The sequence below is a fragment of the Myotis yumanensis genome, unplaced genomic scaffold, assembly GCF_028538775.1.
Source record: "Myotis yumanensis isolate MYYU_CA2020_CCGP unplaced genomic scaffold, mMyoYum1.0.hap1 SCAF_6, whole genome shotgun sequence".
Taxonomy (NCBI): Eukaryota; Metazoa; Chordata; class Mammalia; order Chiroptera; family Vespertilionidae; genus Myotis; species Myotis yumanensis.
This window is the reverse complement of record NW_027223757.1, coordinates 23,219,763-23,284,933: the sequence shown is the minus strand read 5'-3', so window position 1 is coordinate 23,284,933 and position 65,171 is coordinate 23,219,763. Positions and strand designations below refer to the sequence as shown.

Below are 65,171 nucleotides of genomic sequence, written 5' to 3'. Positions count from 1 at the left end.
AGACATACTTTCTTCTTCCCAGAATAAGACATTTCAGTGCTTCCTCTTAACACTTCTACTTCTTATTTGCTTATAGAGCAAAGGTTTGGGGGACCTGGGATTGAGAATGAATGTTTGCCAGGCACTTTCTAACGGCATAAACTGAAGTCAGAGATACTGAACACAGTGTTTAAAGAGGCTGTTATTTCATCATGAGTTTTGTAACCTCATAGAAGATACTTGAGGAAATTAGTATCTTATACTTAGATGTGCATGTTTTATTTCTTCAACAGGATTTTGTAAGAGAAAGAACACTTTTTTAAAAATTAAGAGCACACCACTAACTTGCTGTTATACCAGAAAAATATGAGGTTCCTTGAAGTCAATCAAAATAACACTCCCACATATACTTGTCACCTTATAGACACTACACTTCCTTTCCTACATTTAAGAGATTGGCAACTGGTCTTTCTAGGTCAATAACTCTGCTTCTTTCTTCTTCCTTTTTAAGTAGCTAATGGAAAAGAAGTAGGAGTAGGTTGTAGATTAATAGTAGGTAATGTAAAGGAAACATTTAAATGCATGTAAGAACACATGTGTCAGAGTACTTCAGTTAGAGGCTAAAGGAAATGCTCTAGAATTATACAAAAGGCCATGTGTAAGACTTAGAGTACTGAAGAAGACTCCATTACACAAACTAGACTTGATGTTTATTAGCACAGGACATTAGTTATATTGTTATGATGGGCAAATAATTTTTACTTTTCATATGCCTCACCCAGTCAACAACTGTTCAACTGTTTCCCTATTTTTATTGCTTACTGGGATTCATTTAAGATGCAAGCAAAAGAGATATACAAACCATGTAATGGTCATTGTTGCTTTGAAAAAATATAACTGACCTTGGTCTACCTATGAGTCAAAATATTAAGATGCTAATGAATTCAGTATTTTCTTCCTCTTCATTCTATAGTAAAAGGTTTAGAAAAATAAGTTACTTTCTCCTGCTTTTTATTTTTTCTTCCACAACACACATCTGGGAATTTGAACCTCTTCCCTCTATTATGTAAAAGAATAGGTTTATAAACAATTCCAGAAATTGTCCTTCCTTAATTGTAAGAACAATATGGTTACAGTTGAAAATATTTTCAGCTAGAGACTATAAGTATAAATGCTTTCATGTCTATGATTCCTTTTCACTGTTATTATTATTTACCTATTTGTATTTATAAGAAATGTACAATGTGTCCTGCTCTATGAATTTGTTCTTAAGCAAGAATTCTACTTTCATTCTTAACTTTTTTGCTACACTACTTTTTTGACCCACTTTCAACCACTGTTGATACAAATGATGCCTGCCTCAGAAAAAAGTCACTCCTTTAATGTCATGGGAATTCTTTTACTCTTTTCTATTTCATGAACTTCTTGGATACTTACTAGTTTATCAGCACCTTGCTAAATACTGGCAATGAAGAAGTGCATGGATCCAGATTCTTGAACTTGAGGGTACAGGCAGTCAGGGAGTTGATGCTTATAATAAACTCTAAAATATTGCGAGCAGTCCTATGATAAGCATGTGTATAAAGGATCATAGATGAAGGAAACAAATAAAAGACTTCACAGTGGAGGAGACATTGAATTAAGACTGGTAGAAGTCTACCTGAGAGAAACACAGAAGCACATTTCCCAGTGAGGCACTGGTTTGAGGGAATAACATGAAAGTGTAAAGCGCATGGCCCAAGCGGGACCAGGCAGATGAGAAAATGAATGACTAGCCTAGCAAAGGGGCGAGGATTACGGAGAATTAGAGACTCATGCTATGTCGAAAGCAGAAAACCCTTTCCTTGCTTCAGCTGGTTGATGCCGTGCAGGAATGTTGGCCCACTACTGGTGAATCTTCCATTTTTCACAAGTAGATATAAGTCCTGTGAAATGTCCAGACAAAAATCTTTTTAAACACTGTACAGCTCAAACAAAATATGTCTTATAGGATGGATGGGTCCACAGACCTTCAGCTGGCAATCTTGGCCAATCACACACTTCAGAAATGTTTAGTTCTGGGTAGCAGGAGAAGGAGGTATGTTCTGGGGGACGGGAGAGGTGGTAGGAGAGGGGTAAAAGATAAAGATGGATAGATAGGCTGGAGATGGTTTATAAAAAGCCACCTATTCCTTACCTGGCAGTTTGGAATTCATTCCTAGAGCAGAAATTTTCAACCTTTATTATTTCATGGCACCCTTAAACTAATTACTAAAATTCTATGGCGCGCCCAAAATATATATTTTTGCCGATCTGACAAAAAATAGGTATAATTTTGATTCATACACACCAGACAGCTATTGTTGTGTTGGCTGCTGTCATTTTTATTTCATAGTTGAAGGGAAAAGAGGTCAGTGCCCCTAACTCAGGTATTGCATGTTTAAAAATTCTTGTGGCACACCGGTTGAAAATCATTATTCTAGGGGTAATAGAGGACAATAGAACAATTTTATGTAGAAAAGTGCTATGATAATTGGATTTATTAAAACTTCCTGAAAATGTTCAGAATAATTTATTTTTTAAGATTTAAAACCAATTCCAAATATGCATTTACATGATCTGTTCACAGATGTAGTTTACAGAGGAGTAGATCCAGTAGTACTTGTTTGTTGTTACAACTGGGACTAATCAAGTACTCAAGAATTAAATGAACCATAGGACAACTCTATCCACCACCACCACATGTGTTTGCAGAAGCACTTGTGCAAACTGGCTGAAATTATCTGCACTGTTAAAAAAGCTTGTCAGCCAGCCCCCATCTGAGCATTAAATGGGAATCAGTCTCATTAAAAGCAACTTGACATGCACAGGTAGAATAAATAAATCAGAACACATCCTTAGGCCTTTACTATTTGTATGCAGAACTGAGCCAAAGTTGAAGTGACCTCACGCTTGAAGGATGTGGTTAGGCTGTAACCCACTGTTTACCTGTCCTCATGGACATGGCTACTGGCATTGCTTTAGCCACAGTTGTCTACTCTTGGCCAACCCCATTACTCCATTCTCCCTGCTCACTGAGTCCTGGTAATGAGTGGACTTGAAGGAAAAAGTCTCTTATCTATCAGAGCTTAATGGCAGGGGCAATGCACTGCTGTAACTGCACCAACACTGCCAGTTTGTAGGTCTAATTAAAGTTCTACACTTTTTTAGGCCTACTGAAATGGAAATTGATGAGGTACTTTCACGTGTATGGCAGAATCTTACTACTAGTGTAGTTTAGAGTTCAGTCATGGGTTGGGTTATAAGCACTGTGGGAAAGATGTGTTCTCTGGGCCCCCCTATGACAGCTTTAAGTGGGTAGCTGGGTTTACACAGGTCCAGAGTTTGGGGTCAAAAGTTGAAATGAATGACTAAAATTGGACTCTGAGCATTTAGTTGTGATAAGTCCTCGAACTAGGATATAATTATACTTACCAGTGAAAATGTAATGTCAAACCTTTATTGGCCTAGAGGTACTGAAGTGAGAAAAGGCATTTTAGAGTAGAAGTTTGAATAGGGAGTGATGAGATTAGCTCCATTTGAAGATCTTTGTGAAATCATTTTTTCCTCTTGCTCTCAGTTGGTCCAGTAGGAAAATGGAAATAATAATCTGTTGTTTTCTATTTGATGGAAATGAATATCCCTTAAGTATGTACTGAGACCTGCATGAAAAAGATTATTGAAGGAGTATATTATTATTTAGTTAAGAATTACACTTGTATAAAAAAGTAAAGAAAATCCCCTTACATTCCATTTCAATTATGACAAATACTTCATTTTAGAAGACTGACCATATAGAAGTTAGCCTCTAGCTAGACTTTAATTTTCATTCATCTCTAATGAGTGATATATTTGCTTTGTGTCTCTGAAGTATAATATAAGTGATAAAAGTGAAAATGAAAACAATTTTAAGAATAGATGATGCAATGGAAAATTTCTGGCCTGTTGGCCCTTCTGTATGGTGCATATTGACAGTCAGGGGAAAGACATAAGCAACTTTCCTCACAGATATTGTCCATATAAACCAATCTTCCATTCTCACTTTCACCGAAAAAGGGGAAAACATATCCATGATTAGGGGGAACTTTGGGACTCAACTTTTATGGTTTGCCAACTTCCCTGTTCAGACTTTCACTACTTTCATTATGAGTATCAATCAAGACTGTATACACTGGAATCACTTTTGCTCATTTCCATTCTTAGCTTTTGTGTGTGTGTGTGTGTGTGTGTGTGTGTGTGTGTGTGATTATTTTAAACCAATCTTCAATTATTCTTGGAAAGACTCTAATTTCTTATTTTCCTCATCATGTTTTTATCTTCTTTACTCATTCCTTACCTCAAGCTAATTTACAAGGAAAGTTTTGATCCTTCCATTTAGTACACAATTCTTTTATCTTTCTGAGAGAGGTGGGCCATCTACTGTTGCCTTTTGGTATAACTTTTGAAACTAGAGAACTTTGGTTGCAGAGCTTAGATAAGTTTATAAAGTAAACAACAATTACAAGCAGCCATATCAACTTACAAATTAGGCCTATTAACAAAAAGAATTTAATAACATCAACAAAAATTTCCTTTTATCTTTCTTATACAATAAAGTTTTTTTGTTGTTTCGTTTTAACTGCATGGTTGGGGTGGAAGAGGTAGAAAAGGCATGTGAGGGACTTAGGAAGCATTTAAAAATTCCCAAGCCAAGGCCCCACCCCTAAGAAATTCTGATTTAATTGCTCTGGGATGGGACCCAAATATCAGGTTTTAAAAAAAAATTTAACTTTAATTTTTATTTTTCAATTACAGTTTACATTCAAGTTTATTAACTTCAGATGTACAGCATAGTTGTTAGGAATTCATGTACTTTATAGAGTGGTGTCCCCAATATTTCAACCACTTACCTGGCCCCACACATAGTTACCACGGTACTATTGAGATGTAATTTACATCCCAGTGTCATTTCTGTAACTACCAATTTCTACTTCTTAATCTCTTCACCTTTTTCATCCAGCCCCCAATCAGTTTTATTTTTAAACTGGGCAAATGATTTGACTATGTCAGAGTTGAAAACTACTGCTATGATTCTGCTGCTTTTTATTTCTTGGAGGTGGTGTTTTTCACCCCTAGTAAGCAAAGTGGCTGCGTAGTCAAGCTTCTTACAAAGCAGAAGCTCCCTCCGGAGTATGGATGGTCAGTCAAAGCTTTCAAATGAAAATGTCCGTTTTAACTTTTTGTATTTTTCGAAGAACTGTGTAAATGAGGTAGAACTGTGTTCAAAATTCTGCTCCCCCTTCCCCTGAATGTGTCAACTCGAGCTAGTTACTTCATTTTTTTTTTAACTCTACGATAAGGATAGTAACAGTAGGTAGACCCTGGGGGTTTGTAAGAATTAAATGAAATAATGCATGGCCCTCCCTAAACTAACACTGAGCCTAGTACCTGGCACACGGAAGTTCTCAGTGAAAGTTAGAATTGTCAGCAAAGGGAATTGTACTCTGGTGATTGATGTATCTTCATCTCTAAAAGTGTTCTTTAAATTTTTGCTTATGCCTGGCTTTATCCCCTAATAGATTCTTTGCAGAAAGTTGCATTAAACTGCATATGGGCAACTCTTGATTTTTGATGCATAGCTAAGCAGTTTAACTAAATTTAACTATGATTTTACTGCCAAAAAAATGCTTCTACTACTTTGAGTAGGCAAGGGCACACAGCTCATCTCATACAGCTACAGAGGAAAAAGCAGAAATCTAGTTTTCCTTTTAGAATCCTTAACAACAGGCTAATGCCTCATGGGTCCAAGCTGGGGTTTTAATCCTTTAAAAATTGCTATGCAACAATCTTAAATGAAATTTTAAAAGTAAAAAAAGTCTACCTATTTTCCCATCCTCTTAACATTAGCATTGCTATTTAAATTCCTTCTTGCTTTCTTCCAATTCTATTTGAATGCCTTTATCTATATTATGTCTTCCCTGACTGAAGGGCCACTGTACCTAATTTGCATTTGATGTTTTCCCCTTCGGCTACAGAGATTAATAATTAGAGGTGTGGGCTCAGTGTCAGGGTGCTCACTCCCAAGTCTCCACCACTCTGACTGTATGACCCTGTGCACTTCTTTTAACTACTCTGTGCTTCACAGAGTTGTTATGAGGAGTCCGTACACAGACACTCCATACATTTTAGCTATTGTTTAAATTTTTTTTTAACCTTTCAAGTTGCTACATGATTTAAATATTCCATTATTTAAATGCTGATGTAATTTTTACTATGAAATGTTAGTATTTTGAGAACTGGAAATTACACATGTCCTAAAAGTTCCAATTTCTCTTATTTTCCATATTAAAATAATTTTAATTGGATATATCTGAGTATTGAGCAAGTATGCATAGATAGAAAAGAATGAAAAAATATGGTCATTTGATGAAGGCATTATCAGACAACCACACAAGACATTGTTATGCATCTCAAGATTAAACAAAATGATTTCTAAACCTCTGCCGGTTTACTGCATGGTTCTTCAGAGATGAAGTTGTAGACTCTCACTCAATTGAGTCTAATTTCGTCTTTTTTTTTTTTTTTATAATCTGAAGCACCTCCAGGTATGGCATTGATGAGAAGAGAGATAAGAGTAACTCTTTGTGCTCTAAACATCTTACCTGCAAATGAAAAGTGACCAGCTGATGGACTTACTAGGATTGGGGATGATCTGTGATGCTCATTCATTCAACAAATTCTCGCTGCATACCTGTTACTTGCCAGGCTATGCAATGTGAACAAAAGCAGATGGGACCTGACCTCCCCTTCTAGAAGGAGAAATAAATATAAATCAAATGGCCAATTGAACGGGTATAAAATTATACCTGCAACATATTCTAAGAAGGAAAGGTGCATGGTACAATGAGAGTCCAGGCTTAAGGCACTTGACCTGGCCAGGGAGGTCAGAGAAAGCTTGCCTAAGGAAGTCACAATTGTGCTGAAAACAGATGGATGAATAGATACCAGTTAGGTGAAAGGGAAGGAAAGTGCTTCCTAGGCAAAGGGAACAGAAAGCACAAAAGTTCGGAGGCAGGAGGAAGCAGAGCTAGTAAAGGGAATTGAAAGAAGACCAGGTGGCTTGTCCTGTGACAGAGTGGAATGAATTGTCATATGGATCGAGCCAGTGGTGTGTTGGAGCATAGTTATACCAGGTCCTGAGGCCTGATTCCATACACTTCTTCCCAAATCCACATTGAGTAACGCAAAGATTATAGCATAAAATTGGCCAAGGCGGGTGTGTTTACACCATAAAAATCAGCAACTCTTCTGCCCTTCCTCTCCCCACCCGCCCTCCCCCCAGAGAGCCAGTTTACTAGCACAGCACTAGATTTTATTATGGGAAGCTATGCCCAGATTCAGAGTCCAACCATATTATTTTATTTTATTATTACTTTTTTTCTTTAGGGTGCCCTGACTAGGGATAGAACCCATAACCTCAGTGCATCCGGACGATGCTCTAACCAATTGAACTGCCTGGCCAAGGCCAGAATCCAACCATTTTAGATGGATCCTAATCTGAGAATTGAAGAAGTGGAGAGACAGGTCTTAGGAGAGAAAGAGGTTGTGATTTCCAGCAATTGTCACACCTTACACAGCAAGAGCAAACTAGGTATGAAGAATGTCCTCTCGTATTCTGGCTTTGCTCTTTTCTTTTCCTTTCTGTTTTTACAAATAAAATGACTCAAATGTTCACTTCAAATACTGAGGGAATCTTAGTACTCTCTCTGAGATTGGTAAGAATTCCAAGGATGGTGCCTTTTTCCTCAGGGCCACTTCTCATCTCATACTCCTGCTGAACTTTCTGCATGCTCTATTCATCCTGCTGCCTCTGCCTTCTAGTGTCTGTCCACACTGCTTTACCTTCACGAAATCATCACTCATCACTAGGCCATCACCCACCTTCTTTCATTACCCAAAGCAGCACCAACACCAGGAACAGAAATCACCTTGAACTTCAGGATTCAACCTTCCTGCCCTAAAGTTCCTGCCTTGGGTGGTCTTCTTCTAGGGCTTCTCACTCCTCTCCCTTCTCCCTACCATCCCCCTCCCCCCACCCCAGCGTTTTTGTATTATTATTTAGAAAGTTTTAATTTACAAACTTTATTCTAGATTAGGGTCAATGTGTACAATGCTTATCTTTGCTTTTCCAGAAAGCTCAGCATATTGTTTGCTAAACGAAAGAACAGCCAACCAGCAGTATAAAGAGCTAACGATATGTTTGAAATGATCATTTTCTTTACCTTAGGCAAGATCATTTTTTCCTTTATTTTTATTGTTGATGCTATTACAGGTGTCCCCATTTTCCCTGACTTTGCCCCCTCTCCATCCAGCCCCCACCCCCACTTCCCTCTGGTCTGTGGCCATGGGCTATGCATATACTAGTATGTTCTTTGGCTATTTATTCCCTTCACCTTCTTTCATCCAGTCCCTCCTCCCCTCTGAGGCAAGATCATATTTTTAGGCACAGTTCACTTCTCTACTAACCAAGGGTTTTTTTGCCTTGGGTGTTTATTCTTCATTTTACAAAACATGAATTTTCCTTCACAACCACAAGTTTGTTATAGCTGGAGAACCAGAAACACGATTTCTTCCCTAAACCTTAGTAGCTTCAGTTCATTTTAGACTGTTATTGAGATCTTTTTGTTGTTGTTTTTCAGACTCCTTGGCACAATTAGAATGAAACATTCTGCACTCCTCCTCCTCCCTGAGTCTCGAATCCTGGACGCTGGCATGTTGCTGCAGGTTTTCATCACCATCTCAGCCAGCTTGTGAGCTATTAGCTGCATGTCCTCCTGGGCATGGAGGGGAAACTTACCTCTGGGTCAGCCTCCTCCACCTCTTCACCTTCTTACTCTCTGAACACAGAATTCCGGTGTAGACTTTAAAGAAAAGACTCTATGTGCCATTTCAGCCACAGAAGAAAGAAACTGCTCCAGGATGACAAAATGAAGGCTGCATTATTATTGAGATAATACCATCCAGGAAAAATTTAGCAAAGTTTGTCCTCAGCCCTTCGGATTTCCTTTAGGCTTTTCAGTCCTTTCCTCATGCCCAGAGAATCTGTTCAATTCATTCACACTAAGGTATAAATAAATGACTTATGAGACATACTATTTTATGGCTCTTAGCATTCCATCAAGAGAAAAGCACTTACTTAGTCAAAAGGGCACCTTTCATGAGACATTCAGAATTATTTCCCCCATTTTTAAGGATTACTCTTTGACACTAATATGAGCAGAAATGGAAAGCTTATGTGTTTTGGATGGGGACATTTCCATTATATTTAATTCAGCACTGATATATAAAGTCATGCTTCCTTTTCAGAATTAGATTGAATGAGTCTTTCTTTTTTTCAGGCAAAACTCTTGGAGAGATTGAGAGAAAGGAGTTAGTGACTTCTACTCAATCTTTATTAATGTGCCCATCAATCCTGGCTCCAGTGCCAGTAAACTTCAGAGGTCTAGAAAGGAAACATTGAAAGTCTATGCCAGTCTTGCCCTGAACATACAGGGTCCCTACTGTTTTTAACCCTTATTTTTTCAACAGTTTGAATTCAAACAAGAAATACTACAAAAGCAGAAACTCGTCTTTTTATTGCGCAGTCCTTGTTCACACTGATAACTTATATTTTAAGGCTTTGATAGAATGTTGAGGCAAAGTCAAATAAACGTCACGAGGTCATGACTGGGTTGGATTTGGCAATTTGAGCTACTAATTCCAGAAATGAGGACTAGAGACCTGTGCAGATGGAAAGGAAGGTCAATTAGACGTGATTAACATGTAGATTCAAAAATAAGATAGCATAGCATTTTACTCTGAGACTTTGCCAGTATAGTTTAATAAATTAAAATGAAATGCAGTCAAGTTGAGACATTAGAAAACGAGGTTAGGCAATATTATGCAAACGTCTCAAGACTTGGTTAATAGATCCTGACACTTTGGGAAGATGGATTCCCTAAAGCCCAGTAGTGGGTTCTTTTGTGGTTTGATCCACGTTCTGAAGGAAAGGACCTGCAAAACAAACAGGGGATAAGACAGTGCTTAAGCTAAGGATTCTTTTAAGTTTTAGAGTTGCCCAAAGCTATTAAAAGTTACTGATATTTAGGAGTACTTGTTTTCCTTTATTTTTGTGTATGGTCTCCCTCCATAAGACTTTCTTGTAATGGCACTATTTAGCTGCTACAAATGGAAAACTAAAAAGTTAAATAAAAATGGTATTATGTGGACATGGAGAGTAGGTGACTAGAAAATAGAACTAAGGATCCTAATTCCTGGATTATTATTTTTAAGTGCTGCTATTACTCCACCTAAGCTTTCTTTTTCATAAAGCTTTAGGCTGTTATAGTGCAAATTGCACCTTGCAGCAAGATTTACTTAATGACTACCTGCAAATCATTCTAGAATCTTAAGAGAGGAATGTTATTAGAGTGTAGAGCAGTAAATGTTGGCTGTTCAGGGGAAAGCTTCCCAGATCATGGCCCCAGGCTTTGATCTCATCAGCCCTCATGAATTTCTGCCTTGTGTTTTATAGGGACTTTCTTTTAAGGAGAGAAAAACAGTGCCGACATTATCTAATTCCTCCTGGTAACATTTGTGTAAGTTTGGGTGGGGCAGGTGTTATTACCCAACCCATTTTGCAGATGTCTGAAATAAAACAGAAAGTTAGATGACTTTCCCAAGGTCAAGGAGGAGCTGAACAAGAGCCAGGAGGATTCCACTTGGGGTTTCCCAATTGTCAGCCTCAGAGCTTTCACCTGCAGGCTCTGGAGTCACCAAGTCTCCTTGGGGGAGCTTGCAGGTCATGCAGGGCAATGAAAGGAGTGCAGGATTCTGAGCCAGGGGTCCAGAGTTTGCGCCCTTCTGCACTAACTATGTGATGTTGAGCAAGTCGTTGAACCCTCTCAAATTAGTTCCTCTACTTTAAAACAGGTTAGATTAGAAGTATGTACCCCAGCACTGGCCAGGTAGCTCAGTTGGTTAGAGCTTTGTCCTGATACACCAAGGTTACGGGCTCAATCCCCAGTCACAGTCCAATCAAGAATCAACCAATGAGTGCATAAATAAATGGAACAACAAATCCATCTCTCTCTCTCTCTCTCTCTCCCTCCCTCCCTCCCTCCCTCCCTCCCTCTCAAATCAATAAATAAAAATTAAAAAAAGAAGTATGTGCCCCAAAGCTGCTGGATTAGATAAAGTAATGTGTTTTCCAAGTTATGGCACATGGTGAAATATGTCCAATCACGTTAATGTACCAGAGGGTAAAGTCTATAATTGTGAGGTTGAAATTCATAAACACAAGTGTGAAAGTTGATAAATCAATTGACTTTATTATCTAGATTTATTTCAAAATGTGCAATCAAAATAGCCAATCATTGTTTCCTGCAGATTTTATTGCAGTAAATGTATGCATAAATTCATATATTCAATACTTTCTTTCGCCAATTATTTCATGACCCTCAGGCAGTCTTACCTGGTGCTCATAATAAAAAAAGTCCTACTAGCTACCACACTGTTCTGTCATTTTCTTCCTTCCCAAGCTTTTCTCCTCACCCAGTTGTGTCCCCTATCACTCCCTGTGGTGCCCATGAGAAGTCACCCCATCAGGCACAGTTGCTGTTCTCTGGGCATGGCCTCCACTGCACCAGGATGCTGGGTTCCTAATGGAGCCAGAGGGGCACTGAGTTCTCTGGAGTTTTCTAATTATCACAGCAAATCTGTGTCCTAAACAGGAATAGGAGCTTCTGTCCACTTCGTCTGGGTTACACCTTTCCCGATGGCTCTTCTTCCTGTGTGCTGTGTCACACAGTTTTGAGGATAACAAATTCAAGATCAACACAGCACGTGGGGGCTGGATCAGGGGAAAATATTGAGGGACAATTACGGTGCTGTACTTAGGACCCTCTCTCCTCTGACCACTAAAGTTTTAAAAAAGAAAAACTGGATCATAACTATCATGCTTATCTGACTTTTTTTAAAAGGGTACCAGAAGGCTTCCTCAAGAGACACCTCAGACATTTATGTAAATGATCTGTGATAGGCAACTAATCTAGGATAATAGACATGTCTGAATAGTGGGCTGAACACAGACATCATTAGTCATCATTCCTTATTTTCCCATACAGATATAACTGTGAAGTAAAAAAAAAAACATTAAGACAAAGTTAATAAATATAAACATCATTTTAAGGTGAGTTTTTATTAAATACTAGAGGCCTGGTGCATGAAATTTGTGCATGGGGGGCCAGTCTGCACCCTCTCCAATCTGGGATCCCTCGGGGGGATGTCCAATCCCACAGGGATCGGGCCTAAACTGGCAGTCGGACATCCCTCTCACAATCCGGGACTGCTGGCTCCTAACTGCTCACCTGCCTGCCTGCCTGATAGCCCCTACTGGCCCCCATGCCAGCCTGATCACCCCTAACCACCTTTTCCTGCTGGCCTGGTCGCCACCAACAGTCCCCCTCTGCCAGCTTGGTCGCCCCTAACTGCCCCCCCCCCCCCGCCAGCCTGGTCACTCCTCACTGCCTCACTCTGCTGGCCTGGTCACCCCTCACTGCCCCCCCCCCCCCCGCCCCCTGCCTGCCTGGTCACACCACACAGCCTGCTGTTCAGTTGTTTGGTCATCCCTTACTAACCCCCCTGCCGGCCTGGTTGCCCCACGCAGCCTGCTGTTCAGTCATTTGGTCATCCCTCACTCCCCCCACCCTGCTGGCCTGGTCGCCTCATGCAGGCTGCAGCTCAGTCATTTGGTTGTCCCTCACTTACCTCCCTGCCGGCCTTGTCACCCCACTCAGCCTGTTCGGTCATCCATTTGGTTGCGATGGCCCCTGGCTCTTTATATATATATATATATAGATTTTTTTTAAAAAAACAAATGAATGGCTGGACTAAATTGAAATTTATATATGGAAATGATCCTATATATGGAATGAGACTAATTGACAATTATTTTTTATTTCAGAGTGTGAAAAACTTTCTTCCCTGGAGAAAAAAGGCTAATGACAGTGCTGAATATTGGATTAGTCAGGTTTTGCTGGGTATAACACCAGAAAAATGATTTCACTTTCTTTTTTTGGCTTGAAATACCTAGAAGACTACTTACTCACTACCCAGGTACTATAGTTTCTTTTTGTTTTTGTTAAGTTATATTTGATATTTTGCACAGAGCAGAGTTTTCATGGAGCTTGAACACAGGAACTGAACACGCACCACAGCGCTTACCCTGAAAGCTGGATGCTTGGCTCAACCATAAATTCAAAGAATCTCTGTGCCCAAACCAGAGGCCCAAAGAACTGGAAACTTTATCATATATCTAGGCAAGGCTTTTAAACACGTCCTCATTAGACCATAAAGATTTATTATGGTGTTCTTGGGTGGTTGTTTTTGCAACATTCTGTTTTGGGACGTTGAAAGCACTGAAACAAAAGCATCAAAATTTGGTCTCCCAATTTTTTTCTAGAATGATATTTATATGACTGGATTAGTGGGAAAATTTTGAAAGTTTTATAACTAAATCAATGCTTATGAAATTTATAGTCCATTCTCCTTGGATTAAGAAGATTAGACTACATAACAGAAAAATGTGTGTGTGTGTGTGTGTGTGTGTGTGTGTGCGCGCGCGCGCGCACTCAAACTGACTCTTACCCAAGGGAATGGTTACACTGACTAAACTCCTAATTAAAGGCATAATAGTAAAGGCATTAAAGATAATTTATTTTACTTTTTATGTTCTAGACTTTTGACTAGCAAACCTTCACAATATGCACACAGGAACCCAACAATCAAAATTTTACTACTGCTTAAGTCATTTTGAATGCTCATTGAGAAGTACTATCCCCCCAACTATTATTTACTACAAGAGGAATTTATCTCTTTGGTACATTCAGAAATCAGTTACATGGCATATAAATAAAGGGGTGAAGAAAAGCCAAAGGATTTCCAGAATGACTATAGGCTACAGGAGCAATAAGAAAGTACCAACAATGTGGCATATTTGTAAAACTTGTTGGATGAGATGAAGGTAGTAGTCACTTTCTCTTCATTTGTCCCCGTGCAAAAGCTGTTAAAAAAATCAAGTCACAGCCTGACCTGTCTCACAATTATCACTGTTGTTCAGTTATAAAAGAAGAGAAGGGCTTTTTGTTGTTATTGCTCTATTTTGTTTTGATTTTAAGAAGTGTTTCAGCAAGTTTAGGAAGGGGAAGTTAAATCTATGCCAAGTTATCATTGAGTTTTGTGGGTATTCCCTCTTGCTCTCCAGAGCTGGGAATTTCCCTACTTTTCTCCAGATTTGCCCCCTGCCCCTCCCCAATCAGTGGAGCAGCTTTTCCCTAGATCTATTTCCTTGCAGGGAATCTGTGCCTAAACAGAAAGTTTTTGATGTGTTTGGATACAGTACAAAAATTCAGGCACAATTTTATCCTTCAAAGAATCCTTTTTCACCCCAACTAAGAAGACAATTCTTCATAGGCACAGAAAGACATTTTCACATTTGATTATCTCAAAGCCAGCATATACAAAGATATATAGTTTTGTAATTTAAATTAGTTTTGTAATTTTAAAATTTAAATTAATGTATATTAACTGTTATCATTCATTATAACAGAATAGAATAATATATAAAGACTAGAGGCCCGGTGCATGAAATTTGTGCACGGGGGGGGGGGGCGGTCCCCTCAGTCCAGCCTGCACCCTCTCCAATCCTGGTCCCCTCGGGGGATGTCTGACTGCCGATTTAGGCCCAACCCCAGGGATTGGGCCTAAACTGGTAGTCAGACATCCCTTTCACAATCTGGGACCGCTGAATCCTAACTGCTCACATGCTTGCTGGCCTGGTCGCCCCCAACTGCCCCCCTCCGCTTGCCTGGTCACCCCCAACTGCCGCCCTACCAGCCTGGTCATCCCCAACTGCCCCCCTGCCAGTCTGGTTGCCCCCAACTGCCCCCCTCCACCAGCCTGGTCATCCCCAACTGCCCCCCTGCCAGTCTGGTTGCACCCAACTGCCCCCCTCCACCAGCCTGGTCACCCCAAACTGCCCCCCTCCGCTTGCCTGGTCACCTTCAACTGCCGCCCTACCAGCCTGGTCATCCCCAACTGCCCCCCTGCCAGTCTGGTTGCCCCCAACTGCCCCCCTCCACCAGCCTGGTCACCCCCAACTGCCCCCCTGCTGACCTGGTCGCCCCACGCAGCCTGCTGTTCAGTCATTTGGTTGTCCCTCACTAACCCCCTGCCAGCCTAGTTGCCCCATGCAGCCTGCTGTTCGGTCGTTACTGTTACTGTGATGGCCTCCCAGACAATTTGCATATTCCTCTATTATTAATATAGATAATAAACTAGGACTTTTCAATTTCCTCATTTACTGAACATTACTGAACATTTACTGAATATTGATATTTTCTATCACCTGCAATTGTATTTTTTATTTGTGACTAAGAGTAAAAAAAAATCATCAAAAAGAAAATAGTGTTTGTTTCTATATTTTCAAAGACAGAGATAATTAAAGATAATTTTAATTATGAATAATATTATTTTATGCCTCTAGGCTAGCTATAGGAGAGTACAATGCTGGGCACAGATTGTAATTGTTCATGTTAGTCCTTGTATAAAGCATTCAAATGTGTGTATTAGTGATGTCTATACACTGAAATTATTAAAGGAGAGTGTTGATTCTACTCTAGGGTTGAGTATGGCTTGGAGGATCAGGGAAATGAACATATACACCTTGTGTTATTCATTTTTCTCTACAGGGTGGGACTAGGGGGAAGAATCAGTATTCCTGATTATGCCTTTTGCCACAGGCTCCAGTATGGCTTGGTAGGGCATTGGTACTGACCCCATCTTCATTTAATATTTTGATAATTTGTTATTCATGCCATTTTGAGCATTAATTAGATTTTTAAAATTATTGTATTAAAATATGACTTCTTTGAATTAATGAGTTTTTTGGAACCTCCTTAAATTTTGTGCTTGAGGGAAGTGCCTCACTCACCTCATCCTAGTCCAGACCCTACTTTTCTGTTTTTCCTTTGTTTCTCTAACTCTGAAGATTACTTGGCCATTTCTGATTACTTGGAATACCTAGTAGCTGGGAAAGTTCTCAGAATAGAATGGATATTTGATAAGTGGTTAATGATTTTCCAATAAAGACTAGCTAATTGTTCAGGCCTGGTCTCTTCCAATACAAAGAATTTAGTGACATGGACCAAAGACCCTAACGATCTACTGCATGACCTCTCTTAGGAGGTGGAGAGAGAGGGGTAATTCTCTCTGAGAAGAGTAGGTTTATTGTTTTGGATCTATTCAGATAAATACAAAAAAGTGGGATTGCTGGGTAATTTGAAAAGATATATGCATCCCTACATTCATTGCCACATTATTTACAATAGGCAAGATATGGAAGCAACCTAAGTGTCCAGCAACAGACAATTGGGTAAAGAAGATGTGGTAATACAGATGTGTACAGTTATAATACAAATAAATAATGTAATAATTAATAAATAATAATACAAGAATAAACTCTGTGTTTCACATACCCACAACTATAAACCTACTTTTACCCACCACTGTACATACAGTGAAATATGTATAAAAAATGAAATCTTCTAATTTGCAATAACATAGATGAACCTAGACTGAAATAAGTCAGACAGAGAGAGAGAGAAAGACACATAACATATGATTTCACTTATATGTGGAATCTTACTAACAAAAGAAATAAAACAGAAACAAACTCATAGATACAAAGAACAAACTGATGGTTGCCAGATGGGAGGGGGTTTGGAGGCTGGGTAAAAAAGGTGAAGGAATTAAGAAGTACATATTGGCAGTTACAAAATAATCACAAGGATGTAAAGTACAGTATAGGGAATATAGACAATAATATTATAATAACTATGTATGCTGTGAGGTGGGTATTAGATTTACTAATATTGGGGAAAACACTTCTGGAGTGAGAGGAAAAGGAATTTGGTAAGGGAAGAAAGGAAGGAGAGCAAATACAAGAGGTTGTGCTACTGGGCTGGCCACGTTTATTGGTCTCATTGTGGACTTCTCCAAGAGTTTGGGTGAAAACATCTTGAAACAGGTCCTCAGAGAAGAAGACTAGCAAGCAATTTATCTGCTGGCTACTTCCTATCTCCTATCTTTCACTGGTCAAAGTTGACCCATGGGTTGTAACTTCCCCATATGTCTGAATTGTATTAGCTGGCCCTCCAGGAAGCTGTTAGAAAAGTCAGAATCTCTATGAGTCCTGTCCAGCCAGTGTGCAGGTCTAGTGGTCTCTCCCTGTTGGGCAGAGCCTAGCATAGTGCTCCCTTACCTTTAGTGGCCACTGTGGCCCTGGCTTTACAACCACAGGGATAATATGAGTCATATTATCAACTCTTCCCAGTATCCCTAACTCTGAGACTAGCTGCTGCTCCCTCAGCAAAGTAACCTGTTTTGTATGTTTGAGGCAAGTACTTTATTTATTTATTTTTTTTTTGTGCTGACTAGTCTCTCTGCTTCGTAGGAAGTTCTTGTGATCTTCAAATATCAGGATTTTGGGGGGTCATTTTGAGCTTAACTCACATGTTACCTCCTCAGAAAGGCCTTCCAATGACTAGCACAGCTGTCCTTATTCTCAGATAAAGAGATGCATTGACACCCTTCTTTTCTTAAACTTTTTTCCTTATTTTTTAAAAAAGCAATTACTTTTACCCTACCAATGAAAGACATTTTATGTTGTAAAAGGAAAGGGTGTGAATCTGAGGCCTCAGCTTACTCTCAGAACCTGCGGCCTGACAATTCACATAGCCAAACCACAAGTGGAATTAATGCCTCATTATAGCTTCCCATCACATCTGACCTACTGTGAATCAGCCCCCCACCCCTATCAATATCAAAATTGGCTTGTTCAGGATGTGAACAGATGTCACTTCTCTTCCTGTTTCTTTTTTACTCTCTTTAGAACAATTAGTTTTGACTTAGAACTCCTGGCCTGCAGTAAATGTAAGGCGGGCAACTGAAATTTAGAAAACAAAGTCAGTGAAAATATAAGAGATAGTTTTTACATTGTTTCCTTCCCCCTTCATCTCTTCGCTCCTTTCCTCCCAAGGAACAGTGTCTGGGGGAGTCCCTGAGACCACATCCTCAGTTCTTTATTCCACATACTTGGGTCATTCAGGGTTTCTTATCATCTTTCGTCAACACATGCTAAATAACTCACAAGGCCCAGGAATTCATCTTGTGGCAAAGATAATACATAATAAAAATTAAAATAAAATGTTCTGGTATTTTCCCTGTAAACATTGTTTAATTTAATTTGGGGTCCTTCAAGGAAATAAAAAAGTGAATTGACCAATCACAGTCCCTGCTTCAAAATTAACCGGAGTTTTATAGACTCTGCTTTCTTAGTTGTCCCACTGCCAAGTAACTTCTATATAAAGGAGAATGATCAGAACTGGCATCTTTATTTAACAAATTCAGAAGTAAACATTGTCATTAGCAATTGATTCCTTGGTTTCCAGGTAGTACAACCATCTGCTTGTGAAACACGCATTTCTCTGACATCTTGACCATGTCATCTTTCCTCCAAACCAAATGCCCCAGTTTTTTCCAGTGTCCCTCATGTGAAATGGTTCCAAGTCTCATTCTCTTTGAACTGTTTTATTTTATTAGTGTTTGTCCCAAAATGTGATTCCCAGAACTGAAGATAAAGCTCCAGCTGTGCCCTGAGAGGGGTGGGACATGGGACAAAATGAAGGAACCAACTCCTTTTTAGCAGAAATAGTGTATTTCTTATAAAAGAAACCACTCATGAAATTAAATACATTTATTTGCTTGAAGAACTTCAGTTAGCCATTGAAAATGTGGTCCAGGGAGAAACAGCTTGAATATAACTGTGGATTTTCAGAGAAAAATATTCATTTGTTAGCTTGAGCACTATGTTTGGTAAAACCTCACTAGTCTGGTTAGCTGATTTGGAATTTTTACTTGTTGCCAGGGGACTAAGATAAAGATGATCTTTGGCCTCCCGAAGTGGATTCAATAAACAAAAAGTAGTATAAAGACTGCAAGAATATAATTAATCTACTTGAGGGGACACATTTTTCAAGTATGCAGTCTGATATCATCTGTTTATGTACTCTCAACTTATATATTAATAAAGTAATTCTTGTTGCTTTTGATAGCAAGTCTATAAAAATATCTACTTGGCAGTACTCTTTTTTGGACATCATTATGTAGATATCATAGGACATCCTTGTTTATTTTATTTATTTATTTTTTAAAATATATTTTATTGATTTCTTACAGAGAGGAAAGAAGAGAGATAGAGAGTTAGAAACATCGATGAGAGAGAACCATCGATCAGCTGCCTCCTGCATATCTCCTACTGGGGATGTGCCCGCAACCCAGGTACATGCCCTTGACCGGAATCGAACCTGGGACCCTTCAGTCTGCAGGCCGACGCTCTATCCACTGAGCCAAACCGGTTTCGGCGGACATCATTGTTTAGATATAAAACCATAACATGGCATTTATTTAAATAGTATAATGTAGTTCATAATTTTTATTCGTTTAGACTGATCTCCTCCTCAGTTTGTTTGACCTGAATAAAAGTTGCACACAACACTTGGTAGACCAGCTAAGGGTTGATCATTTTCTTGACTTAATTACAGATGTTTACATTTTTGTCCTTTATATTATAACCTGGTGGTTATCACTATCCATGTGGCAAGTATTTCTAAAAACCAAACAAATACATGACAATTTGTTAATCTTTCCCACAAAGTCATGGAATATCTAATAATAGTAGACCCAATTTTTTCTGCTTCTTCTCTTACAAATTCTTAGTCTCCTTCCTATGTTTCCTCTTCCTCCTTTCCAATCCCTAGAGCTGGTGCTTGATCCTTAGATTTATCTTCTCTTTTGGAGAATTCCTTCACTCTTATGGCTTTACCTCCACTTATCCTCTGTCACTGACTTTCCGATCTATGTCTCTTGCTCTATCCTCTGGACACATTGCTGCCATTTGATTTCAAAAACAAGTAAATATTTGTCAAGCATCTACTCTGTGGTCTTTTCATAACAGTAACCTTATTTTAATCTCATAGCAACTTTGTGAGCTAGGTTGCATCACTCCTGTTTAAATATGAAGAAACCGAGGTTTAGAAAGTTATGCTCAACATTACTTTAACACAGCATTAGAGAGGATAGTTGGTTACTGTCTGTCACCATGATGTCTCCATCATGTTCAGAGACCATATCTGCTTTTGCTCAACAATTGTTTTTACTGACCTGGTAGACAGTAAGCACTAAATAAACATTTGAGAATGAGTGAATGAATGGTCAGATATGCATTTAGGTAGATGATAGGTAACAATTACTTTGATTTGAGGAGTTCAAAAGCATCAGGCAAACTAGGAAGCAATTGCAATAGCCCAGATAAGAGATGATGTAGCTTAGTGATGGTGGTGTGGTAGGGAATTGGAAAGCCATGCTTTTAGTTTACAGGAGAGAGGATACTTCAAACTGAAAAGTGCTTTGCAAAGATCTTTAGGTTCTCATAGTCAAAGTAAATGAAAATTTACTGGATTCCCAATTTTCTGGCCTGGGGACCAGGTACATGACGTTGCCACCAGTTCAGTCTAGAAATACAGGAGAAAATCTACTGCCAGATTAATCTTCCTCAAACACCAATCTCAACATGTTATTCTCCTGATCAAAAATCCATAAGACCTTCAACTGCACCTCAAACCAGATGTTGATTTTTTTTTTTATTTTGGTATCCAAAGAACTTATTTTGGTATTCGATCATTTTGTACCTTCTCCTCTCCTGAGCACAAATGAATTATAAATCCCTTATAGGCCGGGAGAATATCACAGTTTTTATTGCTGTTAAGTGTAGTATCTAGCATAGTACTGGTTGAATAGTATCTCTGTAATACTCATTTCTTCAAAGGATTTTAAAGCAATTATGCCTTTGGAATTCATGATTTTGAATATGGAGTGATTTAGAAAAATAATAATCTAACTTGCCTTTACCTGAATCTATGTTACAATTCATAACACAGTTGACTCTTGAACAACATGGGTTTAAATAGTGCAGGTCAGATGTTCAAGGATAAACTATTGAAATTCAATAAGAATTCTTTTTTTAATGTATTTTTTATTGATTTCAAAGAGGAAGGGTGAGGGAGAGAGAGATAGAAACATCAATGATGAGAGAGAATCATTGATCAGCTGCTTCTTGCATACCCCACACTGGGAATCAAGCCCACAACTTGGGCATGTACCCTGACTGGAAATTGAACCATGACCTTTTGGTTCATAGGTCAACCACTGAGTCATGTTGGCTCAATAAGAATTCTTGCTATAATGTCTTATTCAAAATAATCCTATATTGTGTTTTGAATTTCTGAAACAACTGTTTATGATAATCTTCAGAAGCTTTCTTTATTTCACAGTTAAAGGAAAGTTTTGCAGCTTAATAATCATACTTTTTTTTACCACCTTGCTGAATTGAACCTTAAACATCACCAATAGTTATTATTGATATCAGTTGTGATTTGGTGACCTAAATTTTAATAAGTAATTCACTAGGAATCAGTCTAGGCTTATCAATTCACCAAAAGAGGGGAGAATAAAAATAAGTATCTGTCACTGAACAGTATTGGCTGTATTGAATTGTAAAATGTTTAGAATAGCCCCCCAGTCCATAGCAATATTCAGTAAGTGTAAACTATTATTATTATTATTATTATTATTATTATTAACATAAGTATTAATGGCCTATAGCAATGATCTTCTCGGGAGAGTATTGCATTTTAGATAGTGGCAGCAAGAACTGTTTATGGAAGGTTAACTATGTTCCCAATGATCTCTGAGAGCTCATTTGAGATCTCTCATTCATATTTTCTCTTATATTCTTGCTGAGTCCAGGGCATTGGTAGAGCAGATAATGTACCTGATCTAACTCTCTACTATAGAAAATTGTATTTCCCCCCAAGTGTATGTTCTGAGTGACATCTGGAAACTCAGTACCCTAAGTTCAAATCTAGAGAAAATAAAGATTTATTTGAAGCATTTTATTGCAACTGACTACCAGTCAACAATTAGAGAAGATAAAAATTTTAGTCATTTTTATCAAGTGTGCCCTGTAGGATTGATGTACTGTGTAGTTACGGCTTCAACTACTTTTCCATTTGTTATGTCACTTGACATTAATATTGTTTAACAAACCAAGAAATAAAATATTCAAAACAAAGAAATCCACAAGAAAAGGATTGTGACTCATGAAAGGGGTACCCCTAAGTTTCCTTGCTGGGTAAAATGAATCATTACTGGATAATGACCTCAGGACAAACTTTTTCAAACAAAACATAATGTTTTCATTTTCCTTTTTATTTGAATTTCACTCTTACGGATTTGTGGTTATAATGAAACATCCCTCATATTTATTTCAGAGTTAGCATCTGAAGCTGGAGCCATTTCTGATCCAAAGCTATAAACCTCAGAGAAGCCTGGCCAGACACACTGGGAAATTAATGTGTGTAAATGAGCCAATGGACTATGGTGTCTTTGAGACCAGTGGGGATATAGTCAAGATTCCTCCCAATCTTTTGGAATTTCCATCTTCCTGCCCTTGTCTTTTACCTTCATTTTTACCTTCCCTTGCCTATTTCCTTCATATTGTTATCTTCCTTTATAGTGGTCTCTCCTAATCTGTTTTGCTTTCCACAGTTTCAGTTCACTGCTATTAACCGTGGTCCTAAAACATTAAATGGAAAATTCCAGATATAAACAATTCATAATTTTTCAACTGTGTGTTGTTCTGAGTAGCATGATAAAATATCGAGCTGTTCCCTTCTGTCCCACCAGGACGTGAATCATCTCTTTGTCTACCATAGAGACACTGTATATACTACCCACCAGGTAGTCACTTAGTAGCCATCTTGGGTATCAGATTGACTGTCAAAGTATCACTGTGCTTGTGTTCAAGTACTTAATAATGGCCTTAGATTGCAAGAATAGTTTGAACTTTATCATAGGTACGTATGAATAAGAAATACACATACAGTATATATAAGGTTTGGTACTATTCATGGTTTCAGGCATCTACTGAACATATGCCACTCAGATAAGGGGGGGCAACTATACTTTCTCTTCTATCATCTCTTAATCCCTCCCTTCTCTAGACACTTCCACTCTGTCTTATTCTTTCCATTTATTGCAATCTAGGCAATTCTGTGGCAGCTTATAAGATTAAGGAACTAAGGCTAAAATACTAATTCAGATAGACTTTTTGTTCTTGCTTACTTGCCCTATTTCCATAGGATTTAGTTCTAGCATAGCTTTTAGCTCTTGACTTTCTCTTGCTTTTACAAGCCTGCTCCTACCTACCAATTTATGCTTTGCATCTGTGTGTGATCTCTTCCTTACTTTTAGGGTTCTGCTCTATATCACATTCTATGTCACGCTTCTATCTAGCTGTCCTCTGGTCCCAACAGGGCCTGTTCAACTTCTTCAAAGTGGGAGAAGCCATCTTTTCAGCTCACTTCTTCCCTTCCCTGATTTTTGCTGGGTCAGCCTCATCTTCTAGGCTGAATGATTCAGCTATTAATTTATTATGGTATTTATTCATTCCACAAATATGTAGTAAGTCCTACACATAATAATAAAGTTAAGGGCATTAGATCTTTTCTTTTTCTATATGTTGCATGTTTTCTTGAGTTTTCCACTATAAATTCTACTGAATCTAAGAAAGCAAATATTGTTATACATTTCATCTAGCCACATTCAAACAATGCCAGATAATTAATTTTTATACAAAATTAAACCTAACAGAGTTTTTAAAGTAAGGTATAATCCCCATGGCACCAAACACTTATTCATCTCATTTCATTCGCTCTGAGTATGATGTCCTTATAAAAGTAAACAAGAGAAAACTGGATAATTTACAGAATTTTTCATTTTTGATTAAGACATTTTGTTCTTGCTTAGGGCCTAAGCCTTAGATAGGTGCAATGAGAATGTAGTATTAAGTATATTTTCCCCAATTATTATGTGTCAACCAAAAAAAGAAAACACTACATGAAAGATATTGCGATGTCCATGAGGAATCTGACTTATCTCAAAGTGCACCCACTAGCAGAAAAATAAAGTTTTAGAAGCTGTGTGTGGTGAAGTGAATGGATGGGAAATTAAGATCCTTGGTCATTCAGAAAGAATAACTTTTAATTTGACTCACAGTCAAAAACAATGCTCAACATTCCTTACTATGTGTCTTTATTACTCCAACGCCCAAAGATCTGAGCAAAATACTTTTAATTTTAATATTTGTATGTTAAAAATAACAATGCCATTAAATTGTTTACAATTATAAGCACTGTTAAGTTTTAATTTATTTTTCTTTTTAGATAATATTTAACAATGAATGTTTTATTTGTGAAGCAATGTACAGATGAGAATTATGAATATACTATTTTTAGTAAGATTTTCCTTAGCTAGACAAGTACTCTAAACCAAGTGGACAGCATAAAATCACCCTGCCTCTAGCAAAATGAGCATTTTGGAATATGCACCCCAAATGAGAAAACAGGAGAATTCTTTGAGTCTGGTGTTGTTTGTGCCTCAATGCAAAACTACCACGTCGCGTAGGACATTAAACAGAGGAATTACACCACATGAGAAGGCTAAATATAATCACTTTTCTAATTTCCCACTAGCCTATACTGGTTTAAGCCTAAAATGTGAGCTGTAGTATCTTCTTTTGAAGAGCAATTAAGGGTAAAGAATTAACACGAACTGAGTCTCTATGATGTACATCATTTCATTTATTCCTTTAAGATTCTGAGGTAGATATTGGTATCCCCATTAGACTGGTGAGGGAACCAGAGTTCCAAAAGTTTAAGTCGGTCGTCTAAGATCATCATGCCAGAGACGTTATTCAAACCTAAGTCTATTAGACTCCAAAATCCATGTTTTCCCCGCTATATATTTTTCTTCCTGCTGTTTGTGTTTCCATTTATGTAATAAAGTCACTCTGTCATCCACAGTTGCTCACGGCAGAGCAATTCGCTGAGTGTTGTTCACTGAGGATAGACCCACAACCTTCCCTCTTTTTTTTTTTTTAAGTGGTTTTATAGAGAGAGGAAGAGAGAGGGAGAGAGAGAAACATAGATGTAAGAGAGAAACACCCATTGGCTGTCTCCCGCACACCCACTACTGGGGATCAAGCCAGCACCCCCAGCACGTGTCCTGACAGGGAATGGAACCTGGACCTTTTGGTGCATGGGACCACACTCAACCAACTGAGCCACACCAGCCACTCTGCTCTTGAGGAATACCCAAAATGCCAGCTCTGAACACAAGGAGCACAGGATTGGAAGTAGGAATCCTGCACAGGAACCTTGGGAAGGGATATCGGAGACCCACTGACAACACTGTTGTAAAGTAGGTGTTGTGGAAAGCCAGTGGAAAAGTCCCATCAGGGAAGTTAAGCAGAGGCAGATGAAGAAAGGAGGGGACAGGCAATGCAGAGGAAGCATGGGGAAAGTGGTAAATGTTTAGAGAAGGGAGAGTGAATGAGGATTATCAGGAAGGCACAAGTAGGGCTTTGTGGTAAGAGGAAAGGGTGGAGGGCAAGGCAGAGATGAGACGGGAAGAAACTTTGCCTAAAGAACAAAGAAGAGTAAGTTGCAGTTTTATCTTCATTAGAAAAAGTGGAAGTTAGTCTTCTGTGACAGGCTGTTCCAACCCATTGTGTTGTGTTAAGATATTAAATTATCTCAACTGTTTGCCATTAGAAATGCGTAGATTCCCCCAGCCACTTTATAGGCAATGCTTAACGTGCCTGAGCTTGTGGAGTGTGCTGTATGCAAGGATGAGGCGAAAACAGCATGTGATGATAGCCACCTGCTTTCTCATCAATTAACAACAATCTTTCCTATTTAAAAGAGTATGCACAGATGAAAAATAATTTTACAAAGTAGAAATAACTCATTTCTTGGGGCAAATTAAATGTGATTCATAGATTTCCTGGAGGTAAATTACAGTTTAAAAATATACCATTCTTCACCAGGTCCTAAAAGTCCTGTTGAAGTTTGTTGGAAACTTTGGTAAACTTCCTTAGATACCCAAAGGTCATACTAGGTTCACAGCCTATTTTACGGAGATTTGCAAACCTTTCAGCAATGCTGAATTGGATTTCAGTTGAATTGCATGCAAACTTGGGTCAAGTTTCAAGGGAACACTGGGTAGTGCTTTCAGGTAGAAGACAGGTGAAACTCTAAGGGTCCAAAGTGGGTTTTGCTTTGAGTTTCTTTGGGGTTCTGCTTGAACTTGACACTCAAAGCGAAACTCAGGAGATCTGAACCTCTTGCAAACTCAGGCTCAAAGGGAGGTTTTTGGAAGCAAACTTGCATGTTGAAAATGCTGAGCTAAGAGTGCTAATTGGTGCTTCAGTTTGCTTTACCCAAACCTTTAAATACTAGTAGAGTTTCAACTGGAAAAAGAAGGTCTCTCTTAGCATGTGTAGAGTTTAGTAAAGCTTTGCAAGAGGTCTTTGCTCTTGCTGACAGATAATTTGTGCAGTAGAATGCACAAATTGCCATAATGCCAGATTGCTAAAGCAGGCTATGGAAGGATCAATCAAGTTCTTGTGTCACATCTCTGAATTGGGATTATAGACATCTTGGACAGTTTATCTGGGCAATTCAAATTAAAGCTGAATATGTTACCTGTATTACCTAGATAGTTGGTACTCTATAGATTTGACCACAGTGACATAAAAATATTCTCTTACTTCTCAGAATGAATAACTAGAAAGAGAATTCTATTCCCCCTCTCCATTAAACATATCCATAAAGATAAATATATAATGTCAATACATGAGCCAATCACCTATATGTTTAATGTGGCTCTACTTTTACAAGATATGTTTCTCACCTTTCTCCCCTGATTAGGGTTGGTGCTAGGGCAGAGGAGACTTAATTTACCTTTTTCAAACAAGTCAAATACTAAGTTAAACTTAACAGAAATGAGGCTGTTTTTTTGAGAAAGGAAACAAGTTGGCAGAACTTTGGCATATCAACAAAAGGAAATCACACAAAGGAAAGGATTAGTTGAAATAAAGATCAAATGAAGATCAAAAATAAATTGGCTTCAACCCAGGAAACATTTGTTGCATTTTACAAACAGGTCTTTCCTTCCCCAGAGTGAAGAACAGAGGAACCACCTGACCTTCCCCAAAAGGTCATCACTGCATCGTGGTGATGAAATGCTCCGGAGCCCCTAAGGAAGCCCAGCACAGGTGTACAATTGAAAAGAAATGAAAACCTCCTAGTCCTAACACTAGAAATGACATGAAGGCAATGAATATTGGTGAGCAGATTCTAAGGAAGTGACATATCAAGTAATCATACTTCAGAAATACATAGTGGCTGTTTAACAAAATGAATAAATAATATCTGTCTCTTTATCTATCTTCCTGTCTATCTATCATCTATCTATCTATCATCTATTTATTATCTTTCAATAGAGTAGGCATTCTGGAAGATATTGAACTTTTTTAGACTTCAAAGGACCCTGTTTGATGCATAAGTACGACCAACACCATCTAATCTTTGAGGCCCAGCGCAAAATGAAAAGGTGGAAACCCTAGTTCAAAAAGCAAGAAAAATGCTGTTAAAGGGACTTTACATCAGGCTTTTTCTTTGCTTTTAAGGTTACTCCACTTATGCTGTTTTTTTTTTCAAATTTCTTATTGAATGTAATATTAAGTAAAGAAAGATTAAAATTTGAAATTATTAGCATGAAATCTTACCACTTATCTTTATTTTGTACACAGCCAGTCTAAGAGAATTGCCTTTGTATGTGGAATGACCAAAGTTGCACAATAGTATTTTGTATGCTTTCTAATCTTACCAGAACAGTGGACATGTTCCACAGAATTAACTGTTTTTATCACTTCTTGATGTGCCCACCTTCTACCAGCACTCTACCTTTAGCCTAGTGGTGAGGAAGGATGGGCTGACAGGAAAGGTAATGATGGGCTCACCCTATCTTTCCCTGAACATAGAGGATTTACAGAAGGCTTGCTGGAGAATGTGACATACAAAGATAGTATGAGTAAACTATGGACATGAGAATTTCAGGATAATATCATTTTGATTAAGAGGCAATTACTGTATGAGATGAAATAAACTTTAGCACAATTGATGATTTTATTTTTGGCTTAGTTTTTTTCTTGTTCTTGCATCCTTTGGATTCCCTGTAATCAAATGACACCTTTTAAAATGAGGTGTTCATATTCATCATGAGAATTAGATTGCCTCCAGCAAATGTCACTGTCATTCAGAAACTTTCATCTTTAGGTCACAGGTTGTAAACCCATTCTTGACTAAGCCATTCAGACAAATATTTAAGATGTATTAAAACTATGTCTAAAATGAAATTGTACTGAGGTTACTAAATTCTAGATTATACAAAGGAGCTAAAAATGGAATGATGCTGGAAATTGAAACATTATTTAAATCTGATATGGGGCCTGCAGAGAAATTGAACTCAGAGGTCCTTGTGATGCTATAATCATTTTGCCTGTTTAAGGAACTGAGGCTCCAATTTTGGGAATCCATTCATTCTGTGTTTATTGCACATATTCATGTTTAAGTGAAGAAATACAAATAATATTTTAATATAACCTTAAAAAGTGCTATATATTAGTTTTTGAGTTTGAAATGCATTCGCTCATTAAGCTGTTTCATTATTTTGTGAAAATAAACACATTTACAACCTAAATTACTCACACACATTCACTTATTTTACTGATATATGTGAGTAAATAGATACATAGATATATCTGCTTAAGGAGCTATTACACAAGAATGGATAAGTTAGATGAATGGGATAACAGTCATCATAAGTTACAGGGAGGGCATATACTACAGTATCTCTTCAGTTTTGGAGTCTTGAACATTTGGGACATGCCCATAGCTGATAGACGGGCCTAGCATGAAGCCATCAAGCCTGGGGCTATCTCCTAGGGAAATATCTGTGCAGAACCTGAAGAACTAATGGCCTGTATATTTTTATTGGAGGCATAAGTCCAAGAGCCAGTGTAGAAAACACAGTTTTTCTTAACAACACAATTACAGTTAAATAGATCATTTTTTAAAAAATCAAACTGAAAAAGAAAAGAGGAGAATGGGGACTGGTCGGCCAGTTGGGTAGAGCATGTTTATAATCAGGGTATGGATCCAGTCAGCGCTATGTACTCCATGGCCACAGATATTCCCCTAAATCATAACCTCAAAGCTATGCTTCATTAGTCATATGGAGAATCACAGAAGAAAATGTGGGTTAGTGTGTGTGAATGAGACATCACTCCAGGAAAAAACAGCTCAAAGTGTGTGCCCTGGAGACCATGGTTCAGAAACATTTCACACGAGGGAGAAATAGTCTATAAACAGCAAATGCCATATGCTTTTAATTGTCAATAGTAGAGGTGGCTTTCCACACTCATTCAGTTTCCCTTGTGACCAAGCATCTGGTCCCCAGCCACACAAAGCAATGACCACAAACCCTGTATTTAGTAGGTCTGTACTTAATTGTTAAACAGAAATAAATTGCCCACTTAAATTTTTATTTATCATAACCTAGACCTTGTTTACCTGGCTTGCTTTTTACCATTGTAAGTCTAAAGTTTAAAAAAGAAAGATAAATTTAATTTTGACACACATGTTTGGACTTGACTTCTGGGACCATTTATTTTGTGACCCCCTTTCTCTTTTTGTAAATTTCTTTGTGAAAAGGACAAGCCTTCAAAAGCAAGTGGTCTGCTTCTGCGGTCTGTTTCCTTAGACTTGCCTGGCAGTGTCTGTTCCTTTCTTCACAGCCTGACCTAAATGCCACTGATAATGGCACAGGCGTGACAGAGCAAGGGAAATGTCAACCAGATTAATTTGAATCAGTTAAGTCCAAGGCTTCCTTTATTCCTGGAGTTTCACTTATGTGCTTTCACAAATTGTAGAAAGTGGACAAAATTGAGCAAATACATTTTTAGTAATATCAAGAAAATAGTTTGACCTTATGAATCCCTGAAAGGATTTTAGGAAGACCACACTTTGAAAACCATTGCTGTGACAGCTATTATTCCCATAGATGATTAATAGCATTATAGGTAGTATTCTATATAACTCTTCTTCACCAGGCTTGTATTTCACTTAACAATGTATCTTGTAGATCTTTCCACATCAATACAAGAAAATTGTCTTCACTTGCTTTTATAATAGCCTAGTATTCTGTTGTCTGGATTTAACCTAATTTATTTTAGCAGTTCTCTTTTTAAAAAAATATATTTTTATTGATTTCAGAGAGGAATGGAGAAGGAGAGATGGAAAGATCAATGGTGAGAGTAGTTGATTGGCTGCCTCTTGCATGCCCCATACTGGGGATCAAACCCACAACCTGGACATGTGCACTGACCGGGAATTGAACTGTGACCTCCTGGTTCATAGGTCAATGATCAACCACTGAGCCACTCTGGCTGGGCTTAGCAGGTTTTTAAAAAAATATATATTTTATTGATTTTTTTACAGAGAGGAAGGGAGAGGGACAGAGAGTTAGAAACATCGATGAGAAACATCAATCAGCTGCCTCCTGCACCCCCCCCACTGGGGATGTGCCTGCAACCAAGGTACATGCCCTTGACTGGAATCGAACCCTGGGAGCCTTCAGTCTGCAGGCCGACACTCTATCCACTGAGTCGAACTGGTTAGGGCAGCAGTTCTCTTTTGATAGACACTTGGGTTCCCTATGCCCCATTACAATTTTTTTCTCTAATAAACAATAACAATGTGACAGAATTTCACATACAAGCAGGTAAATTTCTAGGTGGGAAAATGGCAGAAGTGGAATGCAAATTGCAAAGTCTGGCCAAACTGCTCTTTGTGGAATTTGCTCCATTTTTGCATACCTACCCAAAATACATGAACTTGCTGTTGGGAGGTTTGCTAATCTGGTTGGTGAGCAGTATTATCTTAGCGTAGTGTTACTGTGCATTTTTGTTGTTATGAGTAAGATCTAACATCTTTTCATATGTTAGGATACCTTGTATTTCCTTTTCTGTGAACTGTAGATTTTCTTTCAGATTGTTGATCTCTTTTCTTCTCAATTTCTAGGGGCTTTTAAAAGATTAGGGAAATAATCTAGGGGCCTTTAAATTAGTGAATTTCAAATGCTGTATCTCAATTTGTCATTTGATTTTACATTTACTTATGGTAGAATTTTTCCATTCATATGTAGGCAACGTATCAACCTTTTTCTTAACCTTGGTTCCTGCATTCTAAAACTTGGTTTAGAAAGGCTTTTTCTAGTCCAAAGTTATAAAAAAGAATGCACAGAAATTTTCTTCTTGTACCTGTATCTATTATTTGATAGTTTACATTTAGTCATTGGCACGTTTGTCGAGTATCTTGGTGTATAGTGTAAAAGGTGAATCTGATTTAATGTTTTTCTATTGTACTGCCCACTTTTCACAGCACCACTTATTGAAGAAGTCCTTATTTTCCACACTGAATTGAGAAGTGACCTTTATCATGTAATACATTCTTAAATATATTTGGCTCCAGTAGTATATGAAAAATTGAAATATCACAAATTAGTAGAAATATATTCCAGCAGTGCTAGAATCACTGTTTTTTTTCATTAGCAGATTTTTATAATCCATAAAAATTTATTGAATACTTTTTGTGTGTCAAGAACTATGAGGTATGCTATATAGCAGGGGTGGGGAATGTCTGGCCCATGGAATATATAAGGCCTGAGAAAACATTTGGTCTGGCCCTGCCAAGGCATTAGGGGTGAGTTAATGAAATATTTGACCAAATGTAGCAGGCTAATTTTTAAGTTGATAATTTTGTATGGCCTGTGAGTTATGTTACAAATATCCAAATGGCTCTTGGCAGAAAAAAGGTTCCCCACCCCTGCTATATAGGCATTCTTTATGATAGATATTCCAAGAAAAGCAAAAGGAAAGAAAAAAAAAGGAAAAATGGAAAGCAGCAATGATTAGGTTGGCCGACATCTTTGTCTTTCTTCCTCATTCTGCCTTATGCTCCTTCATATGTGCTTTGTCCTAGTTGCCACACCCCACAGCAGCTTGTCCCAGATGGTAGTGGGGGCCAGGCAGCAGGAATTACTCAACTCTGAAAGGCTTTCTCTATGTATGGATGAATGGATGGGTGATCATGTGTTTACTTTACTATTTTTAGTGTTTTGTTTTTGAAGTTAGATTATAGGCAGCATAAAAGAGCTAGGCAGCCTTTGGCCTACAGGTGTCTGTTACTACTATTGTACGGTGAGACACAGAAACAATATGGCAAGCACCAATTTTGATTGGTGACACCACAGATCAAATGACTTCTCTGCTCAAAAGCCTTCATCTTCTTTCCATCTCACAACACAACAAAGCAAAATGAAATAAGTCCTTTTAGTGGTCTACGAGACCCTACATGATTTCACTCCTACCTACTATTCTCTGGCCCAATTCCAACCGCCAACATGTGCATCTCCAAGCTTGAGGATGCTTTTCAGAGACTGCAGAAGGCCATTTTGCCCACCTATGCATCAGGCTTAAGGATTTACAACCATCTCCCTGCAAAGAGCGATCCTTAATTGATTATTCTTAGCATTTACTGCATAAATACTGTAGCTCTATTGCTCTTCCATGAAGGGGGTTGGAGTAAGGAGATGGAGGAGTACTTCTAAGACTGAAAGAGCTGTCTTCATAATGCACTGCTTATTGGCCGCCTTCTCTTCCCTCTATCAATTCTCTACTCCCCTACAGGTTGCACCCTTCAACTAAACTATTTGGGGTAACCCAAACCAACACACTAAATATTGGTTATTGTTGAATGGATTACAATAAATCTAGATTCATATTTTAAAAAAAAAGTCAGGAGAGTGAACAGTTGCAGGATAGATTCATGGAAGGTGGAAAATTAGCTAAGCACCCTGGAGATACTGCTATCAGCAATAGAGAGCAAAAGAGATGGTCATACTATGGGAAAAATGAAAACGGATTCTTGGCAGCATCTGAGAATCTGTATCTGTAATTGAGTTCTCAGAAACCTACCAGACTAAACACAGAAACAAGTACACATAATGCTGACTTCATGGATGTGAAACCTGTGCAGTTACGCAGGGCTCCATGCTCAGAATGACCCTCTACTTGGTTTAATGCTCTGTTATTGACATCTTGACATTCTTAATAATTTTTGAACAAAGAGCCCTACATTTGCATTTTATGCTGGGCCTCACAAATAATGTAGCTAAGCCTAGGTGTACACCATAGTTTTGCATTACAGTTGAGGAAAAGGAACAGAATTTCAAGGATTTGGAATGAGAGAAATAGATTTTATAGGTGGTAGGTCACTAAGAAATTTTCAGGATCTTCCCATTGTCTACTTTAATTGAGAGTGCTAATTTTTCATTTCAATAATTATAGCAGTCTTGGTGCCAGAAAGAAGTAAACTAGCAATATTTCATGGTACTAATTATTTGGTATAAATCATGAAAATTTTTTTGATTGTATATAATACATATTCTTAGTTTTTAGTGTTGTTTTTTTTCAGAGAAAAAATACATTTGATACTAACAAGAAAAACTTTGATAGAATACTTAACAAAAGGTCATATTTGTCATCTTCATTGACCTGTAATATTCCGTTTTTGTGGAATGTATCCTGTTTTCTGTGTCTGGCATTTAATTGATCATTCTCTTGGCTTTCCAGTTAGAAGGCCATCAAGAATTTTGTGTATTATCAGTTTGAGAATTGTCATGTGAGATGCTATTTTAAAAATATGCCATTTACTTTATTTCCATTTAATATAGTGGAGATTTAAAATAGTACATTGAAATACAAAAAAGATGCTTTTTGATATAGAAAAGAAAGAATTATTTGAGAAAAAAATTATCCCTTGTGGGAAATTTTGGTATGTGGACTTTCAACCAGGGTGGCAAGTCAGTAAAATATTGTGGCATTTTCCACTAGCTAAAAACAGATGCCATGTGATGATGGGTGTTACATCTGCAGCTGACACCCACTTCAAAGAACAGGTGCCTTTAGATGTTTTAAAAAAGAAAAACGCAGCTCTTGTACCAGTCTATAGCAACCTTCAGGAAGTGATGAGTGGGAGCAATGGGAAAACTGGCTCATTGGTAGTTCTGGGTCACTACATCTCGAAGGTACATCAGGCACTTAGGTTCTCATTGCACTTTCTTCTGCATGCGCCTTCAATGTCAGAGGTCAGATTGCTAGATGACAACTTTTATTAAAAAGTAATGACTTTAGCCCTGGCACGGTAGCTCAGTTGGCTAGAGCAGTAGTCAGCAAACTGCGGCCCCTTGAGTGTGGCTCTTCCACAAAATACAACGTGCAGGCGCGCACGTACAGTGCGATTGAAACTTCGTGGCCACACTCAAGGGGCCAAAGAGCCGCATGTGGCTCACGAGCCGCAGTTTGCCGACCACTGGGCTAGAGCATTATCCTGATAGCCCAAGGTTGTAGGTCGGATCCCTGGTCAGGGCATATATAAGAGTCAACTAATGAATGCATGGATAAGTGGGACAACAAATTAATGTTTCTCTCTCTGAAATATTTTTTTTTAAAAAGTAATGACTTTAGATTCAAAAGAATGAATTGGACCCTAAACTTACATCACATATAAGAATTATTAAACAATGGATGAATGACTTAAACATAAGAGCTAAAATTATAAAACTCTTAGAAGAAAACACAGGAAAGCTTCATGACATTGAACTTGAAAATAATTACTTATATAAGACAGACAAAAGTACAGGGTATGAAAGAAAAAATAGATAAATTAGACTTTATCAAAATTAAAAAGTTTTATGCATCAAAGGACACAGAATGAAAAAGCAACACACAAAATAGAGAAAATATTTGCCAATCATGTGTCTGATCAGGGATTAATATCCAGTATAAAACTCCTCCAACATAGCAATAACAACAACAAAAAACAAGCAACTCAATAAAAAAATGAGCAAAGGATTTGAACAGACATTTCTCCAAAGAAGATGCGTCAGTGGCCAATAAAAAACATTCAACATCACTAATCATTTGGGAAATTCAAATCAAAACCACCGTGAAATATTACTTCACACCCATTAGGAAGACTATTATCCTAAAAACTAAAAAGATAGCAAATGTTGTCAAGGAAGTGGAGAAATTGGAGCCGTTGCACATAGCTGTGGGAATGTAAATGGTGTAGCCACTGTTGAAAAACATTATGGCAGTTCCTCAAAAAAGTAAACAGAATTATCATGTGATCTAGCAATTTCACTTGTAGGTATATGATCAAAAGAATTAAAAGCAGAGACTTCAGCAAATATTTGTACACCAGTGTTCATAGTTGTATTTTTCACAATTGCCAAAAGGTGGAAACAACCTAAATGTCCACGATAAATAAACAAAATGCAATATATACATACAATGGAATATTATTTGACTTTAAAAAGAAATAAAGTTGACACCTGCTACAACATGGCTAACCTTTGAAAACATTATGCTAACAGAAATAAGAGAGACACAAAAGGACAAGTATTGTATGATTCCACTTATGTGAGGAACCTAGAAAGTAGAATAGTGGTTACGAGGGGATGGTGAAAGGAGAAATATTTATTATTTAATGATTAGAGAGTTTCCACTTGGGATTGTAAAAGAGTTCAGGAAATGGATAATATTGATGGTTGCACAACAATGTGAATGAACTTAATGCCACAGAGCTGTTCAGTTAGCATGGTGAAAATGGTAAACTTTATGTTATGTATATTTTACCCAAATTAAAAAAAGAAATCCTTTACTTGGTCAGAAAAAGATAATGACTTTATTAGTTTTTTAAAAACGTGGTAACACATACATATGAATTTTAGGCAAAAGAGAAAAGTACCAGGTAGAAAGCAATAAGTCTCCCAATTGCCTCTCTTCATGATGAGCATAATTTCAGACATCTCCCTTTGCATTTATTTAAGATGATTGAATGAATGAATGAATGGGTTGGCAATTCATTCAACATCACTAATGGAGGGAGAGATAGAACTTAAACAATTTAATAGGAATGAGGTCATATTATACATACTACTTTTAAAATAGAAATATTATATTTAATTTGACCTAAATATAATGCAAGAAAACAAAAGAAAACTGAAGGAATTGCTGAGATTCAGAGAAATGTTTCTTTTTCCACAAGAGCACTCTGGTTAAAAAAAAAGAGATTAGAAACATGTATTAGGACAGTGTATAACTGACTCCATGCCATGAAAGAAAGGTTATTAACACTCTTCCAGGTCTTCTACTCCAATCTCTCAATTTTTGTCATTTATATTATTTTTACTTTATTGGAATTTATAGCATTTACACTCTATTGTGAAAATATGGTTTGCCAAAATTTTTAGTTTTAGTTTTACTTTTAAATAGATTTAGTGATCATTATCAGCCTTTTTTTTTTTTTTTTTTTTTTTTTTTTTACCTATACTCTGATGTTACGTCTTTAGTTTTGATTCACCTTTAAGTTAGTTAGCTTTTACTGTTAAAGTTAAGCTTTTCAAAAAGGGCTCTATTCCCTGTATGATTTCACACGGAAGAATGCCTATACATTGGATGTCAAATTGCAGGGTATGGTATTCCTGAATCATATCTTTTCTCCTTCTGAGCACTGTAAGCATTGCTCTACTGTCTTATGGTATTGAATATTGCTATGAGGATGCCTGAGGCCTGACTGATACACCCATCCCCTCACCTGTAGATAACTTCTCTTTTTGCTTGAGTTCCAGAAGAATTCTTTCTTTAATCTTAAAGCTCAATGACTTAACCAGTATATGTCCCGGTGTTAGTAATCTGTATCAATCTTTCTTGTATACAAGGTGTCCATTTGATGTGTAGAATTAGCTATTTCTTCATTTTAGAAAGATATAGATGAATTACATCATTTAATAACTTTTTAATTAACTTTGTTGAGATGCTATTTCAAGGACAAAGTTATTTTTACATTGGATAAATTATCTGTCTTCTAATTTCCCAATTATCTTTGCCCCCCAATTTTCTAGTTATTTTAATTTACTTTTTTATTTTTTGGATTTACAATGAGTATTTCAAGCTTTTTGTTCAAATATCAGGTAATTAACATCCATATATATGAAAAAATATCTGCATACATATATAATATGTTGTGATCTATAGATATTATCTATATTATCTATATATATAAAAGCCTAACTGACTGTTAGGGTGGGACTACTGGAATGACTGGGATGACCAGTCAGTATGATGCACACTGAGCAGGCAGGCAGGCAGGTGAGCGGTTAGGAGCAAGTGGTCCCAGATTGTGAGAGGGATATCTGACTGCCGGCTGTCCGACTGCAGGGATTTGGCCTAAACCGGCAGTCAGACATCCCCCAAAGGGTCCTGGATTGCGAGAGGGCACAGGCCGGGCTGAGAGACACCCCTGGGTGAACAAATTTTGTGTACCGGGCCTCTAGTAATCTATAATGGTATAATTTTTGTTTTCAATTTATTTCATTTCTCAAGAGCAGGGGTCAGCATGCTTTTTCTGTAAAGGGACAGAGAGTAAATATTTTATTCTTGGTGAGCCACATATGGTCTTTGCCACATATTCTTTGTTTTATGTTTTTTACAACCTTTTAAAAAGTAAAAAAAAAAAAAAAAACCCACCCACCCATTGAAATAAAAACTTCGATGCATAAGAAAAAAATGAATAAATAAAAATGTAAAAACAATCTTAGGCTACAAGCACAAGCCATTCAAAAACACCTATTTGTGGACCCCTGCTGCTGAATCACTGTATCATCTCATTCTGTTGTTTATCAGCTTGACGTTTTGTTCTTTTTATTAAATCTATATATTGTTACATTGCTTTATACTCTTGAAAAATCTGCTTGTTTCTTTGTTATTTTTCTTTCAAACAAGGTTCTTCACCTAATTTTGCTGCTAATATGGTTTCTTTTCTCCTCCTCCTCCTCCTTCTTCCTCTCTCTCTCTCTCTCTCTCTCTCCCCCTCTCCTTTCTCTCATTTATTTAATTGCCCTAACATTTCATTTCTTCTTGTTCATATTTTATTTAGACATCTTAGCTTACAGTATCTTCTATAATATAGTGTGGGTGTATTCTCCCTAATTCTTATCTCTGGGCCTATTTATTCTTTTCCCTCTGGGCTGTTTGAGGGTATTTTTATTTTTTCAGTTCACTTTTTCTCTAGCATAACAACAAAGAGATGAGTGAAGAGAGAGTGTGAGCTTAACCTGGGCTGGTGCAGTCCTTGCTGGGAAATTTTGTTCTGCAGTCTTTTTGGGGTGTTAAATGTCCTGTTCTATGGCCCACTCCAGTTAGCCAGAGGTATATCCCACCTATGGGCTTTGACCACCCTGTAAGATGGTAAGCCTTCTGGTCAGCTAAGCTTCTGTTAATTTTAGGTGCTTCTACTCTTGAGGAATTTCTCTTGACTTCTCCTACATCTACCTAGAAGCAGAAGCCTACTCTACAGAAATTTTAGCTCATCTTTTTTACTCCTTACTGGTTATGTCTGGGAAAGAATTAGAAGCTATACAATGTCATGTTGTGCCCATCAAAATTTTTTCCTTCTATTCATGCCTTTTCTAATTTTATAGTCTAAGTTTATTCTCTTTTCCTACTTTTTTTCACAATTCCCCAGAAATGAAAGAAAAAAAAACTCCACAGTAAATATTCCTATGTGTTCTACCTCAACACCATGCCAGGCAGTGTTGATTAATTACAAAAGCAGTGATAATTTAAATCAAATAAGTATTATAGTACTTAAATACCAGTGCCAGACTGTATTGGAATCATGACAACAGTTAAATAGGCAGCATACTCTTGGGAAAATCAAAACAAAAACATGGAATCACAAATTGGAAATGATCCTTGAAAAGCACATTTTGACTATGCACTGTCTCTGGGGAACAGGGCTGGTAGAGTGTCTGCAATCTGCTAGAGAGGCTGGATACATAACACACACACACACACACACACACACACCCATCCTCCCAACAGTAAAAGGTGATATAACAAGAGATAGTCTGATTTTAGTTGTCAGTGGAAGAGAGGACACCAAGGTCTGGAGAGAATGGTGAAGACTTCCTGTAGGAGAGGGAATGTGATCTGGATCTTCAAGGAGACATAGAACTTATATATCTGTTTCATAATTTTTAAGTTAAAAATATTGTTCTTGGCTCATAAATTGAATTATTTCAAACATACCACGATTCTGGGCCTACATCACATAGGTCAGACTTTCAGAAATCTTGTGGGGAAAACAGCAAAGTTTTATGACTAAGTAGAAATGAGTCTAATACCTTGTTTTGACTAAATGATTATCTTGGAATTAAAGGCATAGAGAAAATAATTCACAGCTTTTTCTACTAGCATGTTCTATAATCTACAACCTTATTTTCTTCAACCAATCAAAAATATTGCAATTTTAAGCACTTTATGGAATAAAAATATTTTAATAGACTCCTAATAAAATATTGTAGATCCTTAGCTTTATTTATTTATCAAATTTATTGGGGTGACATTGGTAACATTATATAAGATTCAAGTGTACAATTTTATAATACATCATCTGTATATTGCATTGTGTGCTCATCACCCAAAGTCTAGTCTCCCTCTGTTACCATATATTTAAAATTCTTAGCTTTAAAATATGTTAAAATGACTTTTAAATTTATTTGGAAGAAAATCTGAGTGACACTTGCTATGAAATTTTATAAAATAAAAAGAAGTGGGAGAGATTTGTCCTATGAGATTTTTTTTTCTTTTCACAAAACTCATTTCAGTGTTAACACTTTTTACCTGTTTACTTAGACACTGAGACGCTTTTTAATAAAACATTTGATTATAGTTAGTCATAATTATTACCCATTTTAAAAATCTTTATAAGTTAGGAAATTTTAGTTCTCATTTAAAGCCCTGGGGCACACTTCTAGAAGTTTTCTCTTTAGGTCAACATTTATCTAAGCCTGCCTGCAAGCGTTCTGTGACCGGGGGAGGAAGAGTATTGAGCAAGTTCTCCTCGACAATCAGGCAGCTCTGTTTTAGGGATTGACACCCTTCCAGTTCAGGAAGAAGTGTTTCCAGGTAATTACCAATGAGCTCCAGATGAGTAAGGTTCGACAGCTCACCCACGTGAGGGGACAAACTCATCAGACTATTTTTCCCCAAAAGTAAACACCGCAGCTTTTTGCACTGAAACAGCCCACCTGGTAGCATCTCAATATTGTTGTTGGTCACAGCCAAGTACTGCAAATTACTCAAATATTGGATTTCTTCTGGAATGAAGGTCAGGTGGTTATAGCTTAGATCCAAATAATGTAGTTTAGTGCATAAAAAAAGCTGCAGGGGTAGATTCTCAATATTATTATGGTCCAAAGACAGCTGCTCTAGATTAGATAATGCCCCAATTTGGGCAAGAATATAAGCAATGTTATTGTGCCACAATTTTAAGCAAGAAAGATTCTGGAGATGCTGAAAGCTGATGATCTCCTCCACGGTTTTAAGGCTGTTTTCTTTTAGGTCTAACTCATGCAGATTGTTCAGGCTGAAAATGGAGTGTGGAATGCGTTCAAGGTCACAGCTGAGCAGCTCTAGGCTTTTCAGATTGACCATTTTTTTCAGGTTGTTCAACACAACCAGTTTGCTTCCCTCATTATTGAGGGACAGTTTCTGCAGGAAAGGCAGGAGGTCTGTAATGACTTGTGGGATCCGGGGCAGGCTGCTCTTCAGGTAGAGGGTCCTCAGGTTTTTTAAGTCCTGAAAGCCCTCCAACTGCATGGTACTCAGCTGCTCAGGGAGAACACAGCCCGACAGATAAAGTTCCTTGAGATTCTTCAGGTGAAATACCCAGCGTGGAATTTTCCCCATTTCAGTAAATTTCAGGTGGAGAACTTTTAAATTCTCCTCTAGAAAGGCCAGGGCAGGGTGGTCTACCACCAGAGACGAATGGTACACATGAAGCTCCTTGAGGTTGACCAGCTGGGAGACGGTGGAGGGCAGCTTGACCTCAGGAATCAGCTCTAGGCTGAGCACTTCGATTTCAGTCAGCTCAAAAACGTTGTCTGGAAGACCGTTTAGCATAAAGAGATGCAGTTCTACCTTGTCTTGGGCATTTTTCACCAGCTTGCTTTTCAGTTTCTCCACCGTCCATTCGTTATTGAGGTTGATCTGCTTCAGTTTGTTCTCACTGACCTCCGACAGGAATATGGAGAAGCGTTTGGAATAAAGAGGATCGTACTGGTCAGCCAGATGGAGGATGAAGGCAAAGTCATTCTTGACGTCCGGTATGTCGCTGTAGTTGGTTTTCTCTCTCAACGCCTCAATGGAATATTGCTTGAGGGAGCTCCTCAGCATCCACCACAAGCTGTAGGAGGAGGTGAAGCCATAAAGTATAACCAGGATGGCATAGAACGAAGCCAGGACCTTAAATATTTCTGCCAAGGAGTAGACGCACTGGTAACGCTTATATCCCGTGAAAGCCTGCACGTCAACTGAACAGTCCATTTTAAGAGTGATGTAGGTTAAGAAATACGGAACGTAACTAATGATGAAGACAAACAAAATGACTTTGCCTATTATCTGCTTCAGATACACTCTGTAAATGATATCCTTCTGCTCCACGTGCATGCCGAACCTTTTCACTTTTTCAAAGATGGCTTTGGCCTGCTCGCCCTCCTTCTTGTCCAGGACACTGGAAGTCGGGCTTTCTATGCCAGCCGACTCCATGCCGGGCTGCGGGTAGGGCAAGGACTGCTTATTGGCATCCACATCAGCCGAACACTCTGAGGGTGAAAGCAGAACCTTGGACTTGGAGAGCGTCAGGGGCCTCACTGACTGCTCGGCCACCGTTTCCGACAGGGCGTGGGTGGTCCACGGAGAATCGAAGCACTTGTGCAGGATGGCCACAAAGTGCTCGAGCCGGGAACTCGTGCTGGGGTAGTGAAGCCAAAAGTTGCTGCAGGCTGCGAAGATGAGCGTGTGCAAGAGCACCAGGTAGGGGAAGAACTTTGCGAACCAGTGGAGCTGCTTCTCGTAGCAGATGGCGTCGATGTAGGAGTACTGCTGGCGGTGGAGGTCATTCGGGATTCGGAGGGGGAGCAGGAGCTGCGGCCCCAGGTCGGAGGAAGCATTCACGCTGGCTCTCAAGAGGTGCCAAGGCACGGAGCAGTGATTGTCGAATTCCACCTTACACGGAAGACAGCACAGAACCCGGCTCTGTGTCAGCTGCAGCGTGCCCGCCAGCACGGCCACCAGCAGCATGACCAGGGTGATGTAATTAGCAGAAGACGTCCCACCACGGTTTTAGGATGTGATAAGATGATTGGGCGTCTGCTAAACATTTTAGCTCCGTTAGGGTGATCATGACTTTCCCTTGGAGGAGGAGTACAGAAACCTTGACTGGGACCCTTCAGTCTGCAGGCCGACACTCTATCCACTGAGCTGCTGGGGTCCAACCCCAGCAGGTCCAGGGGTCCCCGAAGGTGTGGACGGAGTCCGTGAAGAAGGAATGACACGGAGACAACCTTCAGTTGATCAGCAGCCTAGCCAGGATCTCCAGCCAAGTTCTGGCCTGGATCTCCAGAGAAGTTCTGGTGGATCTCCAGCGAGGTTCTAGCTAGGATCTCCAGCGAAGTTCTGGTTCTAGGTTCTCTTGCCAAGTTCCAGGTTCTCTCGCTAGGTTCTGTTTCTAGGTTCTGTGTTCTGTTGTCTTGTTACATCTGTATTTATACCAGTTGATCTTAATCCTATCAATTTCTATTCCAAAGGTTAGGGTGTTTCTTATCTCCATTCCAGGGAGTAAAGATTATGTAGTTTAAGCGTGATTGTTCATAGTTAAAGTGATTAAATACCCGCCTGGCACTTAGTTAAGGGGTTTTATTCCCTCCCTAACTTCAGGGAAAAATTCCTACCTGGGGAAACAACCTTTCTCAGAGAGGTGACCTTGGTTAAAACACATAGCACCAAGAAGGGGAGCAAACATATTATAACAGTATGCCATATATGCCAGGTCCCTTGAAACATATGCTGTGCAGATGTTTCTTCTCTACAGCGACTGTGTCAAGCAGCAAGGATGGACCGGCTCCCCGCACTGAGCCAAACAAACTAGGGCTCAGATCCACAAAGCTTTTGGACTGGTATTTGATTTTGCATTTCATTGATACATTGTTGTAAAAATGCTTTGGCTTTTTCCTAACAATAAAAAAATGATTCCAATAATTTGACAATGCTTCAATCAGGAGGCCTACACCTTTTAAAATTTCTTAGAAACACCATCTCTGTGTTTGTCTTCATTCCTATGAATGCTGGTCAACCGGAAACTATGCAATTAGTTTCTATTTGAAAAATTCCTTAGGCCATTTGGGTGGTGAGGTCTAGTAGGCAGCTGGAAATACAAACTGGAGTCCTGCGCGAGTCCAGCCCCCGACGCCCGCGCCACCGCAGCGGCTGCCCTGCGCCCGGGCGCCCGCACTCCTTTAGCTGCCAGCAGCCGCGGGCTCAGCAGGAAGCCCCAGCGCTGGCCCGCGCGCCGCCTCCGACCTGACGCGGCGTCTTCCGCCTGTCCTATGAGATTTTTAAAAAGTAATATAAAGCCACCATAATTAAAATAATGTGGGATTAGTATAGGAATGAGCAAACAGCAATTATATAAAAAGTACATAAACACAACTGAAAATAAGTATGTAATATGTAAATAAATTGGCATTTCAAATCAATGGGGGATTGATAGTTATTCAATAAAGGGTCTTATAACCAGTGTCTAATCATTGAGGGAAAAATATGTATTATATACTATATATATTACATATATATAGTATATAATATAAATATATTATATAATATAAATATATATTATATATTACATAAAATATATATTATATACTCCTTTTATGTGTATTCCTACCTCAAGTAATGTCAAAAAAAAAAAATCCCAGAAATATTATGTTTTTAAGTTTGGGATTAGCCAAAGATCATATCTGCACAACCCATACACACAGACAACGGTGTGGTGATGGCCATTGGGAAGGGGAGGTGGAGGTGGGAGTGAGCAAAGTGGGGGAAATGGGGACATCTGTAATAGTGTGAATAAAAATAAAGTTTAAAAAACATCTAAAATCTTTAAGTGCTAGAGAACAAGTGTTAATATTTTTACAATCTTTGGGTAGAGTGAGAATTTTTAAGTTTAGTGCCAAAGTTAACAGAGTAAATTACATAAAAATGAATGAAAACCTTGACTTTTTTTGGTAAAAACATAAAAAAATTAAAAATCTGAAGAAAAGCCGAAACCGGTTTGGCTCAGTGGATAGAGTGTCAGCCTGCGGACTGAAAGGTCCCAGGTTCGATTCCGGTCCAGGGCATGTATCTGGGTTGCCAGTAGGAGATGTGCAGGAGGCAGCTGGTTGATGTTTCTCTCTCATCGATGTTTCTAACTCTCTATCTCTCTCTCCCTTCCTTTCTGTAAAAAATCAATAAAATATATTAAAAAAAAATCTGAAGAAAAGAGACTAATGAAAATATTGCTACAAATATAACAAAGAAGTACTACCTAGAGAGCTCACAGAAATAGTAATAAATATAAAAGTGATGAGGTATTTAGTAGTTATTTCATACAAAAAAATATAAAATGAGAGAAAAATATATTTTACATTTTGAGTATCATTAGTAACCAAAAAATACAGGGCTTTAAAAACCTAGAAAGGTATCATTTTAAAAAACAATAAATGGGCAAAGACAGTTTTTAGTGATAACATTTATTGTTGGCAAGGTTCATTCATTGCTGGAAGAACTTTGGCAAGCATTAAAAAATATTTAAAACCTTTGACCAAGTAATTCGCTTCCATAATTTTATCCCAAGAATTTGACTATATTTGTGCACAGGAATCTTCACAGCAATATTGCCTGTAAGTGAAAAAATTGTGAACAACCATATGTTCAGTTAACTAAATTACTGTGTATCCATACAATAGAATTTCAAACAGCCTTTTAAAGTGATTTGTGCAAGGATATTTAATGACATAAAAAGTCTATTGTAGAAATAAAATGCAAATTAGAAGTATTGCATGTAGTTTAAAAATTTCCATTCCCCTCTCCCTTTCACAGGCCTGTGCTTTTCTCAGTGATGGTATTTCTGGAGATTTTTATTTTATTCTTCTTTTTTTCTTTGTACTTTCTAAAATTTCTACCGTAAACTCTTACAAAGAGAAAAATGGTAAATGTTTGATAGTAAGTGTTGTAAGTTTTTTGCCAGTAAGTGTCTTCTGAGGGAACCGCCCTGATAACATTTTGTGGTTTTGATATAATAACATCTGCTTTCCAGAGTGAATTTAATCCTGATGTAGTGTCAGGAGAGTTCCTTAATCAGAAAGACCAAATTGCGTTGTTCTCTGAAACAACACAAAATTATTTTCACAATCAGGCATAAAAACAGAACTGAAAAATGGGGTGCATTGAAAGTATGATGCTGGTATTAAATAGGTGTAAAGGCTATTTAACTCTCTCCTAATAACATAGAGGAGAATAGCAATGAGAGTCTGCACAAGCTGGATTGGAAATCTGAAGACCAAAATTGTAGTTCCATTTACTCCATCAGCTAGAAGTATGCTCTAAAGCTAAAGAGAATAATAATAATAATAATAATAATAGCAGGTTTTGCCCTAGCCGGTTTGGCTCAGTGGATAGAGTGTCAGCCTATGGACTGAAGGGTCCTGGGTTCGATTCCCATCAAGGGCATATGCCAGGGACAAGGGCTCAATCTCCAGTAGGGGGTGTGAGGGAGGCAGCGGATTGATGATTCTCAACATTGATGTTTCTATCTCTCTTCCTCTCTTTGAAATCAACAAAAATATATTTAAAAAATAAATAAAATAAGTAAATAAATAATAATTACAGGAGTTATTATTATTAACCATTTGATTCTAATATATTACTTTCTGCAGTGCTTACTGCATTATCTCTAATCTTCACAACTTCTTTCTCAGGGTGTTAAGTCTCCCTATTTTACTGTTGAAGAAATTGAAGTTCAGAGAGCTTGCTGACTTCTAAGTTGCAGAGAAAGGTATGATGATATTTCCCATTAGTTTCATTCACTAAAGTCCTTATTGCCCCCAATAAACATCAGTTAAAGGCAGTAATTTTTACTTTGGTGGCAGTGACTAAAAAGAAAGGCTCCCTAAATTATACTGACCCAAAAATGTTCACTGCTATTATAGTTCTATTCAGCAAATACTTAACAAATACCTCTAAAACAAAGTACTATGTTAATTATGGCAGGAGTACATGATTGTTGAAAATGATCCTTGCTCTGTAGAGGCTTAAAATCCAGAGTGTTGCCTTTGGACCCCAGGTCCTTCACATATGAGCTGTGTGTACCTTGGGCTTTAACTTCTGTGTATCGCAGCTTCTTTATCTGTAAAAGTAGAGGTCCAGTGCATTAAATTCGTGCAAAGGGCTTAGCCCTCACAGTCCCTCGCAGCCTTGGCCAGCCCTCGCAGCCCCTCACAGCCCCTCTCAGCCCTGGCCAGCCCTCAGAGCCTCGGCTGGCCCTCAAAGCTCCGGCTTCATCTGGAAGGTCATCGGGACAATTGTCTGGAATGTGGTATGGACGGTCATTCGGTTGTTTGGTCTAATTAGCATATTAGCTCTTTATTATATTGGATGAGATAAATAATAATACCTCTCTCAAAATTTGTTAGAAGGATTAAAAGAGTTATATGTAATGTACTTAGAATACTAGTTGGCACTTATTAAAGTGCTAATATGTATTTATTAAACAACATGTAAATATATATAACCAGTCTAGTGGCTAATTATGTAATGTTGATAGTGTTCAGTGAAGAACTGCACTTCTTGAATTGTGTACAGTTCAAGAAGTTCTGGCCACATTCACATTTCTCTTGAGGAAGGGCCCTGTGTATACAATGAACTAATTTATGCCTTTTTCCTACCTGGTCCTCTGCTTGATTAGAGTGTCTGAAAAATAGTAGTAGTAATGTTACCAAACTCATTGGTTCATTGATTAGGTTACATGGCACAGATATTGGAAACACTTTTTCATTAAAAAAATGTATTTATAAAGTCAGAAAAAACAGTCCTATTTCATAATTAATAAAAATTATTAAACAAACATGAAGAAACAAATAGTGACTTGGTGAAGCACACGGTATAAAATAGTAGCAATTGGCATTGCTTTCTGGGCCTGAGACTTTTCATCTCTAGAAGATTCACGAGTTGATCATTCAGATGAGTCCCCTTCCATGTCACCTATACATGTTAATTAATTAATAAAATTCTTGGCAAAGTACTGTTTTCTGCTTACTAAGTCAGATAACATTGTTAAAATGTTATATGCAGAAATGCACATATTCCCTCTCAGTTTGGATTATTTTTCTATGATTTCATTACAATTCAAAAAGACCACATGCAAATTGTGATGTGCCAAGTACCATGGTAGTTAAGGGGAATAAGGCCCACACTCAGGTCTTTGGAGGACATATTTTCTCTTTTCTTTAGAGTATTTCAGGTTATTTCCTTATTTAGAAATAATCAGTCCCTAAAAAAAAAATAAACTCAATTCCTTAGTGGAGAGTTCAGTTGCATCCAATCTCCTATCAGATGAATTCACTCATTATGCAGTAGTGAGAATATCTGAAGTGGTTAGTATCTCAGAAGATTGTTAGCCTCAGGCCAGGCCATTTTCTCAAAATTTAACCATAATCATGCACATGTCAAAACTCATTTACTATGAAACTGATATTGGTTTTGAAATAGGTTAATACTTGTTTAAGTAAAGGCAGAGAAAATATTTCATAGAATTTTCTCTCCCTCTCTTCCTTTGCTTATCTTTAAGGTTTCAACGTTTGAAATACACTGAAATAGCATTTTTATAATATATCTTTAAAACTTTTACTTCATAGCTAACCTGCTATTTTAAAAAATATTTTATTCTTTCCAAAACTGATCAAGAATGGAAATTCGAAATACCTCCTGTATTACAAAAGTGTAACCAAGACTTATGTTAGACTTGAAAGACTCAGAGTATTTAATCTTATTTACATTTAACAATGGAATAAAAATCCAACAAAGCCTCAAGGGTTTTAAAAAAATTGTTTTTGGAAATTTAAAAAAAAGCTTAATTTAAGCAATAAAGATAATTATCATGCTTCAAAAATAAGTTGCAGTGAATCACCAAAGACCATTTTACTATGAGTCATAATGATATGTGGTCAGAGTCTTTAGTAGGTATACATTTTTTTTTTAAGAATACCCTTTGGTGGTTTTCTTCTGATTCTGGAGTTTTCATAATTTGGCATTGTGTTCTGGGGCTGAGACTTTTCATCTCTAGAAGATGCACTACACTATGAATACAGTTCTTGTGGTTCACAAGTTGATCAGACAGATGAGTCTCCTTCCATGTCACCTATTCAGCTCCTTTCTCCACCCCATCTTGTCTCATGTGCAGAAACATAAAATGTTCAGTTGATAAACAGGATGGTTTAAGGTGAAAGGTGAGAAGGGAAAGGGGATCATACGAAGTTTTTTTGAGGGTAGATGTATTATATCTTTGTACCTATCCCCTTGTGATAGCAGCTACTCTGCCCCTAACAAGACATCAGTACATATTTGTTGACAAATAGAATGGATGGATAAGTGAATAATCTTTGAGAATAGTTCATAGCCTCTTTTACTATAATTGAAAAAGCAATTTAATTTTAAAAAATTGTGAATAAGGACACTAGAATAATAATATGTTAATAGTACGTTATAAAGTTTTTTAAGCACTTTCACATAATTTACCTCATTTCAACCTCATAAAACTCTTATTAGGGAGGCAAGTGTTATTATAGGTGGAAAATATACGTTTTAGGATCAAAAGATGACAGTGTTTTCCTTCAATATCTCACTAACAAAGTCCCAACCTCTGGGAGTGTCTGTCTCTGGATAGCATATCATTAGTTATGGCCATTGTGGTGAGCAACAAACCATTCCAGAGATTAGCACTACATCAGTTTAGTGCTGAAATAATTAGTCCAACAAGTGGCCTTTATGTATTCGAGGACAGAATGGTGGGAATCAGGTGGGATAGAAACTTACAAACTAATATTACACAAACAATAAATATTTAATGAGGACTCACTATGGGCCAGGCACTTTGATAGGTCTATTGTCATACCTTTTCTTCATTTTGCAAATGAAAAAAATTGAGCTCTTAGAAACCAAATGACTTTCCCAAGTCCACACAGCAAGTATGTGGCAGGGGTGGAATTCTAATATTCAAAAAGTATGATAGAGGTTCCTGTCTTGAAGTACTTGAAATCTGGTTGGAGGAAAAACCATGAATTCCATACATCAACTAGATAAGCAGAGTTATAGTGTTACAGAAGACCGGAGAAAAACCAAGCCACGCTTTAAGAAAGGGGAGTTACATTTTAATTATGCACAGACCCAAAGAAAAAAATGTGTCTTTCAAATTCTGAGCCCCCCAACATAGAGGAAACTTTTTCTATTTATATTTTTTCTAGCTCTTTGTCTCCCAAATTTGGAATGAGACTTCCGGGCCTTCTGAGAAAGAAGGCCTGCGTGCTGGGAAGGGGCCATGATATCATATATCAAGGCCTGGCCTGGTGCCAGCTCTGACAACTCTGTCTGGGGCATAGTTTATGGCCTCTCTGGAATGGGAGTAGTCTTATTTTCCTTATTATTTAAGCAAGCAAGGGTTTACAGAATCCAAAATCGCAGGGTTAAAATTTCAAGCAGCAGTTTTTATATAAGATGGATGCTTCAATAGCACAGAACAAACTCGTGTCCAAATTAATGATTCAAACAGTGGATATGTATGGCCTGAGCTAGAGTGGTTAAATTCTTAGAAGAGGTGGAAAACTTGAGCTGACCCTTGAATGGTGAGAAGGGTTTAAATAGTGTACATGTAAGAGAAAGGTGTTTCAGGTAAAATGAAATGCATCAGTGAACTGCCAATACAGGAATGAACATAACCGAATTAAGGGACAATACAACACCTGGGAATATATTCATGATCATTAACAACTGGCATCTTACATGATTTAGGGCATAGCACTGGATAAGTTAAAAATTCAGAGGCATTTGGCATGTGATACGCGGGGTCAGACAGGGCGATCAAGGCCCGAGTTGGTTGATAAAGGTTTCATGAATGAGCTGATTTCATCTCAATTCTAACAAATTCCTGGAACTTAGATATGCATAGAAGAATAAAGGGAGAATGTTGTCAGTAAAGACACGCAGGGTTTATCATGTGTTTTTAGGGAACAGCATTGCTCTGGGCCTTTAAAAAGACATCTTTTTTCATTATCTTACAGATTCCAGGCTAAGGGGATTGTGCTTTTTCAGTCAAAATGTATACCATTAAAAGTTTGGAGTTGCTTGTCAAGACAGACAGACACAGGCAAAGACTTTGTTTTTGTAAAACCGACAGAAGAGCTAGAGTTAGAATCATTAGGAGGCTATTAAAATAATTAAGCATTGGCATGTGAATGGGCAGTGGAAAAAGAAAAGATAGATGGAAAGATCTATGGCCAAATTGGACATGGATTGAGGAGGAGAGGGAAAAGAGAAAAAGGGTGCTAAGACTCCAGTCTGCTAACTGGCAGCCTCAGGGCATCTTGGTCATCTGCATTATAATTTGTAATATTCACCGGTCTCCATATTTATGATGTAAATTCAGCCTTCACCCTATTATGAACCTATGGAGTATTTATCATTTTTCCTATGTATAAAATAGGAAACTGAGAGGTTAAATCCAGGACCCAGAGGCCAGGCCAGTAATGCCAGTGGACACAGGAAGTTAGTGGTAGGGAGTGGTGGAGATTGTGAAAAACTGGGAAGCACAGATCTTATCTTCCATATTTGAAAGATTCTGTTTGTTTACATTTTAACATTTCTGAAATCGGGGTGCATCTTACAATCCTATAGTCACTGTCAGTGAGGTGACAGTTATAATGTAGCTGCCATTGCCTAAGCATGCACGAATTTGTCATAGCTGTTTGTATTATGATTGATTAAATTTAATTACATGCATTGTTGACACTACATGAGCTTAGTTGTCACATATGATGTCTTTTAAATATAGAGGCCTTCCTTCCCCCAGCTGCTGGCACCGGCTTCCCTCTGGCACCCTGGACCCAGGCTTCCCTCGGGTAGCCAGCAGGCCCCCGGGACCTGGGCTTCCCTCACAGCCCTGGCTTCGTCTGGAACAGCCATGGGCAAACTACGGCCCGCAGGCCGGATCCGGCCCATTTGAAATGAATAAAACTAAAAAAAAAAAAAAAGACCGTACCCTTTTATGTAATGATGTTTACTTTGAATTTATATTAGTTCACACAAACACTCCATCCATGCTTTTGTTCCGGCCCTCCAGTCCAGTTTAAGAACCCATTGTGGCCCTCGAGTCAAAAAGTTTGCCCGCCCCTGGTCTGGAAGGTCATCTGGAAGGACGTCTGGTCTAATTAGCATATTATGCTTTTATTATTATAGGTAGACCAGAAGCCTGACACAGGTTTCACCAAGCTAACAATAAGATAGTGGTAGGGCTGCCTTTCTTTCTAGAGCCGCCAGGAGAAAACATGTTTCCAGCTTCCAGGGCTGCTCACATGCCTTTGGGGCACAGGTCTCTTCCTCCATCTCCAACACCAGCAACAGCCGATTGACTCCTCAAATCACATTTCCTAGCCCTTCTTCTATAGTCACATTTCCTTCTCACTCTGACCTCAGCTGCGTAATGCTCTCTGCTTTTAAGGACCTGTGTGACTAGGTTGGGAGTTGATTTGGGATAATCTACCCATCTCAAGGACCTTAACCTTGATCTTTACATTTTTATGTCTTAATCTTCACATCTGTAAAGTCTTTTTTCCATGTCAACTAATCATATTCACAGGTTCAGGGGATTAGGAGTTGGACGTCTATGGAGGCCATTATTCTGTTTTACCATGTTCTGTAAAGCAAATATTCATCTTTTGAGAAATGACCACAGTTACATATTTTCTTGCAAAACAACCACCAGTACTTTATGGGACCCCTAAAAGTAGGTTATCACAAAGCAGATGCAACTATATTGTATTTGGTTACTGAGATATTTGCAGATTTTATTACAAGCCAAACAGTGCAACTAAATAAAGGGGAAAGCACCTAATCCCTCAGAATGGACATAAAGTATTTCAAAGCCAAGAGGCTACCCTGATAGAGATTTCGAATAGCAGAAGGATAATGATTTTCTAGACCATTTAAAATCTGGGCCACATAACTTCTCGCTGTTTTGGTGTCTGCATTTGTTCAGTGTTTTTTGCCCAGTTAAATTCTAACCTATTTCAACCCGCCTTTATTAGAACTGTAAATTGCCCTCTCTCTGCTCCTTGACCTCTTACTATGGTAAGAGTAAAGGAACCAGACAAGCTTTACAAGTCGGAGTATGTGTTATTCCTGGGCAGGAGTACGTTAGTGACAATTTCCAGTGTGGGTGGATTTTAGCTTCTGAAGGATGACTATTTTCCAGTTTGACTTTCTATCGACATCAAAGACTCTATTGTCATATCTGCTCCCATTTACTGCTTCAGGCTTGTATCTATTATAAAACATGTTTTCAACCTTAAGATCTTTTACAGAGGTCTGGCTTCATATATTTAAGTGTATAGTTAATTAAACAAAGGCTTTTTGAGTACATACCTATGCTAGAGGCTTCAACATGTGTGAGTGTATGGCATTAACCCTGAGTGTGTCCAGGAAGTGTATAGCCCGTTACTGGGAGCTGGGTCTCATTTGCTCCCAATAGTGTCCGCCAGGTTAACACTCACTTCAGCTATAGTCTAGACTTAGTTCCATGTGATATTGGCTGTACACAGTAACCAATCCTATTCCAATCTCAAACTCTATGATTGGCTAACATGGAAGTTATTGAAAGCTCCAAAGACTCTGGTAAATGTTAGAAATATTGTAATGCGTATAGAGCCTCCCAATGCTTTTAAGAAAACAATAGTCATTTAGATAATTGGCTTCTGGTGCTTTCTTTAGCAAGAAAAAAAAATCAATATTAATTCTTAGTCCTATTAGTGTGAGAGTTGCAAGTGATGAAAACTAACCATGTTTTAGAGCTAAATCTTTAGTTCCTTTAGATTTTCTCAACAAATATGATTGTGCAATAAATGTGAGCATAAATACATGACTGAAAAAGTAAAATACTATTAGGCATTGCAAAAATCTAAAGAGAAGTTGCTGGTTAGGTTGTGAGGAAATAAATAAATAAAAAGAGTAAAGCAAATAACCTGTTTATGCAAATTTCCAGTTTCCCTTTCAGTACTTCTGCTCCCCTGTATTGGGGCCCACCGAGCCTAATTCTACTGGTTCTTATTCTCACTTATAGTGAAGGTGTTGGCTGATAAAGGATTAAAATGCTAGCTTTTGGAGAGCTGGTTCACCAGCTCACCACCGTCATGGGTAATTTCTATACCCCAAAGGAATAAATATGCACTATTCCCCAATTAATATTTACTCACTTCATCTCAGCTTACCCCAAGCCCAGTCAGCTGAGCTATCACTTTAAGAGCCTGTAAGATTGTAGGCAACATAAAGACCTGCAGTAGTTACTAAATATATATGGAGTGCCTGCTACACACTCTGGGTACAGTGGTAACCAAAGTCAGGTACAGTCCCTGCTCTCACGGTGCTTACAACTTGGTAGAGGAGACTGATGTTATTCAATGAATAACATACATAAATGTAAAATTCAGCGTGGCAAGAGCTGTGAAGGAGAGATACATAGTTACCAGCATGCATAACAGGAGGATGTGGCCTGGCCAGGAAAGGTACGTGATGATTACCTGAGATTTAAAGAAATGGCAGGATTTAAATAGATAAAACTGGGGAGGAACACAGTACCTGGCACACAGTAGATGCCCAATTAAGATAAATGGTGGGTAAATGGTGTCCTGCTCATGTACTGGATTCTCTGTGCAACCTTGATAGTAATTTTCTGGGAAACCTGGGTTTCTTTCGATTTCAAAAGCATATCATTCTGGGACAAGAACTAGAGGTGCCTTTTTGGCTTCTCTAGTGTCTCTTTCAAAAACTGTTTTCAGGGTCCGTTAGCACCTGCTCACTGGAAGTACTCCAGCTCTGTGTGAGATCATGTGATAGGAGAGACATGGCCTTTAGCTACACACCAACCACACAAGTAGCTGTGGTTTGCCTAGTTAAAAAAAAAAAAATTCTACTTTAGAAGCCCAGAAACTGCCAGGCTCAGGAGTTGTTGTGACGCTGTCTGTCTCTATGTCTGGCTGTTTGTTCCCATGTGTCCTGTGCCTCGTGTTCTGTCTTGTCCCTTTGCCCTGTGGTTTACAGAGGTAGAATTCTCTCAAGGAAAAATCAACAACCACCACACGGCCATTATTAAAGTAGTGGAACTTAAGGTTTGTATGTAATTATATGTGGGATGTCAGAATATTTTGCTTAAAGAAATAAAGCATAGCCCTAACCGGTTTGGCTCAGTGGATAGAGCGTCGGCCTGCGGGCTGAAGGGTCCCAGGTTCGATTCCAGTCAAGGGCATGTACCTTGGTTGAGGGCACATCCCCAGTGGGGGGTGTGCAGGAGGCAGCTGATTAATGTTTCTCTCTCATCAATGTTTCTGACTCTCTGTCCCTCTCCCTTCCTCTCTGTAGGAAATCAATAAAATATATTTTAAAAAGAAAGCATAATAATAATAAATAGTAAAGGTGTTTATTACTGTTTAGTGAATGGGCAGGAAGGCGTGGAAAGGAGGCAGGACACAAGTGTTATTTGGTGAAAGTCATTGGTAGATATGCCAAACGGGACGTGTTGTGGGAGAGCCCAGCTGCCTCATCAATGGACAAAGCTCATGCAGAGTCACAGGTTCTGAGATTTATGGGTTAAGAAGGGGAAGGAGATGGTTGTCCTCAACCATCTGGCCTCACTATGTAATTCAGCCATCACTGCTCTGATGTTTAGCCCTCAGCACTCCCAGCTCTTTCTTTTTCACTGAGTCTCACAAAAGTGTAAGACAGTTTTATGTCTTAATTCCTATGCCATGACATTGCCAAAGAACCCAAAGTTTTTCTGCATAGTTATCTTTAATACCATGGCCTGGTTCTTAATCACTGTTTACATCAGGAGCAGAAAGAGGTCCTCCTAATGCTAATGGCACCCATATATTGAGTGTATGATGTGTGCCAAGTATTAGGGTTCATCCATCATACTGTAATTCTCACATACCTTGAAGGAGGTATCATCTCCATTTTATAGATAAGGAAACGGAAGTGTAATGATATTAAATGGCTTAACACAATGCACTTACCCAGGGGTTTGTGCGAATATGTGGCTCTAAAGCCTGCATTCTTTCTATTTTGTTAAAACAGTGTGTGTGTGTGTGTGTGTGTGTGTGTGTGTTGGAGGTTTTTGTTTGTTGTGTTTGTGGTTTTGTGTGTGTGTGTGTGTGTCTTTTTCTTGGGGGGAGGGCATAGTCTAGTCATTGTGGATAAGAATTTGGAATAAATTACTTAGCTGCTCTTTCCAAATCTCAGACTAATTTCCACCAGTTTTAGCAAAGAAGTAGCCACAATAATATTCAAATGATGGGTTGAGAATAAATTTCCTTCTCCTTCTCCAAATGTGGTTGGAATTAAGTAAAAATAAGTGTCATTGTTTTTTTTGAACACATCATTTAAATATAAAGATATTTAAGGGTTTATGAGTGCCTGGCATGTTCAAGTGAAAGTCACCTGTGCCGAGTTCCTGCTGATGGAATATTTTAAACAAAGCCACCATGATTACCTTTGAGGCTTTAAAATCCAGAATGTAGAACCATAACAGTAAAAAAAGACACAAGGTGTGTAATATAGAAACACAAAATTGAGAGACTTTATAAAACTCATAATAAACTCAGATCCCAGTCAACCTGGAGGAAATCTATAATAATAAAAGCATAATATGCTAATTAGATGAGACATCTTCCGGACGACCTTCCGGATGAAGCTAGGGCTGCGAGGGAAGCCTGGGTCCCGGGTTCCTGCTGGCAGCCGGAGGGAAGGAAGACCTACTCTTATACGAATTTTGTGCATTGGGCCTTTAGTTATTACATAAACAAAAAGAGAAAATGCATTAAGACAGTGGTTCTCAACCTTCCTAATGTCGTGACTCTAATACAGTTCCTCATGTTGTGGTGACCCCCAATTTCATTGTTACAAATTGAACATAATTAAAGCATAGTGATTAATCACAAAAACAATATGTAATTATATATGTGTTTTCCGATGGTCTTAGGTGACCCCTGTGAAAGGGTCGTTCGGCCCCCAAAGGGGTCGTGACCCACAGGTTGAGAACTGCTGCATTAAGAGAACTACCTTGTGGGAAAGCAAAGTGAAATCAGTTGAATTTGTCTGTCTGTGGTATGCTTGCATACACAGAAATACCTTAAAGCATAATTCTGAATTAGGTGATCTTGATCAGGTCATCCTTAGAGTCAATCCATGGCAGCACATCCCTCTGTGCCTGTAGCCATGGTAATACCAGCAAGAAGTGTGTCAGGGATGTCAAGTCAGCAGGTGCTATCCCAGACTTTCCTGCTGAGGGGCTCCTTGCGGCCCCAGGAAGGATAAAGAAGATCTGAAATTGGTGAGGGACCCCAGGCCTAAACCAACACTTAATTGGAAGTAATCTTAAAGCCTGGCTTATTTATTTGTGGGGAGGAGGGAGTTCCAAGTTTGACTCGAAGACATACACCAGTGTTGCTGTTTTTAAAAACACATTGTAATCCTCCTCTTCCACCCCTTGTTTATCCTGGATAACCTTTGCTTTGACAACCCAAAGCCAACAACATAGGTTGTTGTTCTTTCTTAGGGTTTTCTTGGTGAAATATTTCCTATATATAATTTTTAATAAAAAATACCTCTGAGGTTAGAGTGATTTTTTTGCCTAATTATTTTGATGATTACAGCATCTCCACCAAATTTACAAGATTTTTCATTAATTTTGATATTTTCTGGGAGGCCATGCTTTAAATTTGCAGTGTACATTCCATTCTCAACAGGTTGGGTAGTGTAAAGATTGAATTTCAGAAACTGCTACTTATTAACTCATTCATTCTTTTATTTTTGCCACTCTAACAAATTATGCTTTTCTATATTTTACTATTAGAAACACTACTTCTAATTAGGTTGTTTTCATGACTATTACATTATCAATAAAATATACTGATTTAAAGTAAATATTTATTTTTTCTTCTGAATAGATTAAGGGTTGAGCAGCTGTAAATGAAACCTACAAAATACTGAAGAAAGTATTCTTCAGTTTTTTAAGACAGCGTATTTACTGATCAAATGTGTAAAAACACTAAAAAAATTATGATTGTATATATCTTTCACAGCAGGAATCAAGCTAGTATCTTCAGTGATTAGATTGAAAGGTTACCTCAATGAATAGTCCTAGACGTCTCCCTGCAATTAATTTCCAATGTTTACATTTTTTAACTAGACTGTGGATTTCTACAGCGTAGAGGACGGGCGCACGGTCCGCGCCTGTGGTAGGTGTAGCTGAAGCCCTGTGTGTCTCTAAACACTAGTGGGAAGCTCTCCATAAGTGCCCGTTGCCGACAGCCCGCAGCACGGGCGGGGAGCCCAAGCACAATCTAGCAGTTCTAACAGCGACTTTTTAACCGTAGCGACCTGTTTGTGTGTCTCCCTTGGAGACTGTGCTGGATGCTTTAAATTTGCAGTGTACAAATTTAAAGTGTACAAATTTGCAGTGTACAAATCCCAGACTGCAGAACACCTTGCAGTCTGGGATTCTTAGAGAAATTATCTCTAAGAATATACTTAGCATTAATTTTAAGTACACCCTTATATAAACTCTTTGGGTCATAGCAGAAGATGAGGAAATAGAATATTTCTGAGAACTATACACTAGAGCAGAATAAGGACATTTCAGACAAAAGGGTGTTAGATAAAGATAGAAAGGAGTTTCATTATAACTATAAGATTTTAAAACATAAAAAAGAATAATTACCCTGTTTCCACAGTCCATGCTATGTCCCTTTCTAAGCCCTCCTTTGAGACAGTTGTCACTGCTTCCGACCTCCCCTTGTCATTGGATGTTTCAAATCACTTATTTATAAGAGCATAAACCATATTCTTTGCAGTTAACGACTATGCAAAAGTGGCTTATTTTTTGAATTTCTTGTGTCTCTGTATTTTTTTCTCTCTGCTAGGTCTTCCAGATAGTAGTTGTTCCAAGAATCTGCTATAAATCAATCTTCTCATGTGTCAAGCCTTAGGAAGATAACCTTAGCATGCTGTTGATGGCCTTGCAGATGATCTGACCATAACACCTCTTTACTTTTATTAGAAAAGTATTTCAATATTTCTTCAAAGGGCAATAAAGTCTATAGAGCAACAAAAGTAGACTTTTAAAATTACACCTGCTGATATAATGAATAATTTCAGATTGCACCCAACACTAAAAGCATGTATGAAAGAATGTGATACAAGGAGATGTGTGGAAACCATGGTCATCTTATCACTTGTCGTAATAAAGCTTTCTTTGTTTTTGTTTGTTGTTTTTCTTTTTAAGAAAGTAATAATGGAGGAGAGATAGACACGAGTTTTTAAAAATGTTAGTAATAGGTTAAATAAGTACATTGTTGTATTTGAGTAAATCTTATTGAATAAGTCATGAAAAATTTTCTGGTAATTAAATAACAAATTGAGTAACCATAGTTGTATGTTCATTATGAAAATTCAAAAGAGACAAATATTTGTCTTGCACACTGTGGATACCACTTCTCACAGCTTTAGGACAAATAAAAGATAAAGCTTCAGAAAATGTAAAGGAGTTTTTACTGGATAGTAATAGGTCTTTAAACTTTTTTATTTTTCAGAAAATATATTATGAAATCTAGAAGTGAAATATTATTTATGTACTATATATTCCTCTCCTGAAATAGGTTTTTCCTATTGGTCCGAGAAACCCTTTCAAGATAGCTTAAACAAAGGGTAGATGTACCGCAAGTTCACCACTCTCCTATTGTTATATCCATGTCATTTTATGCCATTACAAATGAGAGCTGCAATCAACATCTTTGTACATATATCCTTATACTTGCTATGAAATAAATTCCCAGTACTGAGATTGCTGAGCTAAAAATATATGTATATTTTCATTTTAATAGAAGCTATCAAAATATTTTCCAAAAACATGTTTTATTATGTCCTATTAAAGAATGTATAGAAATCACCTTTCCAAATACAATTTCTCTGCTTCATCACCAGTAGTAAGCATTAGTACTTTTAAATATATTTTATTGATTTTTTTTTACAGAGAGGAAGGGAGAGGGACAGAGAGTTAGAAACATCGATGAGAGAGAAACATCGATCAGCTGCCCCCTGCACATTCCCCACTGGGGATGTGCCCACAACCAAGCCACATGCCCTTGACCGGAATCGAACCTGGGACCCTTGAGTCCGCAGGCCAACGCTCTATCCACTGAGCCAAACCGGTTAGGGCAGCATTAGTACTTTTAAATTTTTACCTTTTCTGACAGAGTAAAATGAAATCTATAAAAACTACTACAACTAATAAGGGAATTTATCAAGGTTGCAGAATATAAGGTCCATATAAAAAATCAGTTCTATATCTTTACATTAGCAATAAACAAGTTGAAAACATATAGATAACAATAGCTTGAAAAGCATGAAACACTTAGGGGTAAGTTTACCAATATATATGGAAGACCTATATAATGAAAATTACAAAATAGTTCTCCTCAAATTGATCTATAGAGCCAAACAATCTCAAACACACTATTTACTTGATAGTAGTGGCCATCTATACTAATAAAAGGGTAATATGCTAATTAGACCAAACATCCTTCTGGACGTCCTTCTGGACAAAGCTATGGTGGCAGGGGCCGAGACAGAGGCAGTTAGGGGCGATCAGGACAGCAGAGGAGCCGTTAGGGGGATTAGGCCGGCAGGGGAGAGCAGTTAGGAGATTCAGGCTGGCAGGCAGAGGTGGTTAGGGGTGATCAGGCAGGCAGCGGTCCCAGATTGGAGAGGTACCTCTCCCCCTCCCCCCAGCTGTGCACAAATTTCGTGCACTGGGTCTCTAGTATTTGAATAATTAAAAGTAATTTCTCATGATCAGATTGTATCAGAATATGAAAACATAATGCCTAATTTGCCCTAGGAGTTAGTAGTCAAATATGAATACCAAACACTGTTTTATACAATGCAAACTAAATTATTCAAAATACCTAAACATTTCTCTTAAAAAAATAGGGTAATTTTATATTCTTTGTTAGTCAGAAAGAGTTCCAATATATACCACTTGTCTTGTCATAATTATTAATAATGTTCTCTGTCACTCTCAAAACTACTTTGATTTTGATGATAAAGCATATGGTCATCTTACCTAATAGGAGTAGTATTTTAATTTCACCACATTAAGCAAAAAAGTTGAATGAAATTTAATAATAATTACCTGTTTTTATGTTAAATTGCTATATTCTCATGTAACATTTTAATTCCCTTGTAGTGCGTTTATAAAGGTTAGGGCAAAAGTAAGTTTATAGCTGTGGGTACATGAAACACAGAATTAATTCTTATATGATTATTTATTAATTATTGTATTATTTTTCATACAAACTATAAACCTACTTTTGCCCTACCCTGTGTTTGTGTGTGCGTGCGTGTGTGTGTGGTATATTTGTTATTTTCTTAGTGCTTTCCTTAGGGCTTATCATTAGCATGTAAAATCTTTTTTTTTTTTAAGTAACAATGATTTAAATTCAACAGTATACAAAAATTTTGTTTTAATATAGCTTTGATCTTTCCACCTCCATTGTGCTGTTATTGTCTTAGAAATTATATCTTTATAGATTATAAATCCCTCAATGCAGTCACATGATTGTTGTTTATACAGCAGCATTTTAAATCAAATAGGAAAAAAAAAGAATTACAAAAATTGCACATATGCTGTCTTTTTATATTCACCTGTGTATTTTTCTTTGCTTTTTTTTCTTCATTTGGATTAGAATTATTGTCTAGTGTTCTTTCATTTCAGCTGAAAAGCCTATCTTTAATATTTTTTATATTTTGTTCATTTTATAATGTCTTCATTTTTTTGAAGAATAGTTTTGCTGGGTAAAGATTCTTGGTTGACAGTTTTTCTCTTTCCACACCTTGAATATGTTATTACAATGTCTCTGGCTTTCATGAATTCAAATGTTGTTACTGAGGATACCTTGTACATGTTGTCACTTTTATCTTGTGCTTTCAAAATTCTTTGTTTATCTTCATATTTTGACAGTTTGATAATGATTTACTCAGGTCTTGATCTCTTTGCATTTATCCTACTTGTATTGAGCTTCTTGAATGTGCAGATGGTTTTTCATCAGATTTGGAAAGTTTTAAACAATTATTTCTTCAAATATACCTTCTGCTATTTTCTCTGTCTCCTTTCCTTCTGGAACTTGCATTATTATATCTATCTTGGTACAATTAATGTTTTCCCACAGATCTCTAAGGCTCTGTTTATTTTTCTTCATTCTTTTTTCCTCTCTGTTGTTTAGGCTGGATAATCTCAATTGATTTCTTTTCAAGTCCACTAATTTTTTTTATTCTGTTAGTTCAAATGTGATATCAAATCCTTCTAGTGAAATTTTCATTTCAGTTATTGCATTTTTCAACTCCAGAAGTTCTACTTGGTTAATTTTTCATAATTTCTACTTATTTATTGATATTCATTACTTGATGACACATCATTCTCATACTTCCCTTTAATTCTTTAACATGGTTTCCTTTAGTTCTATAAACAAATTCATAATATTTAAAGTCTGTCTAGGCAATTCAATGTTTGTGTTTCCTCAGGCATAGTTTTTATTGACTACTTTTATCCTGTAAGTAAGCCATACATTCCTGTTTTTTGTGTCTTGTAATTTTTTATGTTGAAAATTGGACATTTCAAATAATATAATGGGGCAACTATGGAAATCTTTAAACCCAAGGGTTTGTTGTTGTTGCTACTTCTGTTTGTGTATTTAGACTTTCCAAACTCATTCTATGAAGTCTATTTATTTTGTTTTGTGTGGCTACTAAAGTCCCTGCTCAGTTAACTTAGTGGTCAGCAAGCAATTGGTCACAGATTTTCTTAAAATGCCTCAACTAGTAAATATATTCCCTTTGCTGAAGGGTTCTGTGTGCATGTACACATATGTGTATATGGGTGTGGAGAGGCATACTTTCAACTCTAAGGCAGAGATTTTTTATTATGTAAAAAGGCATTACTTTTATACCATATCATGTACCTTCTGTGTCTTAAATTAAAAAGCAATGTAAAAATCCCCCAAACATTTTTATATAACAAAACTCAATGCTACTTTTCTCTAGTCTATGCATTGCCTTTGTTTTCTAATTTAAAAAATGATTGTCTTACTGCGCTCACACATAAAGGACCATGTGGCAATGCTTACAAACGCCTTCTTTCTACAGAAAAATACTTGCTATTCACAGGAATAAATATGTTATGCTTACGTTAGACTAGAATGTAATAATTGAGCAGGCAGAAGTCCTGAACAGATTGTCTATTTAAATATCATTATTAGTACAGTATAAAAAAAAATCTTACAGGGAAACCATGCTTCCAACAATTCACTATTATACTGCAATATGCCCTCTGGCATATGGAGTGGCAATGTTTCAGAATGTTTTTAAATGTTCTGTTGCATTTTATGTCTTTTTGTGTACACCCCAAAGCATAATTAGACTTTAATGTTGTTTAGATTAATAAAAATTCTGAAGACACTAACTATGAAGAGCATCCGTAAAGGCTTATTTCATCTAATTTAAGTTTAAAAGGTTTTAGGGGAAACTCATGTTTAGAATTTGGTGGAACAGCTTCCATGTTTCTTTTGGAAATTTTTACACACCACTTTTTATAGTAAAACACATGCTTAATGCATAGAAGCTGCTGGCTTTTGCAGTTCCTTATGTATAAGACTAAGAGGGAGAATGGCTTCCCCCAAAATAAAGCTTATTGTAAATATAAGCATGATATTAAATTAGCTTCAATATTTGTGTCTTTAGTTTCCCATAATTAGTAATGTCTAATTTAATTCTTACATATTTTGACTGAATCAAAATTTCATACCAGGGATGTGTATTAGCAATAGGAACCTACAAAGATTTCTGAATCTCATCCAAGAGTTTATGCTTTAAAAATTATTTTGCTATTTTAATCAGCCTATTTATTAAATAAATAAATTTTATTCTTCATAAATATTGAACTTCATCTATTCATTTGTTAATTCAAAAGGTATTTATTGAGCTCTAGCTGGTTTGGCTCAGTGGATAGAGTGTCAGCTGGTTCCAGGTTTTGGTTAAGGGCATGTACCTTGATTGTAGGCTCCTCCCCAGTCCAGGCCCTGGTCAGGGCTCCTGCAGGAGGCAACTAATCGATACGTCTCTCTCACATCGATGTTGCTCTCTGTCTTTCCCTCTCTCTTCCACTCTCCCTAAAAATCAATGGCAAAATATCCTCGGGTGAGAATTAACCACACACACGCAAAAAGTATTTATTGAGCACTTTTCATGGGCCTGTAAATGTGTAAGGTATTAGGGATATCATTGGGGGGGGAAAGGCAAGATGTTTTCTGCTTTTAACTTCTAAAAATAGGCATATTAAAATTGTTGGGTTTAATTATAAGGAAAAATTGTGAGTTTATAGCTGATGTATTTAATCACGTTTATGGAGTTGGAGGTCTTTCTGAAGGTGAGGTTTAAGTTGAAACCTGAAGGAGGAATAGGAGTTGAACAGGTGATGGGAAGTGGAATGGGGGAATGAAGGAGGAAGTGGAGCAGTGTGTGTGAAATGGGGAGGGGGTCAAGAGAAAGAGGAGTGGAAAAGAATATTCCGGATAAGGAACAGTTTCTATTCAATGACAGTATTATCTTCTCTAGATTGCAATCTCCTCACAGTTTTATATTATTTTTCATTTTTCAGTTTGTATCTCCAGCTTCTAAAGAAAGGCTTGTCCTAAGTAGGTTTTCAACAAATGAATAAAAAATATGAGTGAATGTTTCCCCTTTTTCCAAAATATTGAACCTCACTGATTTTCCTGGTGACCAAGATTCCAACTATTAGGCACTCATATCTTTAGGTTTTGGCATTTAGGTTTTAGGAAGCCCAATTAAAATCCAAAGATCCCCTCCCCCGAAAAAAAATAATACATTGAGTCATATTCAGTCAATAATAAAAAAAAATTGAAACATTACTAGCATTTGAGGATTCTCTGAAGCACTAGAGGTTTAGGACTTCAAAGAAAAATCAGATGTCATATTTAACTTTACCTAAAACTTTCAAATATAAAATATCAATATTATTTGCTCACTCTTCTAAAATGGAATTAGAAGACTTTGCAGCTAATTCATTTAACATTTTTTGGTTTCCATTTTAAATGGGTATAGGAATGGAAAGCTACTTATTCGTCTATATGTGATTTTTTTCTAACAAAATTCTTAAAAATCTAATTGATGAAATGTTATTCTATGAACATAATAATAAAAATAACATATGACCTCTTTCTCAGGTCTATATAATCTAATTTTTATCTAGACTAAACAAATAAGCACAAGCATAATAACCAACCAAACAAAACAACTCCTTTAGTTAAATTCCTAACTACTTAACTAGAGTAAAGTAACAAAAAAGAAGGAAGGGAGGAAGGGAGGAAGGAAGGAAGGGAGGGAGGAAGGGAGGGAGGAAGGGAGGGAGGAAGGGAGGATAACTTCTTTTTCTGTCACATAGTATCATAGTAAAATCAAGTCAAGGTCAAGCAAATGTAAGAAAAGTCAGGTGAAGAACAATTAATTATACATTTACAAAGTAAGGATAGAGAGCCTAATGTACTATAATTTTAAAAAAAATTAAGTCCCTAAGAATAATAGACTACCCTGATCAATATATTCTATATAATAAAAGCATAATATGAAAATCAACCAAATGGCCAAACAGCAGGATGACCATATGAACAACCATCCC

At 37.6% G+C, this 65,171-nt stretch overlaps 1 pseudogene; it reads right to left on the bottom strand.

Moving 5' to 3' along the window:
• Nucleotides 1-40,057: 40,057 nt before the first annotated feature.
• LOC139013062 (volume-regulated anion channel subunit LRRC8B pseudogene) lies at nucleotides 40,058-42,470 on the bottom strand (annotated as a pseudogene).
• Nucleotides 42,471-65,171: the final 22,701 nt, after the last annotated feature.